Raw genomic sequence first — 60948 nt, 5'->3', positions numbered from 1 at the left:
ACGAGAAAGTTAAGAACACATAAATTTGAAATGATGAATATGAACGAAAAATCAAAGTCGCTCGAGGCGGGGTTCGATCCTCCGTCCTTTGGATTGGTAAGCAAAAAAATGCTAACCACTAGGCCATGACGACTTGGTGAGCGTGGACTGGAAATAGGAATACTGTTACAGAGAGCGAGTTGTGGCGCTATAACCACGGCAAATAGTGTCCAGGGCATTCGTGGAAATACAATGTCCCATCCCAGAGGGTCCCGGAGTACCAAACCTTCTTAGCATGGTGCTCCCAACGAATACAACAAAAAAAAAAATCTCGGAGCGTATGGTGGTGTGTCCCCACGCTTCTTCCTCCCCTGTCGATTCAGAATTGTGTTGTTGTTCGAACACTCTGTGCTCAAACTCAACCCAATTACGAGTCATCTCTGCGATACGGCTTTACGCAGTAGGCCTGGCCGGTTTAACGCTTGTGATGTTTCAATGCATTCCGATGCAATGGCGCACTACAAATGTTAATAAATGACAAGAAGAGTGCTAGGCGTCATCTAACCTAAGGCACTCTCCAGGATCCCTTCGAAAGATTGGCTGCGCTAGGGTCTGATTAGATTAGATTAGATTAGATTAGATTAGAAAACGTAGTACCAGGTTTCTATTATACTTTAAATTGTTTACATGTTTCATCACAAAATGTGCGTAGTGCCCAAGGGGTGTAAATACTTTTTTTTACATACTGTACGTGTAGGTGGGTCTAGGAATTTGAATTTAAAAGTTCGTTTTTCGAGTGATTTTATTGCATTTCAGCAGTAATTTTGATATGATGAAATGTGTAGTTTTTTCAAAAAGGTCCAATAAACCAAATTGTAATTTTTTGCTTCTTTAAGTGTATTTAAAACCACCAGTGTTCAGCAACATACAAAAAGAAAAAAAATATTAACGCGATAAAAAGGATTTAGAGAAAAATATTGTGTAAAATTGTGTAAAGATAATCAAAAGTCTAACCAGGATCACCGCGAATTTTGGCTCAAAATATGTTTAGAACGCTGGAAATTCACAGAACAGAAATAAACTCAATAAACTCCCCGGTCGGAAATGGCGGACGCATTTCTGGCGTTCGTCTGGGGGCTTGCGCCAGCCATCTGGCAGAATTTCTCCCAGATTTGCCCCAGATTTCTGCCATGATTTCTGGCGAATATGACACAAACCGGTCGTGCACGGTTCAACCGATCAATGTGCGAAAATTTCAACCGTCATTATTTGTTCTGTTCTACTAGTCAACACTAGGTGTCGCATGGTGTGAATTGACCAAATTATACGCTCATTTTGTGCTCTTCATTTCACAGTGCAGCAAACGCCAGTCATGTTATGTTGGATGTTTTGACATTAAATTATTTAAATTAATTTAATTATCGCGAAAAATATTATTGGTCTCGAGAAAGTTTTGAGAATTTTTTAACTTTCGGCGCAAGTATTTCAGCTTTTTAATGACTAAGGTAAGTGTGATGAACTTTTGTTGAAAAATGTAATTATATCAGAAGAGTGCTATCGACTAGTGGACCAAATTTCAAAATTAAGTATAAATTTTGAATCCTTAATTCCGGCTAGGAAGAGCTGTACCGTCCACCTTCGAGCAGGAGCCGCATCGATACACCAACGGTGCTGTTCCGGGACGCGCAACCATTGGCCTGTATGGGTGTGGAGCGGGGTCGAATCGACGAAGCCGACCTGAATGCGGTCGTCGAGCCGGGTGGCAAGATCCAGATTATTTTCGGCACGCGGGTGTTCCGGTGGCGCGCATGGATGGAAGAAGGAGAACCAAGAGGATAGCACTCCGCTCATTGTGATCTCGATGGCGCAGATCATAATTCTTGAATCTCTGGACTGTCGAGCAATCAAACGCGGGTGATTAAATGTTGTCAATCTGCTCCCGCAGAAACACTCGTTTTATAAAAATAAAGTGGAAATAAATAGTTATTTCAGCATGAATATGGTGTTTTTAGTGCACCCAAAAATCCAATTAGAAAATTTACATTTAATTTTACGGCTCGTTCGAGTGAAAATGGGTAAAATCTTAAAAAATATCACTCAAAACACGCCCACCGGGAACATGACCAGCACACGACCGCAACGACTTTTTGTTTACGCTGAGATCCTGCCTCAAAAAAGTGTGTAAATGAAACTGAAGTGCTTATAAATTTTGATAGGATTATCATATCTTCAATGTGTTATGCTCATTCAAATGGTCTTTCAATTATCCAACTAACGATAGGTCGCATGATGGACCCGGACAACATTTTAATCAAAATATCCGAGATCCGGCCTCCCAAAAGTGAATAAATAACACTTAAGTGCTAAGAACATTTGATAGGGTTATCAGATCTTTGATGTTTTAGGCTCATTTGAAAGGCTTTTAAATTATCTAACTAACGACGGCTCGCATGTTGGACTCGGACACCATTTTCATCGAATTATCTGCGATCCGGCCTCCCAAAAGTCTATAAAAAACACTTAAGTGACCATAACTTTTGATAGGGTTATCAGATCTTCAATCTTTTGGGCTCGTTGGAAAGGTCTTATGATTACCTATTCAACGATGGGTCGCATGATAGATCCGGACAACTTTTTCATCAAAATATTTGAGATCCGGCCTCTGAAATGTGTACAAATGACACTTAAGTGCTCATAACTTTTGATAGGGTTATCAGATCTTCAATCTTTTGGGCTTGTTGGAAAGGTATTTTGATTACCTATCCAACGATGGGTAGCATGATAGATCCGGACAACTTTTTCAACAAAATATTTGAGATCCGGCCTCTGAAATGTGTACAAATGACACTTAAGTGCTCATAACTTTTGATAGGGTTATCAGATCTTCAATGTTTTGGGCTTGTTGGAAAGGTCTTTTGATTACCTATCTAACGATGGGTAGCATGATAGATCCGGACAACTTTTTCATCAAAATATTTGAGATCCGGCCTCTGAAATGTGTACAAATGACACTTAAGTGCTCATAACTTTTGATAGGGTTATCAGATCTTCAATGTTTTGGGCTCATTAGAAAGGTCTTTCAAATACCTTTCTAAAAATGTATGATCAGACGGGTTTTCTTACAAAAACCACCCTTTTTACAATCTTTCAAACTTTAGCCAGAATCGTTTTTAACATAACTTTTGAAATACTTAACAAAACTTCATAATACTTAATATAGGTCTTGTGGGACCCTAAGACGGATCGAATGAGACCAGAACGGCCGAAATCGGTTCAGCCAGTCCGGAGATAATCGAGTGCATTTTTTTCGGTGCACGGACTTACAGACATACACACGCACAGACATTTGCTCAGAATTTGATTCTGAGTCGATAGGTATACGTGAAGGTAGGTCTACGAGGTCGAATTAAGAAGTTCATTTTTCGAGTGATTTTATAGCCTTTCCTCAGTAAGGTGAGGAAGGCAAAAACATTTTTCTTTTCCACATTTAAGAAGAAAAGGTAAATCCTGAACAATCCAAACAACCAAACCATTGTGCTCCCATCTGAAAAAACACTCCCAACAACACAAATCCTTTCGTTTTCAATTTGAACCGAATTTTCCTTTCACCACCATTTCCTCCTCCTCCGCCAGCAAGTGAAATAACGTGCAATTTTTCCTCTTCTCAATTTTCGCACCGAAAGAAAAAATACCTTTTCACGCCCTCTTGAACGCGATTGGCGCACAAGGATTTTCCTCCTTCTTCCTCGACGACACACACGACTGTTTTCCATTGTCGCCAAAAGGGGTTGGGTTGGGTTGGGTTGCGATATCATTGTACACATTATTGTGGCCCAAGAAAGAATCTATATTTATTTTGCTTGAATCCTCTCTTTTGTGAAACGCTATTACGAAAGGATTTTCGCGCGGCAGATTTGCTTCATTCAAGTGTGAGAAAGAGAATCAGAACGTGTGTGTGAGGAAACGGGATTGTGGTGATCAATAAAAGAAGGAGTCGAGAAAAATGTTTTTCGTATTTTTGTCTTTTTATGCAAATCCGGAAAAATTTAAAATAAAATCATTTCGCCTCATCCATGCCAAGCTTAACGTTAAGTAACAGAGTTGTATAAAAACACTTTATAATAATAAAAAACACCCTCAACAATCCACCTTAATAGTACAACAGTGCGTGTGTGTAAAATAACAAATTGCCACGCTAATTTCCCCACTCCTTCTTAAGCCAAGGTGGACCGTTTGGCCACGAAATCCCTCGACGTAGGTTCCTTGTTGGTGAATCGTGCGTACCTGGAAAGATAAAAAGCAAATGTTTAATTCTAACCTCAAAGAAGCTCTGGAAGCGTTTGAAACTCACGTGTCCTTGTACTTTTGCACATCCTGGGGGCTCAGCGAGGGCCTCGTGCTGGCGAAAGCCTCCAGCAGGTGGCGCTGGCTAATCGTTATCTGCTCCGGAACATGCTGAAAAGAAGAAGTTAAAAAGAAGAAGAGTTTTATCGTTTGCTGTAACTAAGAGTGTAAAAGACAAAAATGAGCGTGTTTCTTGAGGTTTTTTCCGGTGCAGAGAAAGTCAAGTGTTCGTCCTCTTTATCTCATCAGAAGCAATTTTGCAGCTATTTTTGGGTTAAGAACCGTATCATCATCATAACCATCAGCGCGAGATGCGATGTGTTTTTAAAAACGGCGCGGATAATAGCGCAGTGCAATGAGGGGGAGTGCTATTATTTTGCGCTTTATCCTTTTGCGATACCGCAAACTCAATGTGAGCGTACTGCTTTAGCTAATGCACACTAGCGATGTGTTGGAAAAGAAGATGGGTAATTTAGATTGGGAGTCACGATTTTCGCGAATGGCTGGTGGTGCCTCACACTAAAAAGGGCAGCAAATGAGAACCATTTTCGATACAATGACTTTCGGTATTAGTGAGAGATTAGAGAAAGAGCTTGTTATACAGTCGACTTTGGTTGTCAATATCCAAGGGACCGTCGAGTAAGAGAAGCATCAGTTCAAGCAAAACAATGTAAATGGGCCAATGTGGTTTTGTAAACAAGCAGGCTGTCCTGCTCATAAAAGTAGATGTTTACATTTGACATGAGCAGGACAGCCTGTTTGTTTACAAATCCACATTGGCCCATTTACATTTTTTTGCTTGAGTTTACAGAACGATGCAAAGTGAAGACTCGATTGAAGTTTGTTTTTTCTTGCTAACCAGCTATGGGTGAGAATCATGGCAACGTCCAGCAAACAAAAACAAAGAAATATCAAACACCCTCCAAAGCTTCGTTTCTCAAAGAAAAATGTCTATGCAAGCCATGAGAAAGTGAAATTATTGACAACCGGAATATATTACTGCGGGCGTTAATACATAATTAGAGTTCACGCGCGGTGATACGAGCGCAAGATAATGGTCGCATGACAGCCGCATGACAACCGCAGAACAAATTTTTGGCTGTTGTCAAAGGTTGCCTTGAGTTTTCAGCTGACTTTTCGGAAAATATTCAAAACAAACCAAGTTGACAGCCAAATCAATGCAGAGTTTCAGCACGGACGAACGGACATGACACCAGCATTTCGATTTTGAAGCTGGTCTTCTCTTTCTTCTTCATGTTCTTGTTTTCCTGCTTGCCTTCAGAACGAGATCGTAAATGTCAAAACAAAATTTGACAGTTTGCTTTACTTGACCGTTTGCTTGTCGAAACGTTTGGAATCGTCGATTTACGTGCTAAATGAAATGGAATGAAAGTTTCGACGTGTTTAAACAACTACAGAAACAGAATGGGGCATCTTCAGATTTCCTTTAGATCTTGCTGTTTCTAAGCAGTGGGTTTAGTTTTGCAGCTCAGAAGAACTATCAAATAATTGAAAGGAGCAAGAAGGTCATGCCGCAACCGCAAAGATGCTCAGTTTATTTTGCGGTAGATTTCCGTATTGGGTGTCGACCAGCCGAGAGCTTAGATTTGGAACAGTTCCGCGAACCGTTGGCTGTTCCTTCCTTCCCGCACATGGTGTTTTGTGGCAGAGGATTTGCGGATTAATGGACCGGATCTTACGAACTTGCCATTCCCTAGTGTTGGGAGGCCAGTTCTCGAATTCCGTGTGCTAAACGTCCTTCTGACGATCTGATTAGTTATATCACGGACGACCGTGGTTATATCTTTGCCATTTATAGCTGTTGAAAGCTGGAATCCCGGGACGTGGAAGAATGGCATCAAAATGTTGGTTTACTCCCGTTTACGACAGCGGAAAATGTTATGCTTAATCACGAGCTCAAAATAAATAATGAAAAATTCTAATTGTCAGGAAAATTATAAATAAATTAAATAGCTGAACTTATTTACTAAATTTGTCGTGAACTTTGCACATCCTGCTTGCTTTGTTTATTGACAAATTCATGATTCACTTTGGATTCGCTTCGAAAAGTATTGTTGACATCAATAAAATGTGTATAACTACCGTTAGACGCAAAAAGAACAGCGCGCAATGCGAAAGTATTGGTAGCGGATAAAAAACAGAAATTTTTCAATCGCCGCAGTATGCCAAAACTTTGACTGAACGTGTAATAATTTCAAAACAAATATAGTTCGCCAACGTGAACACAAGCGGCGCTAGTGTTTCATCGCGGTTTCAACGTATTTTTATTCGGTTGAAATTTGAATTTTGCCTCACAAAACTGGGCCAAATTTGTTCGTGGTGTCATGTCCGTTCGTCCGTGGTTTCAGTTCAACTTTCTGATTTTTACACTGCGGCAGTTAGGCGGCAATAATCTCCTGTCACTCACAGCGATGGAGAAACGTGATTACTGGAGCAACATTTGAAAGGGGCGGTACGACATTGCTCTTACGGCCTTTCATTACACGCGTTTAAATGGGACGAAAGGCCGTAAGAATAATGTCGTACCGCCCCTTTCAAATGTTGCTCTGGAATTTTATCTCGCAATAATCAATATATCTAAAGCAAATAGAATCCAAGGAACCGTCGAGAAAGAGATCCTTCAAGCAAGAGAAAATATCGAGGAATAAAGACAATCGAAGTATGCAGTTTGAAGGGACTGAAGAATTCATCGGTGCATGGAGCAATATTGATATCGAGAAGATCGACAGCCAGAGAGTCGACTGTAAAACAAATCTCAAATCGATCATGACGTAAACACAAGGGAGTCAGTCAAAAACACGGCCAAAGATCTCCAAAAAATTGAATTTTTGAAAATATTGGTGATGGCCATCCAAAATTAAATCCTAAAATGAGTTCTAAACTATTTAACAGGCTTTTAACAGAATCATAGAGATTCAGGCTAACAAGCAATAGGTGTGACTTCTAAACTCTCCCCAATTTATTAGTTTCTTCAAAGTTCAATTACAGTTGTAAAACTCTGAGAAGACCGGTAGGGCGCTTCTGAGGCGGAAGCCGTAGTCATTAAGCCATGAGCCGTATTTTTGGTGAATTTCTGAGACGCAAATATTTTTAAAACTTTATGCTCTGCCTAAACTCATAGAGGGAAAACTATGGAAAATGTTTTGCAAAGGCAACCAAGTCAAATTCCAAAAACAACTCAAAATTAGTAAAATGTACTAAGCAGACTTTTGCAAAAAAAAAAGACATATTTTTTCAACAGTAAAATTTTCAAAGTATTTAAGATTCCATGTAAAAAAATCTACAAAGATACCCTTGGGATCAATGCTTGAAACGGGATCTGTCAATGAATGGGACTGCTCGAAATTTGAAAAAAACTTTTTGTCAGTGATCATTTCCGAAAATGGAATTTGATCTCTCACACACAGCGCCTACCACGATCGTCATTGCTTGGCGACGGTCGGTGAACGTAAACACAAAGACGAAACGAACGAAAAATGAGCACCGCTCAAGCAGCCGCCCGAACGAGAAAACGTGCTCTTTCTCTTTCTCCCGTTTTTGTCTCTCTCTTCCTAGTGTATGCTGCGTGGTGACAGAAGTCATTTGAATGCAGAAGGAGATCAATGACTGTGTGAGTGACTTTGCGTAGCACTTATTCGTTTGTGTGTGTGAAACGAACGAAAGCAGAATTAAAGTGTCACCTATCACAAAAATGTCAAAATTTCGTAAGCACTGCTTGGGATATTTAATTTCTCATAATGTGAGAAAGTACCAAAAAAATATGAAAAAAGTGCAACAGAATATTATAAAAATAAAATTTAAGGCCGTTAATTAGCAATTTTTCAACCAAAAAGTAACACATGCTTGTAAAATTGTTATACAGCAATTCCATTTAAAAAGAAAATAAACCGAAAAAAAGTTCTCCGATCGGGCTCAAAAAATTTCTGGGGGTTCCTTAGCCAAAATAATTTGACCCGTATTTTTTTTGTTAGGCCATTAGGGTGACCTACATCGTGCTAGGGTGGTTCAAAAAATGTCAATTTTCGTCATTTTTCGCAAAACACACTTTTTTCAAAAAATCATATCTCCGCGTCATTTCATCCGACTTTAGCTTTCTTAAACGCTGTCTTAAATTTTCCTAATTGAAATACGCAACTTTTGGTACCCTAACATGTATAGGTCATCGCTAAAATTTTCAAGTTATCGCAGTTTTAGTGAAAAAAGTTGATTTTTTGCCAGTTTCGTCATTTTCCTGCTTTTGCGCGTGGTGCGTCGAAAAACTCAGTTTTTTTTTCAAAAAATCATATCTCGGAAACGTACGGTTCGACATCGCCAATTTTTGTTATGTGAAATTTTCCGAGGAATCCGATAAAAATATTTTCAGACATAGGCTCTTTGGTCCAGACACGGTCAAAACGCCATTTTAAGTTTTCATAAGACTTTTTCAATAGTTAAGCTAGATTTTTGAAATTTGTTACTATTTTTCCCAAATAGCCAAACTCATCACCTTTCTTTTGCGTGTAAGACAGCTAAAATCGGATGAAATGACGCGGTGATATGATTTTTTGAAAAAAGTGTTTTTTGCGAAAAATGACGAAAATTGCCATTTTTTGAACCACCCTAGCACGATGTAGGTCACCCTAACGGCCAATCAAAAAAATACGGGTCTAATTATTTTGGCCAAGGAACCCCCAGAAAAAAATTGAGCCCGATCGGAGAACTTTTCTTTCGGTTTAGGCTCTTTTCAAATGGAATTGCTGATAGTTATGCTACTGTCAGAAATTTGCAAAAAAAAAAAAATGTTTAAAGCCTTTTTAAATGTAAGGGTTGATTAAAAATTTTGAAAAAAAAATTTCCGGAAGAACAGTCAATTTAATAAAAACTTTAATTTTTTGACACTAAAAATAGGACGCATTTTTGCAAAGTTATCAATTTAAAAAAAAATTAAAATCGGAGCTATTTTGGTGATGAAGAAAAAAACCCCATTTTTCATGTTTGTTCATGTTTCTTCAATGTTTTATAAGAATGAAAATTATTCTTTCAAAAAAAATTGGTTATGAGTCTAGGCTTAGTGATTTTTCACGCTCGAAAATTGCAAATTTCACGGGGACCTCAATTTCAAAACACCAAATTTCACGCAAATTTCGCGGAACTTGAAAAATTTTAAAATAACTCTGAAAATCCTTTGTTTAAATCACAGAAACTACGTTTAATGCTTCACTATATATTATTCCTCAAAAAAAATCTTCAATAAACTAAAAAAATCTTCACTAAATTTGAATGCAACACAAAAAATCCTCCAGGTTTATGGATGGGCTCTATATTTATATATTTTGAAACAAAATTTAGGGCACGCGTATTCTCATTTACTGAACTGCTCTTATAATATTCGACTAATAATGCTAAAATGTTTTCTGTTATATAATTTTACATTTTATTGAATTTCATATCAAAGCAAGTTTTAACAAACTTGTTCAGTCAGAATGAATAAAATAAATTGAATTTTCTGCGACGTTTAGCCCATTAAACACTTTTAGAAAACTAAATTCAAAATCAATTTGCAAAAATAATTTAATTTTTAAGAAAATCGAAATTTTTATTCTAAATGAGAAATGAAAACAAAAAAGTAGTATTTTTTAACTTTCACGGGAATCATCCACCCAAATAAACACATATACCGTAATCTGGGGCGAATCGGAACTACAGTCTGAATAGGGACAGCAGTTTTTAGAGCACTTAAAGCTTTTAAATATGGAAATGGATGTACACATTTTGTTGGTCTGAGTCTGTTCTAACCGAAACCAACCAGAAAAATCACAATATTCTGCTCCAACATGGTTAAAACTGCTGTCCCAATTCGCCCCATGTGTCCCGATTGACCCCAGTTTACGGTAGTTAAAATTGAACAGGCCCACAAAAATGATTTGTTTTTAAAATGTGATTCTAAAGATAAACTATACTCTTCATTTTATTTTGAATTAATTTCTTTCAAAACTATACCTTTCTGATGAAATAGCAGTGAAAGTTTTAATACCGTGAATGAAAATATTACTTAATTTAGTTGGATTCTAATAAAATTCAAAACTCTGAACATTTCTTCAAATGGTTCATACCATTTTGACACACATATATATTCAAGCATTTTAATTGAAAACTAATGAAATTTAATTAAATAGTCTTTTTGGATGAAATATTTATTAAGTTGTTATTTAAAAAAAAAATGTGAAAATTGATAAATTTCACGAATTTCACGCCGTCTACGAAATCGTCAAAAATCACTAACCCTGTATTAGTAATTGAACCAGGGTACTCGCTTAATTCTACAGTAGTTCATAAGATTATTTTTGTTCCTTTTTGAGTTTGATAAATTATTTTGAGAAAAATCATTACATTTTCACGCAAACATAAAATTTCACGGGATTTCGCGGAAAAGCCAAATTTCGCGGATTTCACGCTGTCCGCGAAATCGTGAAATTTCACTAACCCTAGTTATGACTATTACAAGTAAAGAAAGTTATGGTTTTAACAAAATTGAATTTAAGAGGCTTAAACTTGAAAACGGTGTACGTAATCAAATTTTAAGTAAAGATTTTTTTTATTGAAACTTTGATTTTAAATCTTAAGACAAAAAGTTATAGAACGTTTTTTTTAATATGATTTTTTCTAAAAATTGAAAACACTGAAAAGAGCAGTTCTCTACGGAATCGGTCTTTTTTCTTTAATTTTAATTTTTGTATTTTTTAATCTGGCTGAAACTTTTTTGGTGCCTTCGGTATGCCCAAAGAAGCCATTTTGCATCATTAGTTTGTTCATATAATTTTCCATACAAATTTGGCAGCTGTCCATACAAAAATGATATGTGGAAATTCAAAAATCTGTTTCTTTTGAAGGAATTTTTTGATCGATTTGGTGTCTTCGGCAAAGTTGTAGGTATGGATATGGACTACACTGAAAAAAATGATACACGGTAAAAAAAATTTTGGTGATTTTTAATTTCACTTTTTGTCACTAAAACTTGATTTGCAAAAAAACACTATTTTTAATTTTTTTTATTTTTTGATCTGTTTTAGAGGACATAAAATGCCAACTTTTCAGAAATTTCCAGAATGGGCAAAAAATCTTTGACCGAGTTATGATTTTTTGAATCAATACAGATTTTTTCAAAAAATCGAAATATAGGTCGCAAAAAATTTTCAACTTCATTTTTCGATGTAAAATCGAATTTGCAATCAAAAAGTACTTTAGTGAATTTTTGATAAAGTGCACCGTTTTCAAGTTTTAACCATTTTAAGGTAACTTTTTTGAAAATAGTCGCAGTTTTTCATTTTTTTAAATTAGTGCCCATGTTTGCCCACCTTTGAAAAAAATATTTTTGAAGAGCTGAGAAAATTCTCTATATTTTGCTTTATTGAACTTTGTTGATACGACCCATAGTTGCTGAGATATTGCTATGCAAAGGTTAAAAAACAGGAAAATTGATGTTTTCTAAGTCTCACCCAAACAACCCACCATTTTCTAATGTCGATATCTCAGCAACTATAGGTCCGATTTACAATGTTAAAACATAAAATATTCGTGAAATTTTCCGATCTTTTCGAAAAAAATATCTTCAAAAATTTAAAATCAAGACTAACATTTCAAAATGGCCAAAAATTCAATATTACGCCCATTTGAAATGTTAGTCTTGATTTTAATTTTTTGAAAATATTTTTTTTGAAAAGATCGGAAAATTTCACGAATGTTTCATATTTTAACATTGTAAATCGAACCTGTAGTTGCTGAGATATCGACATTAGAATATGGTGGGTTGTCTGAGTGAGACTTAGAAAACATCAATTTTCTTGTTTTTTAACCTTTGCATAGCAATATCTCAGGAACTATGGGTTGTATCAACAAAGTTAAATAAAGCAAAATATAGAGAATTTTCTCAGCTTTCCAAAAATATTTTTTTCAAAGGTGGGCAAACATGGGCACTAATTTTAAAAAATGAAAAACTGCGACTTTTTTCAAAAAAGTTACTTAAAAATGGCTATAACTTGAAAACGGTGCACTTTATCGAAAAATCACTTAAGTACTTTTTGATTGCAAATTCAATTTTACATCGAAAAATGAAGTTGAAAAATTTTGCGACCAATATTTCGATTTTTTGAAAAAATCTGTATTGATTCAAAAAATCATAACTCGGTCAAAGATTTTTTGCCCATTCTGAAATTTCTGAAAAGTTGGCATTTTATGTCCTCTAAAACATATCAAAAAAAAAAAAATAGTGTTTTTTGCAAATCGATTTTAGTGACAAAAGCGAAATTAAAATCACCAAATTTTTTTTTACCGTGTATCATTTTTTTTCAGTGTAGTCCATATCCATATCTACAACTTTGCCGAAGACACCAAATCGATCAAAAAATTTCTTCAAAAGATACAGATTTTTGAATTTTCACATATCATTTTTGTATGGACAGCTGCCAAATTTGTATGGAAAATTATATGGACTAACTAATGATGCAAAATGGCTTCTTTGGGCATACCGAAGGCACCAAAAAAGTTTCAGCCGGATTAAAAAATACAAAAAAAATCGAATGACCGAAATCTCAGAGAATTGCTCAAAAGTGAACTTAGAATATGGTTATTTTGCGCAATTATTTTTGTTGTGTGAAAAGTCGAATTAAAAACAAACGAGTAATTTTTTTTTGAGTGTATCTAATGTTTTGTGAGAAGTCCTAAGGGAGCCTTCTTTTATTACATAACGCAAAAAAAAACAAATTTTTAGACCCCTCCCTCCGCCTCGTAACAAAATGACTTTCAAAAAGTAAATATCGTGAAATTTTCCAATACCTCTAAAAAAATATTAAATTAAAATCAGCCTTAACATTTGAAAAGGCCAAAGATACTAATTTGGCCAGCAAAATAAAATGTTATTTTTCGAAATTTATGTCTGAGTTTTTCTAAGTGTTAATTTCATGCCCGGAAACTATTGTTCCGATTTTTTTATGTTAAAAACTGAAACTCGAGTGAAATTTTCTTAACCTTGGGAAAAAAATAGGGGAAATCTACCCTTTCCAATCAAACACCTATCTTCGTCATATAGAGAGTTTGATGCTCGATTAAAGCTCCAAAAATACTATTTGGGCTATAAACTTACCAGCAACAGCACCGCCTCGAGTAAGCACTCAAATGTATGTCACTTACTGGCCACAAAGATCACATTTAATGCACTTTTGATCATAATTTGTATTTTGCGAGACCACTTCTCATCATTTTGTTGGCACACACAGTGACACACACGAGAATCCCTCAAACGCTTAATGAATATCGCCAAAATTAACTTTTCACTTTCGCTTACTTTTTCACGGCGCTTAAGATATGAAATTGCTTCCAACTACCGGCAACATGTTCTTTTGATCATTAGTAAGGCACTCACTTGAAGAATAATCCCGAAAAATGTAATAAATTAGCAAAAGCCATCAAAAAAACAAACGCGCCAAGTCGTTTGACGTTTCAATTTTCACTTTGCATTCCAATCGAAGGCTGAAGAAAACCGAGCGAGAGACGAAGGCAAAAAAGAACAAAGGCTGGCCGTCAACACCACCAGCAGCACAGCCAGCGATGCCAGGAAACTTTCCCTATAAATGCCACTTTTCGTGAGTGTTCGTTTGAACTGTCAGCGCAAATGGCAACACTCGACAGAGTGTTGGAAGAAAAAAGAACTAAGCCGATATTAGAAAAATGGGCGTGGCCCAATGCATTCGCCACGATTAGAATACCCTTGGGAATTTTTTTTGTTAAATGCTTGGTAAAGAAATAGAATAACTTTTAGTGAAAGTGAAAATAAACAGAAATGTTCACAAAAACTTGCTCTACTCGTTGGTGTACTTGGTTTTAGTAAAATTCAAGGGAGACTCTAGATTATCCAGCATCATTCAAACACGACCGCTTATTAGGATTAAAATGGGTAGATTTCCCCTAGTTCCTGATATTCAAATTCTCAATTTACATTTCAAAAAAGAATAAATCGGTAAATTGGTATTTTTTCCGTGATTTTTTAATATACTCTACAAATTTGCCGAAGACACCAAATCGTATGGCGACTTGTACGGAAATAATCACTATTGGTATTCTCCGAAAATTGCTATTTTGTTAAATAAATAGCAATTCTAAGCAATATATTGCGCCTTGCAGCAATTCCTAGAGTTTCGTGTCAATCGTGCTTGGCCTAGATTTTTTCATCACACTGCTTTGAAGGACTGAGAACTGTCAACTTTGCGCACTTTGCACCGCGCTAGAGTGCTGCGAGATAATTTTCATCACAGTTGGCAAACCGATTTTCCATCACACCATCAAAACAAAACAGGTGTACTCGACTTCTGAACACAATCTAGTCATCAAGTTGTGGTGGTCGAGGCAGTTAAGTCATTGAGATGGTTTGTTAAAGGTTTTTGGATCGATTCTTGTAGTTGTCACTTTTGGGTTTTTTACGAGTTTTTTTTTTCTGATGAGCTCGAGGGCATAATTATATCGGCCATCTTGTAGCCGTTGGTCACAGTTCTTGAACGAACCTTCACTTTTTAAATTAATTCCCCAACATCAACTATACACCCTACACTAGCAACGAAGGGATTTGCCTACCGCTGCAATTAGGACAGGCTCGACAGCGCTGCGTCGAGACTGCATCAAAAATGGGTGGGATTGGAAAATGGTGAAGTTTCCCTCTGGAAAAGATTAGGAGGGAGAAGTGGAATTTTATCGCCGATTCCAAAGATCGGGGTCTTTTATCATTCAGGCGTCCGTATGGTTAGTCGAGTGTCCCAGTGTCAGTCCCGTTTTCGTACTGGAAACGTCAAGGACCATCTTCACCTCTGGCGCGTAACGCGCCATCATCGTCGAAGAGGTTCCCCTCTCGGTTCAACCGAATCAGCCAGGTGCTGGGTTGGCCGATACCCACACTGAGGGAAGACGCCTGGCCGCGCGGAAGTCCAGCAATGCTCTCTCGACATCCGCCAGCAGAATCCTGCCCGAAGCAGCAACAACAGCTATCAGCCGTTATTTGACTGCAAAGATCCACCGTAAGCCAAGATGCCGGCGTAACACCGCTGCATCCCGGCTTCGAAGACCACGATTCCACAGTCGGAACAAGTTAATCGCTTAGATGGTCCGAAACACTTTCTCTGGGCTGGACGAGCTTTCTGAACTTCCAAAAATAAATAAATAAACAGTCTGCCATAGCAACGGATACCTTCGTCATCACTGTGAAGAAAAATCACTGTGATGAAAAAATACTGCGATGAAAATAATTGCGCAAGACTCTAGTAAAGTGCAAAATGCGCAATATTTCGATAATTTCTTGTCAGAAAAAAATGTATATTCATCCAGAGATCTATTTCTTAACTCTCAAAGACCATGTTGTAGAGTGAACAATTTGATTTTTGGTCCCCCTCAAAAGGACAAAAAAGGTATTATCTCCTACCATACAAGCAAGAACAACCAAACGACACCCGGAAGCGCGGATTTTATCTGATTCTACTGCGTGAGGTTTCCAAAAGTGAAACTTTCAATCCGCTTTCGATGAGGTAATTAAGTCAACTTTCAAAAGAGCGGTGTTCCTTCACCCTCGTAATTAAAATCTTCTGTAATTAAACGCGTTTCCCTTTCTTTCGTCGACTTGGCCTTGACTCCAACACAAAATTGTCTTACCTCGTCATCCCCGGCCAGACACTCCTGCACCGCCTGCATATTCGCCGTCGTCAGGATGCTCTGGATGTCCGCTCCGGTGTAGCAGTTGGATTTCTTCGCAAACAGAGCGAGCTGAACGTCGGCGGCCAGATCCAGCGATCTGCTTTGGTTCTTGAAGATTGCCAGTCGAGATTCCTGTAAAGTTAGAAGGTTAGTTAAAAAGGTTTAAATTTGAATAACTTAAAATTTACCTCGCTCGGAAGTCCACACTCGACAAGCCGATCGATTCTTCCGGATCGTAACAACGCCGGATCAAGCAGTTCTGGTCGCGAGGTCGCTCCAATCACCGTAACCCCTTGCAAACCCTCAACGCCGTCCAATTCCGTAAGCAACTGGTTCACCACACGATCCGTAACCCCCGTCGAGTCGTGACCTCTCCGCGGAGCCAAGCTGTCAAACTCGTCAAAGAACAGAACACAAGGTTTGGCACTTCGTGCCCGGTCAAACAGATTCCTCACGTTCTCCTCACTTTGACCAATGTACTTCGCGAGCAGTTCCGGACCTTTTACGGAGATCATTCGCAAATTCCAAGTCTTGGCCAGCTTCGACACCAGATAAGTCTTGCCCGTTCCGGGTGGTCCAAAAAGTAAAATTCCAGCCTGGTTCCTCAGTGGTGAACTCTCGAATATCTTGGGGAATCGGCTTGGCCACATGAGGACTTCCTGGAAGACATCGATGGCGTTTTCCAGACCTGGGATCTGATCGCCCGGAACGTCGTCGTTCTCGTCCAGGTCGTCGGATTGCTGTTGGTGTTTGTGATTCTCGATGCCCTGCAGGCAGTACGAGTTGGTCACGTCCAGCGCACCGGCGAGCATGTCCTCCGTTATGAGGGGAGAGCGGGAATCTTGAAATGAAACAAACATAACATGACAGAAAAGCTTCAAGCTCTTGGTGAGCTGATGACCAAGTACACATTAGGATGACCAGAAACATTTAATATTTTAAAACCGGTTAAAAACATTTTAAATTATTGTTAAATTTCGATGTACTGTTAGTAAGGCAAAAAGCTTTTTTCCACGAGAAATAAAAAAAAAAGTCTACTCACTTTTCTTGAACGCATAAAACACCGCCCGATCCACCATCTGCACCAAACTCCCAATCGTGTAACCCTCGGTCGCCACCGCCAGCTTCTTCCAGTTGATTCGCTTCTCCAACTTGCACTTTTTATTCACAAACAAACTCTTTAACGCCACCTCGCGGTCAGTCTTGTCCAGGTTCGGCACCCGATAGATGTGGTGAAACAGATGGAAGCCCCTCGAAGAAAACAACCTCCGATTCAGCGTACTAACACTTCCAACGGTTGCAATCACCGAGATCGGATTCACGCTGGTAAACTCGTCGATCTGCTTCCGGATCACGTCCGACACTCTGCAAAAAAGTTAGACATAACCTCAACTTCTATTTTCGAAGAAACGATCTTACTTGTTATGGTACTCCGCGTCCTGGGTGTTCTGCTCGCCAGCCTGGTGCGTCAGCACATCCAGCCCTTCGAGGTGGATCACGGCCGGGCCGTGGAACATGCACAGGTACAGAAAGTGGCGCAGATCCTTCTGGATCGAGTCCGGCTTGCGGCCCTTGTGCTTCGAGCAGTGGAACGTCGCCGAGAAGCAGTGGAACGGGGCTTCGCCGAGTTGGGTCAGGATTGACTGGACGATGCTCTTCTTGCCACCCTGGGAGGAACCTGTGGGAATGGTTTGATGAGTTAGATTTTTGAACACTTTAGTTTTTATTGGTTTATCATCTTGTATTGAAATTTCGGACTTTGAAACGTTAGCCTAGATTATATTTTTTAATAAATATTTTTTTCGATTATATCAGACAAAATCACGGATGATCAATTGTAGAGTTTTTTTAAAGGGTATGACCACAATCACAATAGCTTATAGGACCTTTGAAAAAATCGAGATTTATTGACATTAACATTAGCTTACTTGTACCACAGAGAACAGATGTATATCATTGAGCAAACAGCATTGAAAAACGTGTGTAAAAATTCAAACCAAAATACGTTGAAAAGAGCTAGGGTGTGCACCATCCGCCTAGATAGCGCCACTTACAAAATCATGATGGCCTACAGTAGCAGAACGTTGGACCATCTAATCACTGCATAAAACATTCCGTACGAACGACATCAGACCAATGTCTGACTGCCCTTCATCAGAGGGTTGTAATTTTACGCGCCAAAGAAGGTAAACAAAACGAAATCGGACATAACATGTGTAAAGGGACTATTTTAAGTTGTCGCTTGAAAAATAATTTTTGAATGAATTTTCTGTTATGTTTTCGTTAATGTTAATGCATTTTTGCATTATTTTTAGTCAACTGGAATTATACAGAAGTGAATTTTATATTTAAACCAGATTAACATTTATTTTCTTTCGAAATTATTGAGCCTTTTTAATTGTTAAGTCAAGTATTCTCAGCCGCGACGGTGGCGCCGCCAAGCGTATCCTGCACACTCTAATTTCTTTGATGCAAGATTGTATGCAACGCATTTTTTTTAGTTTACACGGTTTACACACAAGTTAGAACCAAGATGTACATCTGTTCTCTGTGCTTGTACTTGTTACCCTTTATTTGGATCCTTTTCAACTTTTCCAAATTTCCTAAAGTGTCTTCCTTGACCTGATTAACAGTGTAAACTAACAAGTTGTCCTATCCAATAAACCAACAAATTACAAATTACAAACAATCGCCCATTAGTTTTTAAGATATCGGCTTTTAAAAACTGAATACTGTTGGTACTTAGAAAACTTTATTGTTTTTTACATTTGCATTTACTACTCAGGAACGAAAAGACTAATTTTCAAATTATTTAGATGTTTTTGAAATAAGAACAAATTAGAAAAATTAAACCAATATGATTTTACTCAAAATCGAACCTAAAGTGGCTATACCTCGAAAAATAATGCTCTTTTCCAACAAAATAGTAAACTACTTTTAATTTGACACAAACACGTTTTACAGGGTGACCACTCAAATTCCATTTTCAAATTCTCGACTTTTTCCCGACTTTTCCAGAAACTCAAAAAACAGGCATTTCTTATTTAAAGAATTATTTCACACCAAAAACTCTTTATGAAAAAAGCAATATCAATCATCGAACATAATTTCTAAATAAATTTAAAAATAATCAATTTATTGACAATTTTCGTAAAAATATAAAAAATACAAACACCTAAAACAAAATACTTCGAAAATAGAACCACTCATTACCTTGATTCAGAGTCAAAAAATAAACAAATAGTCTTTTAAAAATAACTGAAAGCTTAACAATATATCTAATTTCTATGTTTATTTTTTAAATGGCAAACTTAAGATCGACCTCTCCAATCTGCCTGAAATTTTCAGGGGTTGAGCACTCAAGATCAACGGGAAGTGGGGCAATTCGGGACACAAAGTTTGAAGGTTCAAAAACGTCAAAAAAAAACTTTGTGTCCCGATTTGCCCCACTTCCCGTTGACCTAGAGTACTCATATTTTGGCCAGATATGCTAGTTTTATAAGTACAAACAACCCCTGAAATTATGCCCTGTTCGTGGACTCGCTCTGCAAGTATTTGATAGTTGATTTCAACTGAAAATGAAAAAAATGGATGGCAAAAAGTAAAAAAAACTAAATTTAAAATTTTATCCTAAATTTTTCATCAAGCGTTTTAACATGATTACTGTTATTAATTCTAACAAAATCAAAATATCTAGGAATTTGTTTAAAAAAATGTTTCCACCAAGTTCCCTATATATTTTTGTAAATTTTGATATTTAATTTTTTTAATCAATATTGGTTTGTTTAGTCGTCAGTTTTTTTAAAGTTATTTTCCAATGAAAAATTCAGTTTGATAAGTATCTATGTTTTACCACTTATTTTAAACAACATGTTTTAAGAGACTAATTCTTTAAACATACCGTAAAACGGGGTGACTTTGATAGTCGGGGTGACTTTGATAGGTTTGCGATTTTTTCGCAAAATGAAGAGTACAATTAAAATACGTAAGGAATGGTTTAGAAACATACTGACCGTGGTAGAGAAGTGTTCAAAGTACCTCAAGAAGAACTTTTCATAAAATTTTGACAGGTTTAAAAAGTTAGTTAACTATAGTTAAGAAAATGTTGATGAAAGTCATTATTTTAAACTTCTCAAAGTGTCTTGATTTTCTCAATGAACATGATTTTTAATCGGAAAACGGAATGCATTTTCGGATTCTTAGGACAATTTTCCACTTGGAGAAGGTTAAAAAGTTTGTAAATAATAAATAATATGTGTTTTTGAAACACAATTAAAAAAAAAATCTCCAAATTAAAAGGCAATTTCAGTTGAACAAATTTCATGTAAAGTGTGAAAACTTGTGATTCGTGCTTCGAATTCAGTATACAATGCAATATAAATCGATAATTTTACAAACAAAACTAGTTTTAACAAATTTCAGGCAAAATTCCGACTTTTTAACAATTTTACCTAAAATTTATATGTATTTTACTAAAAAGCTTATACACTTAGTTAACTAAATATAAAAATTGATTTTTTTTTTCTTAAAAACTATATCAGCTACTACAGTGATGGTACATTTTGCGTACTAATAAAGTTTGAACATCTTAAATATGATTTTAACCAGAAAAAACTGTGACTATCAAAGTCACCCCGGAATTAAAACTAAGAATTTTTAACGTAACTATTTTTCTAAACATTATTAAAAAAACCTTTTTTCCGAAATAGTGCATGGACTTTGTGTGGCCTACCCCAGTACATGTTTTAAAAATAATAATCTTGAGAAAAACCTTACCTGTTGGAAAATATTCTAAAAACAAATCGAAATCCTATCAAAGTCACCCCGGTTTACGGTACCTAATTGTTATAACATGAACTAAAATGCCTTGGTATTAAATATTTTTACATTCTACATTTTTTATGTTTCCAAATTAAAAATAAAACAATGTTTTTTTCCATTCTGACCACGAAAACTATTGGATTATATTCGATATTTAAGCGTTCCGGTTATTTACATATACGCACAAGAATGTTCGAGGGAAACAATTTGGAAAAAAATATGTTTGAAATAACTTAATGAATTTGGTTTATCAATTAAAAAACTTAAGTTGGCATCGTTTTTTTCTGATATTCAAGCATTGTGACAAAATTAAACAGAATCATAACTTGACGCTGGCCATAATCGTTGAAATTTGACTCTATTTTCATTAGTTTTTCATTAGCTTTGCTGTTGTTTTTTAAGTAAAGGAGCTATTACACTATCGCAAACAAACACTTTTTCGAGTTTGACAGTTTGCCAAACTCGCAAACAAGACAAAATGTATGCACGCTAATGTTTCTGGCGAACAAACAACGAAGACATACTATCAAGTTTGTTTGCCCTAGTTTAATAGCTCCTTAAGATGTTACCTCGTGTTTGATAAACAAAATAAAATAAAAATCTTTTGATTCTAAAAATATTATGAAAATCTGTGTCAAATGCATTTAACATTTATTAGGATTTCTAATGTCTTAAAAAGACTTTCATTCTCAAATAGATTGAAATAGTGAAAGGAATCTTAAATTAAAAGGTAATAAGGAATTGAGTGAACTTAAATTAAAAATTGTACTTAAAATTACAAAAGTATTCAAATGTTAAACAAATAGCTTTTAATCAGGTATGCTTGGAATTCCCGTCTTTTTGACAAAAATCACAAATTCCCGTCTTTTTCCCGATTTTTTGTGAATTACCGACTTTTTCCCGAATTCCTCGACTTGAGTGGCCACCCTGGATAGTGCAAAATCGTGTACTAGAGATATCTAGAGTTTTTTTTGAATAGGTCCTATAAACATATGAAAAACAATAGTTTAGATTTGTTTTTCTAAATGGGAAATAAAATTTGCAATCCAAAATTAAATAATTTTGTTTAGGTAATTACATAGTTTCCAGTTATACGCAATTTAATGTAAACGTTTACGGAAAGGGGATCGATCGCCAAACCAGCGACCGAATTTTGCTGGGTTGGTTTTGCTGATATCAGCGAAATTTTTCTCTAAACCAGCGAAATTTTTCGCTGAAAAAGGTGGCTGCGCGAAATCAAATCCAGCAACTTGGTTTCACTGGTTTGTTATTTCCGAAACGGTTTCTTTTCCAGCGAAAGTTTTCGCTGGTTTGATACACATCCTTCCGACAGCCGTCATAAATGTTTGTTATTGTTTACGTTCGGAAGCGATTTGTGGCAATCGAATTGCTTTAGGGGTTTTTTCAAAACAAAAAAGCATGAAAAAGTTCTGCATCAAGTGTTCAGCATTAAAATACATACTCAACAGGTGAGGGTTCTTTTCAATGAAAAGAAGCACGTTTCCATAAAGTTCTCGCAGCAGAAAAATACGGTGCAGTGAAGCTGGAGATGTATTTGTACTGCTGCATAGATGAGTGCACAAATTGTCGCAGGTGGCAGCAAGAATCGTAGGCGAGGAACTTGACCATGGCCGCGGAACAGTTTGTGCTGTGGCAAGTAAGTACAACCTGGTTTATTTTGGCATAGGCTTCTGCCGCCAAAACAAAAAAACAAACGTCGGTGATAAAAACGCTGATCCAGTGCAAAAAACACTGGTCCAGTGGAAACATTCGCTGAACCAGCGGATTTTTTGCCGGAACCAGTAGAATAATCTCCTGGTTGATTTTGGTACGAGCTGCTGCCGCGGAAAAAAAACCCGGACGTCAGCGATAGAAAACGCTGATCCAGCGTAAAAGAACACTGGTCCAGTGAAGAAATCCGCTGGACCAGCGAATTGTTTCCCAAAACCAGTACAATAATCTCCTGGTTGATTTTGGTGCCCTGCCGCTTTTTCCAAACCAGCGAGAAAAATTTCTGATTCTAGCAAAACTGATCCCCCAAACAGCGACATTTTTCACCAAACCAGTGTTTTTTTTTCACTGGTTTGGTAGAATTTCATCGGTTTCCAAACCAGCGATAAAAATTAGCGATTCTAGGTAATTTTTGTGCAGGCTGAGAAATTAGCGACATTTTTCGCTAGTTTTAGCGAACTTTATCGCGATTTGGCGATGGATCCCCTTTCCGTGTAGTATTTTTTTAAAATTTATCTTTATTAAGAGTCTCTTCTCTTTATTAAGAGTCTTTAACTTTAATTTTTTATTCAGCCTGGTTGCCTTTTAATGTTTAAATGGGGGGGGAAAGAGTTTTTCTCAGTGTTATCTAATTTGCTCTTAATAGAGTCCTAAAGCCCTGTGAGCAGTTCTCTAGGATTTCGGTCATTCGATTTTTTTTGTATTTTTTAATCCGGCTGAAACTTTTTTGGTGCCTTTGGTATGCCCAAAGAAAACATTTTGCATCATTAGTTTGTCCATATAATTTTCCATACAAATTTGGCAGCTGTCCATACAAAAATGATGCATGAAAATTCAAAAATCTGCATCTTTTGAAGGAATTTTTTGATCGATTTGGTGTCTTCGGCAAAGTTGTAGGTATGGATACGGACTACACTGGAAAAAAATGATACACGGTAAAAAAAATTTGGTGATTTTTTTATTTAACTTTTTATCACTAAAACTTGATTTGCAAAAAAACACTATTTTTATTTTTATTTTTTGATATGTTTTAGAGGATATAAAATGCCAACTTTTCAGAAATTTCCAGGTTGTGCAAAAAATCATTGAGCGAGTTATGAATTTTTGAATCAATACTGATTTTTACAAAAAATCGAAATATTGGTCGCAAAAATTTTTCAATTTCATTTTTCGATTTAAAATTGAATTTGCAATCAAAAAGTACTTTAGTGAAATTTTGATAAAGTGCACCGTTTTCAAGTTAAATCAATTTTTAGGTGACTTTTTTGAAAATAGTCGCAGTTTTTCATTTTTTTAAATTAGTGCACATGTTTGCACACTTTTGAAAAAAATATTTTTGAAAAGCTGAGAAAATTCTCTATATTTTGCTTCTTCGGACTTTGTTGATACGACCTTTAGTTGCTGAGATATTGCAATACAAAGGTTTAAAAACAGGAAAATTGATGTTTTCTAAGTCTCCCTAAAACAGCCCACCATTTTTCAATGTCGATATCTCAGCAACTAATGGTCCGATTTTCAATGTTAATATATGAAACATTTGTAAAATTTTCCGATCTTTTCGAAACCAATATTTTCAAAATTTTCAAATCAAGACTAACATTTCAAAAGGGCTAAACATTCAATATTACGCCCTTTTAAAATGTTAGTCTTGATTTGAAAATTTTGAAAATATTGTTTTCGAAAAGATCGGAAAATTTTACAAATGTTTCATATATTAACATTGAAAATCGGACCATTAGTTGCTGAGATATCGACATTGAAAATTGGTGGGCTGTTTGGGTGAGACTTAGAAAACATCAATTTTCCTGTTTTTAAACCTTTGCATTGCAATATCTCAGCAACTAAAGGTCGTATCAACAAAGTCCGAAGAAGCAAAATATAGAGAATTTTCTCAGCTTTTCAAAAATATTTTTTTCAAAAGTGTGCAAACATGTGCACTAATTTTAAAAAATGAAAAACTGCGACTATTTTCAAAAAAGTCACCTAAAAATGGATTTAACATGAAAACGGTGCACTTTATCAAAATTTCACTGAAGTACTTTTTGATTGCAAATTCAATTTTACATCGAAAAATTAAGTTGAAAAATTTTTGCGACCAATATTTCGATTTTTTGTAAACATCAGTATTGATTCAAAAATTCATAACTCGCTCAATGATTTTTTGCACAACCTGGAAATTTCTGAAAAGTTGGCATTTTATATCCTCTAAAACATATCAAAAAATAAAAAAAATAAAAATAGTGTTTTTTGCAAATCAAGTTTTAGTGATAAAAAGTTAAATAAAAAAATCACCAAATTTTTTTTACCGTGTATCATTTTTTTCCAGTGTAGTCCATATTTATACCTACAACTTTGCCGAAGACACCAAATCGATCAAAAAATTCATTCAAAAGATACAGATTTTTGAATTTTCATACATCATTTTTGTATGGACAGCTGCCAAATTTGTATGGAAAATTATATGGACAAACTAATGATGCAAGATGGCTTCTTTGGGCATACCGAAGGCACCAAAAAAGTTTCAGCCGGATTAAAAAATACAAAAATTAAAATTGAAGAAAAAGACCGATTTCGTAGAGAATTGCTCCTATGTAATTAAGTACAGTGGTTAATAAACACGATTCAAAACCATTTCCGACCACTTTTTTATAATGCAATAAAATAAATTGACAAGACAACCTTTTTTTCGATGGATCAACTATGGTCTCTTGGAAGAGCTGTCAAGTAGGATGCTTTCTGTCAAGAAGGGCCGCGAAATTATTTTTTAAATTGATTTAAAATTATATTTTAAATACTATACTATACATTGTACTCAGAAAAATAAGCTTTATCGTTGTGAACAATAATATCACAAATTTAAGCTGAATTTTAGGATACAATTATCAACTCCCGATATCTCGGGAGCAATTGGGTCCTAAAATGCTTAGATTGCTGATATTATTGTTTAAAGCGATAAAGCTTTTTTTTTGAGTACAATGACCCTTTGTACGACCACAAAGAGTTTAAAATGGATTTTCAAATCAATTTTGAAAAATTAACCTCGCGGTCCTTCTTGACAGAAAAGCTCCTACTTGACAGCTCGTTCCAAGGGGACCATAGTTAATCCATCGAAAAAATGTTGTCTTGTCAAATTTTTTTTTGCATTAAAATGAAAAAAAAAAAGTGATCAGAAATGATTTTGAATCGTGTTTTTTACCGTTGTACATAAAGTACCCAATTCAATGATTTTCAATGTTAAAATAGTAGTTTATGCAACAAGTTGCAAAAAGAGGATTTTTTCAGCACGAGTCGTACATTTATCCAACGAGGTTCACCGAGTTGGATAAATACGAAGAGTGCTGAAAAAATCAAGTTTTGCAACGAGTTCCATACAACATTTTTTGCAATTCCGAAAAACACCCATTGAGTGAAATTTTAAGTCAAATTTTCATGTATTTTGTCAATAAATCGTTTAAATCAAAATAATGTTGAAAAGTGTTACTTTTCGAAACAAGTGCTGAAAAGTTTAACTTTTCAGCACCCATTTCAGTGCTGAAAAGTAGAACTTTTCAGCATTTATTTTGAAAAGAGTTGCTATTCGATTCTGTTATTTTTGGTACAGAAAAGTAGGCTATTTCGTCGTTCAAGAATGACAGGAAAAGTAAGTAGTTTCACGATGGAATTGCAAAAATTAAATTTTGTGACATCTTCAGCTCTTTTGAATAATCTAATCTAATCTTTTCAAACCCTAGCGCAGCCAATGTTTCCTTGAGAATGCTGTAGGTTAGATTACGTCTAACTTTCTACTTGTCATTTATTAATGTTTGCAGTACGCCAACGGATTAGAATGCATTGAAACAACTCAACCTTTTAAGCGGCCAGGCCTACTGCGCAAGGTTTACCACAAACATGATTCGTTGAAGTGGGTTGGGTTTGAGCACGGAGTGTTCATACAACAACACAATTCTGAATCAGGGGAGGAAGAAGCGTGGGGCCACGCTTCGAATTTCGGTTTTTGGCAACAATTCGTTGGAAGCACCCAAGTCTACGTCACGACTGTCATCCACATATAAAGCGAGTGAAGTCAAAATCGAACCAAGATCGAACCAAGTTTTAAGCACGTGGTGTTTGAAAAGGTCGTATGCGCATTGGACATACACTACAAAAATTAAAACTTTTTTCAGTCCATTTTTCTTTAAAAAGATTTACGTTTAATCCTAGGTTTAATCTCAAATTTGAACTTTGGAACCATTTAATTAAATCGAGAACCTAATGTTGGCAGATCAGCACTTTGATTTTAAATTACAGATAGATTAAATCATTTTCGTCTGGAATTTAGCGTAATTAATTTTAAACCAACGGTCAGAAAGGATCAAAGTAATCTTATTTTGTTTCAAGGAAACTTAGGCTATTCAGTTGATTAGTTTATTTCAGTGTGTTGTGTTGTATTGCTTGAATGGTCAAGCAGAACTTTGATTTATTCATCTAATAAATGTTAAATGTGGAAAAATTTACGTAATACTTGTAACTATCTCGCATATACATGCAAAGATAGTGAAAACTAACAAAAACATAATTTGGGAGCAAAATTTATGTAAGTATGTCATACGACCTTTTCAAAAACCACACGTAAACAATATTGACAGCGCCTCTGGCGGGGACTTCAGGAAACTGCATGCGTGTCAGATCCCTGGAAGCACCATGCTAAGAAGTTTTGATGCTCCGAGACCCTCTGGGATGGGACATTGTATTTCCACGAATGCCCTGAACACTTTTTTCCGTGGTTATAGCGCCATTACTTGTCGTGACATTTTCAGCTCTTTTTATAAAAATAATTTCAAAATTTGAAAATCAAGAGTAACTACTTGAAAAAGACAAAAAAAATTGGACGTTTTAAAATTATGGGCATGATTAACTCACCAGCAATAATCACATTGTACGCCTTTCTCGTCTTGGACCGCTCATCCAGGCACAGCTTGAGCTTGATCTGATCCACGCACTCGTCCACAATCTGCTGAAACTTGGCAATCTTCACCGGCTTCGGCCCATGCTCCTCCTGCTTCCCCCCGTTCTTCTTCGGCTTTTCCTCCCCCTCACTGGCCACCAAATTTCCCAAAGCTTTCACCTCACTAGCACAGGTTATTTTACTTTGCCTCAGAATCACCCCATTCACCAAGCAGTACTTCAAGTTCGCCGGCTGCAACTTGATCGTGAGGTAGTACTCTGGAAGTTTGAACACCTGTCCTTGATTTAAAAGAACTGGATGCACCTTCGAGTTGAACAGAACAAACTCCTTGAACTTTTCGATGATGTCCGCTTCGACTTTTGGGGCGACCTTCGTCGCCGGCACCAGCTCGATCAAGTCTACGATGTTCAACGCGGTTTGCTTAGCTTTGAGGGTCACCTTCTCTCCGTGGTTAATTTCCAGCAGTTCCATCAGCTTGTCGTTGACTTCCACCGTCGGGTAGGCATTCCGCGGGAACCGCTCCACCTCCGTGGCCAACCTCACGTTCACAAAGTACTCCCGGTCGTCGTTGCTGGTCAGCAGGAACGGATGGTTGACGTCCATCCCGTCCGGAACGTTCTCCTTCGTGATGTAAATGTCACAAATTTGCGAATTGTTCCTGCGGCAGTTCCAATTCCCCTTGATAACTCGAAACTCGAACGTTCGCGGAACCTCCCGCTGCAGCGTCGCCACCAAATCGTCCAGATATTGCCCCCTGTTCTTGTACTTGGGCTCCACGATCTCCCGCTTCTCAACCACCGTCTTCGTGGGTTCGCTCAAAAAGTTCGCCATCGATTTGCTGTTTTGCAGCTTGTTTAAATGCCTCTCGAGATCGTTTTCAAACAGCGAATTCCGCACCGCGGTCTGCACGTTGGCCAACACTCCCCCACCGGAGGATGTTCCGTTGGTCAACCCGTTCGTCACAACCGACGGTGCCGCAGAATTTCGCTTCAAAATGCTTTTCTCCTTATGATTGTCAGTCCCATTCTCCAACCGATGGTGGTTCTCCTTCCCGGAGCCATTCTCAACCGCGTGGTTGTTCCGGTGCCACGTGGTCGGACGCTTCTTGACCGGATCCACTGCCGCAGAAGGTGTAATCAGCCCCGCGGAATTGATCAGCGTGTCACTGATGTCGAGTTCCTTGGATTTCGTGCGTTGAAGCTGCCGTTGGCGGACCAGTTCGGCGATGTTGAGGTTGGTGGCGCTGCGGGTTAGGCCGGGACCCGGAGGGAGAACGGAAGGGTCGGGGTCCTTTTTGAGCGGGTTTCGCTTGTACGGTTCCACCACCAGTTCGGTGTCGTTCTCGAGGCGGCCGAACGGGAGGGGCGGGATGGTGAATCCTGGAAAGGGGATAACCTTTTTAATTTGGCAATTTTTTAAAATAAAATGAAAAATAAGGCCGATACAAATGTTTGTTAAATATTTTGCATGTATGTCCATCTCTGAAAATATTTTTCTCAAATAGCACAGCATAGTTCCCTACAATTTTTTATTTTTGAACTTTGAAAATCTGTCAAAATTTTACTGAGACTAATGCTCAAAAAACGGAACGTCACAATCGTCATTACCTGGGTGCTGAATAGTCGTCCGCAAAGCGGCCTCAATTTAGAACTGTCAAAGCGGAACCAATTTACTGTTCGCTAAATGCTCCCAAGAAATAGCAAGTATTGTAATCGATCAATAATTTATTTTGTCAGGAATAAAAAAAAGTTGATGGCGTCGAACTATTGAAACATTTTAAAGTGCCTTTTGGATGCTCTTACGATTCACTAAATTCCACCCACTTCTGACGTAATTTTTCGTCACGTGGAAAACAAAAAAGGGACCATCCATAAACCACGTGGACACTTTAGGGGAGAGGGGGGGGGGGGTAAGCGATTGTCCACGCTCCATACAAAAAAGATTTTTTTTGTATGGACAATTGTCCACGAAGGGGGGGGGGGGTTGAGATTCCTAAAAAAGTGTCCACGTGGTTTATGGATGGTCCCAAAGGCCTCTTTTGGCTGCTCCTCGTTTAGTCTATGAACAAAACACGCGCGAAGTACTTTATTTTGTCAGCGAAAAGTCTAACATCAATAGATCCAAAATGTCTCAAAACAAGTCACTTCAGCAGCAAAAAAATGTCACGCTTGAGCTTGAACATAGCCTTCTACTTTGTTTATGTTTACAGCTGTAGTGCAGTTGTATTAGTGGGGAGTAGTGGGAAGCATTCGAAAATCACGTTACGCATTCTGTCTTTTCAGCACCCAGGTCATTACGAAGAGACCGTCAGCACACGAAGTTGAAACGAACGAATGCCAAGCTCGACACTCAAGTAGCGGTGCGAGCGCGACGCGAGAGCACATGCTCTTTTTCTTTCGTTATTTTTTCTCTCTTTCTTGTTTCTGCGATGCAGCGCGGTGACAGCAATCATTTGAATGAAGCAGTCATGGGGAAGGCGATCGATGACTTCTAATGAACGACCTCTGCGCGGATGAGAGAGGTGGTGTAAGTCAAAGACTGTGATTTTGCGTGATGCTCATTCGTCAGTGTATGAACGCCAGGAATTCTGAATCGAGTCGAGAATCGAGCCAAAATTCTCAGTGGGAACACATTTGTCATTGGACTCTTTTTGATGCAAGGATATGTCTTCAATATTTGTATTCAACGTACTTCTTCACTTAGACCCTTCACAAATGTTTTTTTTTTTTTTGAGAGTAATTGATTTCATATACGCAAAAAAATGTTATTTGGTGATTTTTATCCCTAGTTCCCGATATAGGGGAACAGCATCTAATTCCAGCGTGCCTTTAATGTTGGCAGGTCTGAACTTTGACATTCAATTAAAGCTAATTAAAAGCGTTTTCAACTGGAATCGAGTGATAAATAGCTCAATAAGAAGTGAGCAAGCAAGTTTCTATCAAAAGTTTTGCAAAATTTGTTGTTTAAATAGTGAAAATAAGCAAATTGGATGGAGTTAGGAGCGAGTGCTTAACTTGCCAAACATACGAGAATTTCTCCTACAAGCTGTTAAAAAAGGAATTGTTAAATGAAAAATGATAAATTGAAACAATTAAATCAGGGCTGCCCAACATCCGGCCCGCGACGTTTTTTGAAAATATTCGATAACTGGCCCTTTAAATTTTCACATTATAGAATATTTTGTTTTTGATTAAAAACATTGATTAAATCGATATTTAGTTTTTTTTTAGGTTTGGCAATCAAATGTTGGTAATTTTTTTTTTGTTCGATTTTGCTTTTATTAATACTCATATTTTTGTTCCTTTTTGTTTTAAAAACAACTTTATGTTTGAACTGGGTTCTTATCTATTCTAATTTTGTATTTTTCAGAATAATTTTTTGAATGAAAAAAATACACCAGAAAACACAATTTTCCATTCCGTAAAATTGTAAATTATTTGATAAAACTTGGAATGTTAGCTACAAATCTACAGAAGAAAACTAAACTACTGTATTTACTTCAAATTAAAGTTTGTTATGTTCTAGGCACATTAGTAAAATTGTTATTTTTTTGCGGTAAACACAACGCAAGTAGGGCTGGCCGCTTTTAATCAATAAACGAATTTGCAAACAATATTTCTGGAGTTTAAAAAAAGGTTCAATGCCAAAATTTTCCTTATTTGCTTTTTGGGTGTTTTTGAATACCCCTGGCTCAAGGCGGTTTCAAAAAGACCCAAAAAGCAAAAAAAAATATTGGACTTAAAAAAACTCTAGATTTTTACTTAAGTATTATCAAAATCACAAAAAGCAATCAGTTTCCTAAAATGCGAGTTTGGTTTTTTGTTTGCCGTAGTCTAATACCTCCTTAAGAAGAAGTAATTTTCAATTAGTTATTCGACATTTTATTTTAAAAATATAGGGAACAATTTCATATTTTTTATGTTATTTATTTTACAGTCTACCTACTTAGTTTGGCCAAGCGTTTTTTTTTCCAATTGGCAAAATGGATTTTTTTGTTTTGCTCTGTTTAATTTATTTTTATAAATTTTATTAAATACAGTCCAGACTCGATTATCCGAAGGCCTCGGAAAAAAACTTCGGATAATCGAATCACGAAAAAAACTTTTTTTTTCGTAGTTTAATTTTTGATTGTTGACCCAAAAACTACGCTAAAGTGATTTAAAAATGGCGGTGATGAAATATTTAAAAAATGCATTTTATTATTAAATAGGCAATCAACTATTTAAATTAGACTAAAATGGGGTCGCAGAACTCGAATTTGATGTTTAAAACAATAAAATGAAAAAAAAACTTCGGACAATCGAGTCTGGACTGTATTTATTTAAAAAAAAAACAATATATGGTATTTGTCCCTATCTTGGGCCTACTAAGCAGAGCGCACTTTTAATTTGATGTATTCTCAAAGACTGCTATTGGCAGCCTAGTTTGTCATACATGAATAAGTTGGATTTTTAATGCTTTAACTCGTACATTATCAACATTGTCAACAAGGTGAATATTTTGGACCTAATGGGCACCTAGCGATTTGCCAAGAAAAATGGAAGAGTGATATCTGGAGTTTTTTTTGAAAAGGTCCTATCAACAAAATTTTCATTTTTTGCTTTTTGGGTGTTTTTGAATACCCCTGACTCAAGGCGGTTCTAAAAACACCCAAAAAGCAAAAAATTGAAATTTTGTTTATAGGACCTTTTCAAAAAAAAAACTCCAGATATATTTTTTGCTTTATTTCTAATTTAGGAGAAAAAAGTTAATGATCCTTGCCCACTAAAATGAAGATAATGACTGCATGTATCATTCTCAAGTGGCAGATCCCTGGCAGATTTGGTGAAATGCTCAATTTCGTTGAATTAAGTTTGGAAGACCCAAAATACGTACTAGGCCCAAAATAGGGACAAATACCCTATCGGAAAATGAAACGCATATAAAAACAGTTAATCTGATAAAGTTGACCAACTTCTTATCCATTCATTGAAATCGAAAAGTTGTTTAAAAATAATAAAAACCTAATGATTTTTCAGGAATTTTATTTTTTCTAAATTCATTAAAATGATGTTCCAAACATTGACCTTCTAAGACCTAATCCGGTCTCTAGACTAACCATTCACGAAAAATATAAATTTTTAAATCAATTTTGAATCTTTAACAAGCATTAAAAAGAAGAGTTTTTATTGCTAAGGAAAATCATGGATTTGATTTTCTTAATCTTAACATTAAAACAATCATTTTAACAAAACAAGAAAACTTACTTATTTTGATCTTGATGCTTATCGAGTCATTGATCCAAACGACCAAATTCTGTCCCTTCGTAACGACCCTCGTCTGATCGAGTAAGATGGCCTGAATTCGTGCGCTGCTCACTTGCTAAAAACAAGAAAAAATAACAAACAATGTTGGCGCCACAACAACAACGCATCTCCCATCACTAACCAGCATTTCCCAGTCCTTTTCGCTGGCCGCCGTAACTTCCACAGTTTTCAACGAGCGCGCCTCAATAATCATCGCCACCATGACGCAATCGCCCTCGCGAAGTCCCATCGTGGCCGCCACCTGGGCGTTGATGCCGATCCGGTTGTCCTGGTAGCCACCGCCGCCGCCGTACGGGGACCACGACATGTAGTGCTGGTCGATGCCGTGCGTTATGCTCAAACAGCCGTTTTTCTAAAAATAAAAATAAACAGACCACTTAATTAGTAAGAGATGAGATGGCGATGGCGGAGAGCGGAAACAGATTATTTTTATCTCGCACGCTCATTTGGCGAAAAACATCAGAAATATGGTGCACTTTGCGCGCGCTGAGGACTCATCATAAGTATGAGGTGGGGGCATTTGGGGAAAGATGGACAGCAGGTGGTCAAGTGGCGCTAAGCTATATTTCAAACTATATATTTTGAACTGGTAGAAATAGCAACAAAAATCGTGCAATAATGAAGTCTAGAAAAAGTTAAATATTGAATATTTAACTAACTAATGGTTTGAAAATACATACTCTTACTTAAACATTGTAAAATTGGTCGATAAACATTTTTTTTACCTGTTTTTTTTTTTTTTTTTCCACTGTGAGATTGTTTGTTGCAATTTAGATGCATACAAAATTATTCAGCTAAACAAAAGTTTAGGCCGTTGCAAATATTTTTTAAAGTTTATGTCCCTCGACTCTGGCCAAAGTCGAGTTCATAAATTCTTGAACTATGAAATACTTATATTCGAAAACTCTTTAAATGTTAAATTGGGTCCTAAAATTAATTTAAAGTTTTTTTTATAACTTCGCGACCTTTCTTGACAGAAAGCATCCTACTTGACAGCTCGTTCCAATGGGACCATAGTTGAACCATTTTAAAATGTTTTTTTTTTCACTAAAATGAAAAAAAAAATCAGAAAAGGGTTTTTTATCGTGTTTTTTACCGTTTGCCGGTTTGTTTTTCCACATTGAAAGAGTTTTACCGTAAAATACCGTATTTTTTCAAAAGTACTCATATTTTCATAATTTGCGATTCGGGTATCAAACAAAGCGAAATATTGTATGCCTTTTCACTTTAGGTATGTTTTTTTCGTAAAATATTAAAAAAACATATCACCAAATACTGTATTTTTTGAAAATACTTTAATTATCAAAATTTGCAATACACAAATTATTTCACAAGTTTGTAATTTTTTTTTTAATTTTCACAAAAAAAATCTAATAAATTATAAAAGCATACAAAATATCAATTCGTTTGATACCCATATTGCAAATTTTGAAAATTTGAGTATTTTCAATAAAATACGGTATTTTGTGAAAATTAGAGTAATTTCGATAAAATATTTTGTAAATTGTAAAAAATTTAGTATTTTTCGATAAAATACGGTATTTTTGTGAAAATTTTAGTATTTTTCGATAAAATAAAAACAAAACAGACCACTTAATTAGTAAGAGATGAGATGGCGGTGGCGAAGAGCGGAAACAGATTATTTTTATCTCGCACGCTCATTTGGCGAAAAACATCAGAAATATGGTGCACTTTGCGCGCGCTGAGGACTCATCATAAGTATGAGGAGGGGGCATTTGGGGAAAGATGGCCAACTGGTGGTCAAGTGGCGCTAAGCTATATTTTAAACTATATTTCAACTGGTAGAAATAGCAACAAAAAATCGTGCAATAATGAAGTCTAGAAAAAGTTAAATATTGAATAATGGTTTAAAAATACATACTCTTACTTAAAAATTGTAAAATTGGACAATTGGGTCCTAAAATGAAGCTTAGATTGCTGATATTATTGTTTACAGCGATAAAGCTTATTTTTCTGAGTACAATGACCCTTTGTACGACCACAAAGAGTTTAAAATGGATTTTTTAAGCTTTTTGCCGTTGCAAATATTTTTTGAAGTTTATGTCTCTCGACTTTGGCCAAAGTTCATAAATTCTTGAATTATTAAATACTTATATTCGAAAATTCTTTAAATGTTAAATTGAGTCCTAAGATCAATTTAAAGTTTTTTTTAATAACCTCGCGACCTCTCTTGACTGAAAGCATCCTACTTGACAGCTCGTTCAAATGAGACCATAGTTGAACCATCTTAAAATGTTTTTGTATTTTTTTTTCATTAAAATGAAAAAAAATCAGAAAAGGGTTTTTTTATCATGTTTTTTTACCGTTTACCGATTTGTTTTTCCACTTTGGAAGAGATTTTTTTTTTGAAAATACCAAAAATTTCACAAAATACTGTATATTTTTCAAAAGTACTCAATTTTTCATAATTTGCGATTCGGGTATCAAACAAATCGAAATATTGTATGCTTTTTCACTTTAGGTATGTTTTTTTTTCGTAAAATATTTAAAAAATATCTCAACATACCGTTTTTTTCGAAAACACTAAAATTTTCTAAATTTGCAATATGAGTATCACAAACTATTTACAAATTTGTGAAAATTTCAGAATTTTCCAAAAAAAAATCTTATAAATTTTAAAAGCATACATAATATCAATTTGTTTGATATCCATACTGCAAATTTTGAAAATTTGAGTATTTTCGATAAAATACGTTTTTTGTGAAAATTTTAGTATTTTTGATGAAATACGGTATTTTGTGAAAATTAGAGTATTTTCGATAAAATACGGTAATTTGTGAAAATTTTACAATTTTCGATAAAATACGGTATTTTGTGAAAATTTTAGTATTTTCGATAAAATATGGTATTTTGTGAAAATTTGAGTATTTTAGATGAAATACGACATTTTGTGAAACTGTGAAAATTTTAGTATTTTCGATAAAATACAGTATTTTGTGAAAATTTTGGTATTTTCGATAAAATACGGTATTTTGTGAAAATTTTGGTATTTTCGATATAATACGGTATTTTTGTGAAAATTTTTATATTTTCGATAAAATACGGTATTATGTGAAAATTTTAGTATTTTCGATAAAATACGGTATTTTTGTGAAAATAGAGTATTTTGTGAAAATTTTAGTATTTTCGATAAAATACGGTATTTTGTGAAAATTTTAGTATTTTCGATAAAATACGGTGTTTTGTGAAAAATTTTGTATTTTCGATAAAATACGGTAATTTGTGAAAATTTCACAATTTTCGATAAAATACGGTATTTTGTGAAAATTTGAGTATTTTCGATAAAATATGGTATTTTGTGAAAATTTGAGTATTTTCGATGAAATACGACATTTTGTGAAAATTTTAGAATTTTCGATAAAATACGGAATTTTGCGAAAATTTTAGTATTTTCCAAAAAAAACTCTATTAAAGTGAAAAAAACATACTAAATTTCGCTTCGTTCGATACCCATATTGCATATTTTAAAAAATTTGAGTATTTTCGAAAAAATATGGAAATTTGTAAAATTTTTAGTATTTTCCAAAAAAAAACTCTAATAAAGTAAAAAAGCAAACAAAATTTCGCTTCGTTTGAAACCAAAAAATATAAATATAAAAGTACTGTGCATTGGTATTTTATGAACATTTTAAATGTTTTCAAACGAGTTCAAACATGTTAAATATGATTATAAACGCAGGAAAATGCATTTTAACTGGTTTTCAGTTGATTACTTTAATTTTCATTAAAATTTTGAAGTCTTTCGAAAAAAAAAAAAAAATTGCCCCCTGATTATACATTTTTTTTACCTTTCTATGTTAATTTGAATTTGTAATCGAAAGGATTTAACAGATTTTTTGATAAGATGCCTCGTTTTCAAGATATAGCCACCGAACGTTTGAAAGAAATAAGAAAATTCTGGAGTGTTTTTTAAAGGTCCAATAAACCAAATTTCCAGTTTATGCTTTTTGGGTATTTTTGAAACCGCCAGGGGATTAAAAAAAACCCAAAAAGCAAAAACTGAAAATTTGGTTTATTGGACCTTATTTAAAAAAAAAAAATCAGAATCAGAAGTTTTCTAAGTCTAACCCAAACAATGTCGATATCTCAACAACTAATGGTCCGATTTTCATGTTAAAAAATGAAACATCCGTGAAATTTTCCGATCTTTTCGAAAAAAACACTTTAAATTTTTTGAAGCAAGACTAACATTCAAAAAGGGCTAAACATTCAATTTTAGAGTTTTTGATTCCTGAAATTTAAATTTCTGTTTTTTTTTTCAAATTTAGATTTTTTTATTCTCTGAATTTTTGTTATATTTTTGAATTTCTTAACTTGTTAATTAATATTTTTCTGATTACATTATGCACAAATTTTCCTCCGTGATCCATCCAACCCCAAACCCCCCGTGCGATGATCCCAAAAATATCCCGCACACACATGAATGAAAATTCCACTGTCGTCGTCGCTCAGCGGAAAGCAAATCCGCCGGGATGAATCGACAAGCATTTTTCGCTGATCACAAAAATATTTCTATTCTGTTCCAAGGTTAACTGCTCATCAACAAAAGCCATAAATTATGAAGAAAGAGTTGCCACTCTCACAAACTCACATAACTCGACAGCATCCGGAAGTAGTTGTCCGGCAGCGTTACGTAGTTGTTCCGGAACGGCGAGTACGACACGGTCAGCGTGCGACGGAACATTTTCGGTTCTTCTTCCCAAGATCGCGGGGGTGGCCAAATAAAATCACTCAAAAGAATCACTTTCTTCACGGATTTCAAAACGGGTAAAATCGTCTCTGCCACCAGATACCGAACTTCTGGGAGAAAATCTGACCCCGATCGGCGCGGCGATTTCGGAACAATCCGTCTGCGGTCCGCTCACTTTTCACACTGGCCACGGAGTGGTGGTCCTGGTTTTTTTTCTTCTTCTGTTTTGATCAACCTTTGCTCCCGCACCAGGTTTGACAATCAGCTGGGTGGGTGCGAATGACAAGCGCGAAAGGGATTGCAGAGAAAAACAATGCGACGAGGGGTGATTCAAAGAGATGTGTGAACGTGCTCCAGAGAAAATTAAGGCTGTACACAACAAAACATAATTACCTTAAAATGGGTGAAATGAATAAATAATTAAAACAAAAAATACAAAATGCTTTAAAATTATTCAAACATGTTCTTTTGTTAAGTTATTTCTTTATACTTTTTTTGTAAATTTATTTTTCTTCATTTTGACATTTATCCAATTGGGTCCTAAAATGAAGCTTAGATTGCTGATATTGTTGTTCACATCGATAAAGCTTATTTTTCTGAGTACAATGACCCTTTGTACGACCACAAAGAGTTTAAAATTGATTTTTAAATCAATTTTGAAAAATTAACCTCGCGGTCCTTCTTGACAGAAAAGCACCTACTTGACAGCTCGTTCCAAGGGGACCATAGTTGATCCATCGAAAAAAAGTTGTCTTGTAAATTTTTTTTTTTTGCATTAAAATGAAAAAAAGTGATCAGAAATGGTTTTGAATCGTGTTTTTTACCGTTGTACATAAAAATTGCCATAGGGCTTTAGTACCCAATTCTACTTGAGCGTGCACTTCAAGAACGATTTGGCATGGAGTGCGTTCACAGCTACTTGTCATCAATCTGCGTCCTTTTCAAGGTGCAAAAAGTTGTTTTGCTTTTAATCCATCACAAAGAACGGATGTGAAATTTCAAGATTCTCAAAAATTTAGTGAAAAACTTGTTGTATTGAGGCAAACTTTTTTTTTAAATCATGATTTGTAAGAATTAATCCTAGTGGAAGAGACTCAACTAAAATCTTTTCCGTCAGAGTGTTTTTAAAAGGGATTCAAGAACAGCAACGCAGAAATCCGCCCACACAGAAAAATCTTCTCAAAATTCGGATTACGGCAAAACAGTTCATCTTGCTAACTCAGTTCTCGTCAAGTAGGAGAGGATAGACTGCTTGTTTACAATCGCAGATTCGCCCCACTGAACTGTTACTACGGAACTTATAAAACAAACTTCACGCTCTTTTCATCGTTATGATCCTCGCCGGAAGCAGCAGCATGGGCGGTTCCACGACGTCGGGACCGCCCGTTCCGGCCGGCTTGCCGATTCCGAGTGCGGCCAACAAGTGGAAGCGGATGCTGGAGTGTGACGAGTTTGTGGGCGCCCGCCGGTCCAAGCACACGGTCGTGGCGTACAAGGACGCGATCTACGTGTTCGGCGGGGACAACGGCAAGAACATGCTGAACGATTTGATCCGGTTCGGGGTGAAGGACAAGTCCTGGGGGAGGGCATTTTCCACAGGGACGCCACCGGCTCCGAGGTACCATCACTCGGCGGTGGTCCATGGGACGTCGATGTTCGTGTTTGGCGGATACACCGGGGACATTCACTCGAACTCGAACTTGACCAACAAGAACGACCTGTTTGAGTACAACTTCCAGAACGGGCAGTGGACCGAGTGGAAGTTTGTGGGGAGGACGCCGGTGCCACGGAGTGCGCATGGGGCGGCCGTTTACGATAATAAGCTGTGGATATATGCTGGATACGATGGGAATGCCCGGTTGAACGACATGTGGACAATCCGGCTGACCGGAGAAACCCACCAGTGGGAAGAGGTCCAGCAGAAGGGTGAATGTCCTCCGACGTGTTGCAATTTCCCGGTGGCCGTTGCCCGTGGCTGCATGTACGTGTTCTCCGGCCAAAGTGGCTTGCAAATAACCAACACACTGTTCCAGTTCAACTTCAAGGACAAAACATGGCGTAGAATCTCAAATGAGCACATCCTTCGGGGAGCTCCTCCACCGCCAGCCCGTCGCTATGGCCACACCATGGTCCACCATGACCGGTTCCTGTACGTGTTTGGCGGTGCCGCAGACTCGACCCTCCCGAACGACCTCCACTGTTACGATCTGGACTCCCAGGTCTGGTCCACGGTAATTCCCGCTCCGGAATCGCAAGTCCCAAGTGGCCGCCTCTTTCACGCGGCTGCCGTTATCGGTGACGCCATGTACATCTTCGGCGGGACGATCGACAACAATGTGCGTAGCGGAGACATGTACCGGTTCCAGTTCTCAAGCTATCCAAAATGCACGCTTCAGGATGACTTTGGCAAGTTCCTCCAAAACCGACAGTTTTGCGACGTTCAGTTTGTCGTCGGAGCGGACGAGGCGAAGGTTTCTGCCCACATTGCCATGATTGTGGCGCGGTCGCAGTTTCTGAGGGCGAAGATATTGGCTGCGCGTGACGCCAGAAATCTGCACTTTGAGAAGCTGTTTGGGACGACGGAGGTGCCGTTTGCGGAGCGGCCGATTCTGGAGGTCAAGTTGCCGAATGCGCAGCCGGAAGCGTTCGAGATGGTGCTGAACTACATCTACACCGATCGGATTGATTGTGAGTGAACCCATCATGCTGTGTCTTTTGACAAAGAACTTTGTCTTAAAAATTCTACATTTCAAGCAAAATAATGGAAATGAGCCTAAGACGAAGCGTAAACAAACAGTGAATTTTAGGTACTTGAATCTTACGTCCCAAGTTGAGAAAAGGTCTGCAACGGAACAATTACTGTTGCGAGGTAACTATCCAGATTTTTAAGCGAATTTGGCGTTACAAGGGTGCACGCCCAAATTGTCAAAATCGGGCAGTTTTACCAACATAACAAAAACAAAATGTACCGTGGCATGACAGTTACACTTTTTTCTAATGTTGGTACCACTGCGCGATTTTGACATTTCCGGTTTGCACCATTCGTAACGCCATCTTCGTTTATAAATCTGGATTGAAGATTTAGTACGGATACAATGGCTGGTACGGAGTTCGGAATGCAAAATGTCCATGAAACGGTCAAAGAAAGGTTTATGAAAAGATTTTACTTAAGCGGTACGCAGCTGATTTTTTTTTAAATTATATTTGTTTACAAATGCACTTTGTCCCATTTCCAATGTTTTGCTTGAATTCATAAGGCCAAACCTCAAAACGCTCCAAACAGGAATTTCATGACAACAATTATTTAATTTTCTGTCCAAAAAAAATTTAAACGTCAGAAATTTAGGAATATAAAAAAATAAAACAATATTTAACATAAAAAAAATCAAAAGTCTTCAAAAATATTTAAAATAATATTAAAAATAAATAAAAACTACTGAAAATTAAAAAAAACAAACATTCGATAATAAAGAGCGTTAGAAATAAAAATCAAAACCAAGAATTTAAGATTTTCAAAATTTCAGAATTTCAAAGCTTAAGAATTTTAAAATTTTAGAGTTTAAGAATTTCAGATTTAAAAAATTTCAGAGTTGAAGAACTTAAGAATTTCAGAACTTAAGAATGTTAGAATTTGAGAGTTAAAGAATTTAAGAATTTAAAAGAATATAAGAATTTAAGTATTTAAAAGAATTTAAGAATTTAAAAATTTTAGAATTTTAGAATTTTAGAATTATAGAATTTTAGAATTTTAGAATTTTAGAATTTTAGAATTTTAGAATTTTAGAATTTTAGAATTTTAGAATTTTAGAATTTTAGAATTTTAGAATTTAAGAATTTTAGAATTTTAGAATTTTAGAATTTTAGAATTTTAGAATTTTAGAATTTTAGAATTTAAGAATTTAAGAATTTAAGAATTTCAGAATTTCAGAATTTTAGAATTTTAGAATTTTAGAATTTTAGAATTTTAGAATTTTAGAATTTTAGAATTTAAGAATTTAAAAATTTAAGAATTTAAGAATTTAAGAATTTGAGAATTTTGTATTTTATGAATTTAAAAACTTAAGAATTCTAAAGATATTTGATAATTATTTTTTTGTTTTCTAAATTGCTTTGAGTTTGATACTTTTTAGTTTTAAAATTTTCAATTTGTGAATTTTGATTTTTTTTAAATTTCAGTTTTTTTAAATTAAAATTTTAGAAATTTCGAAAAAATTTGAATATGAATTTTGATTTTTTTTTGGATAAAAAAAACTATTAAAACAAAAAAACATCGAATTTTTGAATTTCTGAACTTTGAATGTTCTGATCTTTTAATTTTCGCCAAGAATGTTTAAATCTAGAAAAAAATCGTATTTATTTTAGAATTTTAAATTTTAGAATTTTAGAATTTTAGAATTTAAAAATTTAAGACTTTAAGAATTTAAGAATTTAAGAATTTAAGAATTTAAGAATTTAAGAATTTAGGAATTTAAGAATTTAAGAATTTAAAAATTTAAGAATTTAAGAATTTAAGGATTTAAAAATTTAATAATTTTTGAATTTATGAAAACAAGAAATCGGAAATTTAAGAATGCAAGAATTTTAAAATTTTCGAATCAAGGAAATTTAAAATTTAACATTTTTAGAGTTTTAAAATTTGAGAATTTTATAATTTCAGAGCTTTAGAATATAAGAATTTGAGGATTTTAAATTTTTGAAGTTTGAGAATTTATAAATTTAAGAATTCTAGGTATTTTATGAAGAATTTTGTTTTGGTTTGATCTCAATTTCCAGTCAAGGACCCATTCTGCAACAAGATCGTCCTCCTCATGATGGACGTGTACCAACTGGCCGTCCAATTCTACATCCCCCGCCTCGAGCAACTGTGCGTACAATATCTCGAGTTCAAAATCTCCAAAACCAACGTTCTGGACGCACTCTACAATGCGGACCGCATGGGTCTCACCCTGATCAAGGATCACTGCATGGGATTTATCACAAAGGACGACCACTTTAACGATATCGTCATGTCGCCCGAGTTTGCCGCCCTCGAGAAGATGCTGATCGTGGAGATCATCCGGAAGAAGCAAAACCCGAGCAAGCACTCGACCGACATGAAGTACGACAAAACGATCGGAACTTCGTTGGAGAACGATATGGCGGTGTTTTTGAAGTCTGGCGGGAAGGAGTTTTGCGACATTAATTTGGTGTTGGAAGGGAAGGTTATTCCGGCGCACAAGTCTATCCTGGCGGCACGGTGCACCTACTTCCAGGCCATGTTCCGATCGTTTATGCCGGCGGACAATACCGTTAATGTGAGTTTTTGGATTTAAATTGTGTGGAATTCTTTGATATAACAGGCTTTTCTTGGTTGTAGATCCAAATCGGTGACATTTCCCCCTCCCAGGAGGCGTTCAGCTCCCTCCTCCGTTACATCTACTACGGCGACACCAAGATGCCCCCGGAGGACTCGCTCTATCTTTTTCAGGCCCCCTGCTTCTACGGGTTCACCAACAACCGACTGCAGGCCTTCTGCAAGCACAACCTAGAGAACAACATCACGTACGACAACGTGCTACAAATTCTCGAAGCTTCCGACAAGATGAACGTCCCGGACATCAAGAACTACGCCCTCCGCATGGTCGTGCACAACTTTTCCCAGGTCGCGCGGCTGCCCAAGATGCAGGAACTGACGCGGGAACTGCTGCTGGACGTGATACTGGCCGTCGCGGACAAAGGGGACAAGCGGATAAGCCACGACTCGACGTTTATCTCGCTGTACAGCGACATTTGAAGGATCGCGTTTTTGCAACCGGTTCTCAGCATTTTGCTCGCGTGGCTGAGAAACAACAACGAGTTGCCGCTGGGAGAGATGGAGTGAGGCCGAGTCAGTATTTTGGAGGGGAGAGAGAGAGCGTGTGTGGATGTCTATCTGTGTAACTTATTCAGAACTGTACAATGTGTGCGTATATAATCGTGTTTTAGATGCTTTAAACGGAAAAATAGAAGGTAAATGTTTAAAAATATTGGAAAAATCTTAAAAGACAAATTCATCTATGGAAGTGTTTGCAATCAGATATTTTAAAAATCTTGCCGTACAAAAAAAGTAGACAAACGTCTTTTAGCACAAACCAGATTCAAAGTTCTTTATTAAATGTTAGAATTGACGCATGTAGCGATTTTTATCTCAATAAGTTATAAAATCTCACTTAGATTAGTCTTTAACAATGTTGTACACATTCTAGCTTTTAAAGCCATTCTTCTTTGTATTAGAACTCAATAAAGGTTATCAAATAATCAAGGAAGTCAGCATTAAAGATTCATTTTGTTACTGAGCAAAAAATCCCTTAAAATATCTTTTATGCTTTAGTGACAGCACTGTTGAAAATACGTAATTAGAATCTTAAATCCTCAAAATAAACAAAACAAAATTTATAAGCTAAAATATCTTCCTTTTTTAAATTTATGATTTTTTTTCGCCATTTTCGCTGCCATCCTAAATTATAGAAAATCAGATAACTTTGGATCATTTTTGAGAGTCTTGTTTCAGGTTTTAGTTTTTTTTTAAATTCGTAAATGTTATTTTTGATGTTTTATTTTTTATTTTTCTTTATTTTGAGTGTTTTATTTTTGAATTTCTGAATTTAAGAATCCAAATTTTCAATATTTGCAGATTTTTGAATTATTAAATTCACAAATTTTATTTTTTTTTGTTTTTTTTCAAATTTTCAGATTATTTAAAATTTGTATTTTAGAATTTCTTAATTTCTTGTTCTTCTTTCTTGGGGGCAAAAAATTAAAAAGTTAGAAAATTGAAATTACAACCCCCATTTTATCATTTAAATGAAAAAAAGTGTTTTAAAATGCAAAAAACACCTGTCCAGTTGTTTTGCAATCATAAGTCATAAGGAGACATAAACTTTGAAAAATATTTGCAATGGCCTAAGATATTTTCACGAAAAAAATCATACCTTGCCGATTCTCTATTCATATGTTCAAAACATCCAACATTCTTTGAAAAAAATCCAATACAAATAAATTAACAAAGTATTCAAAAAATCAAAAGAATTTCATAATTCCAATATTTTTGTATTCAAATATAAAAAAAATGCTATATTTTGAAAATTTTAGAATTTTTTACATTTAAATATTTGAACGAACATGAACTTGCATGATCATTTTAAATTTAAACTTTCAGGAAATTTAGAGCTTTTAGAATAGTTTCTGAAGTTTTTGACGTTAAATTCTAAAATTATGGAATTTTATCACAAACACACACACACACACACACACACACACACACACACACACACACACACACACACACACTTTCGTTCCCTGACGGAATTATTCCGAGATTTCTCGTTGTCAACGGAAATTCTTCTCCATACTTCCAATACACGACGCACCAAGTGCCTGATTCCTTTACCAACTCCCGGCGGATCGAAACACCTCTTCACAGAGAACAGATGTACATCTTGGTTCTAACTTGTGTGTAAACCGTGTAAACTAAAGTGTGCAGGATACGCTTGGCGGCGCCACCGTCGCGGCTGAGAATACTTGACTTAACAATTAAAAAGGCTCAATAATTTCGAAAGAAAATAAATGTTAATCTCGTTTAAATATAAAATTCACTTCTGTATGATTCCAGTTGACTAAAAATAATGCAAAAATGCATTAACATTAACGAAAACATAACAGAAAATTCATTCAAAAATTATTTTTCAAGCGACAACTTAAAATAGTCCCTTTACACATGTTATGTCCGATTTCGTTTGTTTACCTTCTTTGGCGCGTAAAATTACAACCCTCTGATGAAGGGCAGTCAGACATTGGTCTGATGTCGTTCGTACGGAATGCAGGGTTGTTACGGACGGCGCGGATCGCGCGGATGGCGCGGATTTGCTGGCTAATTTTGCTGAGGCGCGGATTTCGCGCGGATGGCAATTTTGATAAATAAATTAATTGAGAGAGATAGAATTACTTCAAGTTATTAAGAAAAATATTAACAGGAATTACGTTTTTTTCCTTTGAGTGCAAGAATTTTCTTCTGAAAATGTTTGTATTGTTTGTATTTTCTTAGTACGAACCGTCGAAAAATGAAGATGAAGATTATGTAGAAATTATTTTTTATGTTATTTCTTCACATCTCCGGCTCTGAATATTGAATTTCTTTTGATTTGAGTAATGATTTTAAACCTTTTTTTTATTTTAAACAGGATTTATTCAATTTTTAATGTTGTACATCAAATATTACAAACTTTTCCCGAAGATATTAGAATGTGTAACAAAAACGATTATTGGAGCTTGTTCTGGTGAGCGCCAAATATGATTTTTTTCTAGATTTAAACATTCTTGGCGAAAATTAAAAGATCAGAACATTCAAAGTTCAGAAATTCAAAAATTCGATGTTTTTTTTGTTTTAATAGTTTTTTTTATCCAAAAAAAAATCAAAATTCATATTCAAATTTTTCGAAATTTCTAAAATTTTAATTTAAAAAAACTGAAATTTAAAAAAAATCAAAATTCACAAATTGAAAATTTTAAAACTAAAAAGTATCAAACTCAAAGCAATTGAGAAAACAAAAAAATAATTATCAAATATCAAATATCTTTAGAATTCTTAAGTTTTTAAATTCATAAAATACAAAATTCTCAAATTCTTAAATTTTTAAATTCTTAAATTCTTAAATTTTTAAATTCTTAAATTCTTAAATTCTTAAATTCTTAAATTCTTAAATTCTTAAATTCTTAAATTCTTAAATTCTTAAATTCTTAAATTCTTAAATTCTTAAATTCTTAAATTCTTAAATTCTTAAATTCTTAAATTCTTAAATTTTAAATTCTTAAATTCTTAAATTCTTAAATTCTTAAATTCTTAAATTCTTAAATTTTAAATTCTTAAATTCTTAAATTTTAAATTCTTAAATTCTTAAATTCTTAAATTCTTAAATTTTAAATTCTTAAATTTTAAATTCTTAAATTCTTAAATTCTTAAATTTAAATTCTTAAATTCTTAAATTCTTAAATTCTTAAATTTAAATCTTAAATTTTAAATTTAAATTCTTAAATTCTTAAATTTTAAATTCTTAAATTTAAATTCTTAAATTCTTAAATTCTTAAATTCTTAAATTCTTAAATTCTTAAATTCTTAAATTCTTAAATTCTTAAATTCTTAAATTCTTAAATTCTTAAATTCTTAAATTCTTAAATTCTTAAATTCTTAAATTCTTAAATTCTTAAATTTAAATTTTAAATTCTTAAATTCTTAAATTCTTAAATTTAAATTCTTAAATTCTTAAATTCTTAAATTTTAAATTCTTAAATTTAAATTCTTAAATTCTTAAATTCTTAAATTCTTAAATTTTAAATTTAAATTTTAAATTCTTAAATTCTTAAATTCTTAAATTCTTAAATTTAAATTTTAAATTCTTAAATTCTTAAATTTAAATTCTTAAATTTTTAAATTCTTAAATTCTTAAATTCTTAAATTCTTAAATTTTAAATTTAAATTTTAAATTTAAATTCTTAAATTCTTAAATCTTAAATTCTTAAATTCTTAAATTCTTAAATTTTAAATTTTAAATTCTTAAATTCTTAAATTCTTAAATCTTAAATTCTTAAATTCTTAAATCTTAAATTCTTAAATTCTTAAATTTAAATTTTAAATTCTTAAATTCTTAAATTTAAATTCTTAAATTTTAAATTCTTAAATCTTAAATTCTTAAATTCTTAAATTCTTAAATTTAAATCTTAAATTCTTAAATTCTTAAATTTAAATTCTTAAATTTAAATTTTAAATTCTTAAATTCTTAAATTCTTAAATTCTTAAATTTTAAATTCTTAAATTCTTAAATTCTAAATTCTTAAATTTTAAATTTAAATTCTTAAATTCTTAAATTCTTAAATTCTTAAATTCTTAAATTCTTAAATTCTTAAATTCTTAAATTCTTAAATTCTTAAATTCTTAAATTCTTAAATTCTTAAATTTAAATTTTAAATTCTTAAATTCTTAAATTCCTAAATTCTTAAATTTAAATTCTTAAATTTAAATTCTTAAATTCTTAAATTCTTAAATTCTTAAATTTTAAATTCTTAAATTCTTAAATTCTTAAATTCTTAAATTTTAAATTCTTAAATTCTTAAATTCTTAAATTCTTAAATTCTTAAATTCTTAAATTCTTAAATTCTTAAATTCTTAAATTCTTAAATTCTTAAATTCTTAAATTCTTAAATTCTTAAATTCTTAAATTCTTAAATTCTTAAATTCTTAAATTCTTAAATTCTTAATTCTCATGCTCATGCTCATGCTCAAATTCTTAAATTCTTAAATTCTTAAATTCTTAAATTCTTAAATTCTTAAATTCTTAAATTCTTAAATTCTTAAATTCTTAAATTCTTAAATTCTTAAATTCTTAAATTCTTAAATTCTTAAATTCTTAAATTCTTAAATTCTTAAATTCTTAAATTCTTAAATTCTTAAATTCTTAAATTTAAATTCTTAAATTCTTAAATTTAAATTCTTAAATTTTAAATTCTTAAATTTAAATTCTTAAATTCTTAAATTCTTAAATTCTTAAATTCTTAAATTTAAATTCTTAAATCTTAAATTCTTAAATCTTAAATTCTTAAATTCTTAAATCTTAAATTCTTAAATTCTTAAATTTAAATTCTTAAATTCTTAAATTCTTAAATTTTAAATTCTTAAATTCTTAAATCTTAAATTCTTAAATTCTTAAATCTTAAATTCTTAAATTTAAATTCTTAAATTCTTAAATTCTTAAATTCTTAAATTTAAATTCTTAAATTTAAATTCTTAAATTCTTAAATTCTTAAATTCTTAAATTCTTAAATTCTTAAATTCTTAAATTCTTAAATTCTTAAATTCTTAAATTCTTAAATTCTTAAATTCTTAAATTCTTAAATTCTTAAATTCTTAAATTCTTAAATTCTTAAATTCTTAAATCTTAAATTCTTAAATTCTTAAATTTAAATTCTTAAATTCTTAAATTCTTAAATTCTTAAATTCTTAAATTTAAATTCTTAAATTCTTAAATTCTTAAATTCTTAAATTCTTAAATTTAAATTTTAAATTCTTAAATTCTTAAATTCTTAAATTCTTAAATTCTTAAATCTTAAATTCTTAAATTCTTAAATTTTAAATTCTTAAATTCTTAAATTAAATTCTTAAATTCTTAAATTCTTAAATTCTTAAATTCTTAAATTTTAAATTCTTAAATTCTTAAATTCTTAAATTCTTAAATTTTAAATTCTTAAATTCTTAAATTCTTAAATTCTTAAATTCTTAAATTCTTAAATTCTTAAATTCTTAAATTCTTAAATTCTTAAATTTTTAAATTCTTAAATTCTTAAATTTTAAATTCTTAAATTCTTAAATTTAAATTCTTAAATCTTAAATTCTTAAATTTTAAATTTTAAATTCTTAAATTCTTAAATTTTAAATTCTTAAATTCTTAAATCTTAAATTCTTAAATTCTTAAATTCTTAAATTCTTAAATTCTTAAATTCTTAAATTCTTAAATTCTTAAATTCTTAAATTCTTAAATTTAAATTTAAATTCTTAAATTCTTAAATTCTTAAATTCTTAAATTTAAATTTTAAATTCTTAAATTCTTAAATTCTTAAATTCTTAAATTTAAATTCTTAAATTCTTAAATTTAAATTCTTAAATTCTTAAATTCTTAAATTCTTAAATTCTTAAATTTTAAATTCTTAAATTCTTAAATCTTAATTCTTAAATTCTTAAATTCTTAAATCTTAAATTCTTAAATTCTTAAATCTTAAATTCTTAAATTCTTAAATTCTTAAATTCTTAAATTCTTAAATTCTTAAATTTAAATTCTTAAATTCTTAAATTCTTAAATTCTTAAATCTTAAATTCTTAAATTCTTAAATTCTTAAATTCTTAAATTCTTAAATTCTTAAATCTTAAATTCTTAAATTCTTAAATTCTTAAATTCTTAAATTCTTAAATTCTTAAATTTTAAATTCTTAAATTCTTAAATTCTTAAATTTAAATTCTTAAATTCTTAAATTCTTAAATTCTTAAATTCTTAAATTTTAAATTCTTAAATTCTTAAATTCTTAAATTCTTAAATTCTTAAATTCTTAAATTCTTAAATTCTTAAATTCTTAAATTCTTAAATTCTTAAATTCTTAAATTCTTAAATTCTTAAATTCTTAAATTTAAATTCTTAAATTCTTAAATTCTTAAATTCTTAAATTCTTAAATTCTTAAATTCTTAAATTCTTAAATTCTTAAATTCTTAAATTCTTAAATTCTTAAATTCTTAAATTCTTAAATTCTTAAATTCTTAAATTCTTAAATTCTTAAATTCTTAAATTCTTAAATTCTTAAATGCCACAATTTTTGAAGTCATATTTTATGTTAGAGATTTTGAAATTATGAGAAGAAAATATTTGAAATATCGGAAATGAAATTTCTTTCAGAGTGAAATTTTAACGAGAAATTTGGAATACAAACTGTATAAACATTTTTAGATTTTGAATTTTTCGACTTTCAAAATCTAAAATTTTATCATATGAATATTTTAGATTTTGATTTTTTTTGAGCTTATAGTTTGAAGTTAATTTTTTTAGGGTTTTAAATATTGTATTTTTGTAGATTTTTTCATGACCCTTCCTTGACCGTCTCTTGAGGTTTTTTTTAAATGGATTTGTTGCTTTAATTTTTTTGGAGCCTTTAAACATAAAACGAGTTTGTTTTTTTTTATTCAAATTCTTTGTCAATTATTAAATGTTGGTCGCGATATTTTTTTATATTGCGCGGATTTCGCGCGGTTTCGGGTTTTAGGTCGGCGCGGATTCGGCGCGGATTTTTTTTCGACTCTCCCGTAACAACCCTGGGAATGTTTTATGCAGTGATTAGATGGTCCAACGTTCTGCTACTGTAGGCCATCATGATTTTGGAAGTGGCGCTATCTAGGCGGATGATGCACACCCTAGATCTTTTCAACGTATTATGGTTTGAATTTTTACACACGTTTTTCAATGCTGTTTGTTCAATGATATACATCTGTTCTCTGTGACCTCTTCTTCCTCGACATTTCCTTGAGGCGCTATTACACTACCGCAAACAAACAAACTCGCACTTTCTCGTGTAAACTCGTGTAAACTTGCAAACTTGTATGCGTAAAACTCGCTAACAAGGCAAAATGTATGCAGGCTGACGTTTGTACAAACAAATCCAGGCAAACAAACAAAGTAGGCAAACTGGCAAATTGCCAAAAAGTGCGAGTTTGTTTGTTTGTTTGCCGTAGTGTAATAGATCTTTACCAGGCGTTATCTTCCGTCCACAACAACAGCCGCTTTAAAACACATATTCCGTTCTCTCCAAACTTTTCCGGACAGAACAAAAAAAAAAAAAGGTTTTTGATATGGTCCCAGAAAATCCGATTCATCTCCGTAAGCCATGAATCATAAATAAGTCTTGTTCTAGATCATACTAAAAAACTTGAATAATGTTCTTGAAAATGCTTCATGGACCATCAAAATGAACCATTACATATTTGAATCAAATTTTGGATTTATAAATAAAATTAAATTATCCTTTCAGTTTTTGTCAAACAACTTTAGAGTTTTTTTTTAAAGAAAATGTTCTATAAATTTTTTTTTTGCTTTTTGATTGTTTTTAGAATCGCCTTGAGTTCAAAAACACCCAAAAAGCAAAAAAAATGGTACTTTCTACCCTTTCCCGACAAGTGTCGATGGGTGAACTTGAAATAAGAATACAGTCATCCCACATATTCGGAACACCCACAAATTCGGAACACTTTCGTGGTAATTTGTCAATAGCATGCCAAATATAGCTTTTCTCTCGACCCTATTATTTTTAGGACCTTTATTTGGACATTTTCTTGCTATTCCACTAGTAAAAGTAGTACTTTTTGAACAAAAAACTTCATTTCAAGACTATTTTATCCAGAGCCGCAAAACACTGCCTCCAAATTGCCTGTTCCATGATTGTGGGATGTTATTGTGCCTCCCACAATTGTGGAACACCTGAATTTAACTGATATTTTCGCAAAAAAAGTTTTCAGACCATTGATAAAACATCACTAAGCTTTAGTTTCACTGGTTGCAGTGTGTGAAGTCATTATTTTGTTACAAATATGTACTCCTGGAGAGATACAAAGTTTGTTTACATCCGTAAGAAAAAAGTGTTCCGAATTTGTGGATTTCAAGGGTCAAAGTTTTTCTTCAAAAACTTGATATAAAAGTTAAAATTTGCAGTTGTTCGGTACAGCATTCGAAAGATCGCATGAAAAGCTTTCAGATGAAGGTAATAGCGAATCATTAAGTTCAATTACCGATTTGCTATGATTTTTTGAACATTGGCCGATCTGTAAACTGTTCCGAATATGAGGGATGAGTGTACTTTTGACTGTGAGTCTAGATTCGTTTTAACGTGCATTCATTCACGCTTACTGGGGGAACTCAATTTTTAAGTTCGTTCAATCAAAATGACGTTCGGTTCAGCGATGTCAATTTTGAGATGGGTTTGTTTTGATTTTATTTGTCAAATTCGAGATCACTGAACCGAACTTCATTTTGCTTGGCAACTTTGCCGAAATCTGAGAAGTGCCAGTTTTGGACTTAGCGTTTTCACAGGTGTTTTGGTGAGTTTGCTAAAAGGAATATTTTATTTATTATCTTCTAATTTTTTAGTTTTACAGCATTATTTGTGGCGTGCCGTGTCGGAGAGGAACCAGACACCAAGGAGCAGTAAAAGGAATTTCCACGGGGCGTTGCCAGGTTGCCCTCCAAGAGGGTTAACAAATGTTTCCCGATTTTCTCTAAAATTTACAATCTTTGCATTTTCAGATCTTGATCCTCGACGATGGTCCACTCGGAAATGACCGTCCCGCCGGAACCATCTCCATTCCCTCGGAGTAGCCTGCTGGTAAAAGTTGGACGGGCTTGCAAAGACTACCTTGGTGCGGAGGACCTGGTAGGACGGTGACCGTTTAAGGCCATCCGGGTGGGAATGAAGACGGAGGGGGGACCGGAATCGGAGGCGCTGACTTCCGGACCACGTCGTTGGTCAGCATGACGACCTTGGTGGGGAGGAACCGGCAAGCCGGTGGTGTTTGAACGACCGACGGACTGGGTGACAGTGAAAACGCAGGGGGAATCGGAACCGGAGCTGACTTTCGGCATCTGTGCTTCCGGGCCGCGTGCTATTGGGGAACAAGTATTTGGTCGGGCGGCAGGCTGTGGAATGAGCTGATGCAGAAGGGTGCCAACTTAACGTTGCGGAAAGAGCTGGTCAATGGAACCTGCGAGACAGTGAAGCCGATTCCACTGACGGATATTATCATGCTTGCGAATTCGTCCGTTTAGGCAGTTTTTTTAGGGGGAGTTTTTATTTCATAGAAACCCAGAGGGAATTTCGTGGTAACGTTCCGTAGTGCATTTTTTACATGAATTCGCCGGTAACTTTTCTCCGGTATGCAGATTCCGATGCTGATAGTCCGAAAAAATATTAATAAGCTGCAAATTGTTCGGATTTTCGAAAATACTAGAAAAGGAGGAAGCATTTTTGCGAGGGAACTATTTTGAATGTTCCATGAGGTCCAGAGTAGTGGTTCCAAAAGAACGGCGCACAATGCGGCCAAAAATATTGCTGGCCCGCTGTTCCGAGGTTTATCTTGGAATCAGGGGTTGGAACTAAATCTAAATTGGTTTAAAGGTATTTTTTTCATTTTAGCCTCCCGGCTCTTGAGGCGGATGCCTCAATCCATCGGAAGCGGGACCAGCTTGTGCACCGGCCGCTGATAATCCTTCTCTCCTCTGCGCACGGTGACGTTGCGAACGACGCCGTACGGGTCCGGATGTGTTGCGACGATCCTTGCGAGCTCCCAGGACGCAGGTGGTGTGTTCTCGTTCTTGATCAGGACCAGCTGTCCCGGATCCAGATTCTGCTGCACCGTTTGCCACTTGTTCCGGGGTTGAAGTGTGGCCACGTATTCGTCACGCCAGTGTGCCCAGATCTCGTCGACGTGGCGCTGAATCCGTTGCCACATGTCCAGACGGCCTTCCTTGATGTGGCTGATGTCCGGTTCCGGCAGCAGGTTGAGCGGCTGGTTGATGATAAAGTGGCCCGGCGTGAGGGCCTCGTACGAGTCAGGCGACGCAAAGAGCTGGCACAAGGGACGCGGATTCAAGCGCGCCTCGATCTGCGTCAAGACGGTCGAAAGGTCCTCGTACGTCTGCGCCGTGTTCCCGAGCACCACTCGGAGGTGCTTCTTCATACTCTTCACCGCCGCTTCCCAGATTCCTCTCATGTGGGGGGAGGATGGAGTGATGAACGTCCACTTCACCTTGAGGTCCGACAGGTACTGGTTGACAGCTCGGTTGAACTCAGGTGACTGCAGGTGCTCTCGGATGTGTCGGTCCGCGCTCACGAAGTTGGTTCCGCGGTCGGACCAGATCTCGCTGCTTATCCCACGAAGGGCGAACATCCGCTTGAGGGCGGTCAAGAACGCTCTCGTGGACAGGTCGGAAACGGCTTCTAGGTGCTCTTCCTTTCGTGCACTGCGGTGTGGACTTCGCGGGTCCAATCCTCGTCCGCACCTCCAACCTTCGGTCGGCCAAGACAGTGAAGGGTTACGTCGTTGTCTTCGTTTGCCTCGCGACCAAGGCGTTCGTCCGTACGGAAGGCAGGCTTCCCATCATCTGCGTCGCGGTTTTCGCTTTCATTCTGCAGCAGCGCGTGCAGTTCGCAACGTAGCCACGCACCACAGTTTGGCAGTCAACGATCCAATATCTTTGGTTGGGTGTGGCGATCATCAGAGTTGGTCCTGCGTGCAGGTGGACTTCTGACAGCAGCAAGTTCGTGTACCGGTGTTCTTTCGGGATGATCACAGGATGGCGCACGTCGTACGGCTGGTTGGAGTTCTGGAGTCGGCCAATCGATTTACGTCTGGAAGCTGTCGTGTTGAGCCGCTCGCGCTAGTTGCAAACAATCGTCGTTGATCTCCTTCGGCGTCAGCGGTCCTTCCAGTTTGGGCGCGTTGGTGCGACGAGCCAGAGAGTTGAGCCGCAGACGGTTGTGTTGTGGAGACAACAACGTTACCACCTCTGCTGATGTACGCTTCTTGGCCCGTTAATCGTACGTTGGCAGCAGTGTGTAGAGAGCGTGTGGAGAGTTGGAGCAGCGACGCGCGAGGCGCGCCATTTTTTGATCATTCCTAAAAGTGACTCCAACCGGAAAACAAGTCGTTTCAAATAAAACTTTTACTTTCGCGTTTAAACTTTAATTCGCCCTTTTAATTCCCGAAATACATCTGCCGAAGAGGTTTTGGGCCCGGTAATCGCGGAAAGTGCGCGGATTCGAAGTTTTTTCTCGCGGAAGTGGTTCGGAGTTCGGAAAGTCGGATCGGTTCGGACTGGACTTGTTCGTGCGTGCAAAAAAGCAAGATGGCGGACAATGTGCAAAGTTCGATGCAAAAATTGAACGACCAGAATTACACAATCTGGAAGTTCAAGATGCAGCTGGTCCTGTCGCGTGACGGACTGTGGGGCGCAGTGAGTGCGGCAAGACCGACGACAGATGCGGATGGTGCCTGGGCGCAGAAAAACGAAAAGGCCAAGGTTGCCATCGGCCTTGCGCTCGACGACAGCCAGCTTCTACATGTGATGCGACTGGAAACGGCGAAAGAGATGTGGGACACACTCCAGGATTACCACGAACGGTCTTCCTTGACGGGGAAAATCCACATCTGGCGCACCCTCTACACGACGCGGCTGTCGGAAGGGGGGTCCATGGCGGAACACCTGAACGAGCTGACTGCGTTGCGGCTGCGGTTGACGGCGCTGGGAGAGGAGGTTTCGGATTCGTCGTTCGTGGCGGCGATGTTGGCGAGCCTGCCCAAGTCGTACGAGGGCCTGCTAGTGGCGTTGGAAAGTCGACCGGATAAGGATCTGACGGTCGATTTCGTCAAGGGCAGGCTGCTGGACGAAGGTCGGCGGCGGCGGCAGGAGGAGGCCAGAGAGGAAAAGGCGCTGGTCTCGAGTGCAGTGAGTGACAAGAAAAGTGAAAAGAAGAAGAAGGAAAAAGTGTGCTACTACTGCAAGAAGGAAGGACACTTCAAGCGCGACTGCAAGAAGTGGGCAGCTGAGCAGAAGAAGGAAAGCGCTGAGAAAGCGAAGGTCGCAGTGTTGGCAGAAGATAGTGATGTGTGTTTGCTGGCTGGAAAAGCCGAAGAGGGGGGAGTGTGGTACTTTGACTCGGGGCCACATCCCACATGACGAACGACGCATCTATCTTGGAGAAGCTGGACGGGTCGAGCGAATCGACCATCTTGCTCGCGGACGGGAAGAGTACGAAGGCGGTCGGTATGGGAACCGGTCGGCTGATCTCCGTGGACGGGGATGGCATCCGGAAGAACGTCACGCTGGCCAACGTGTACCACGTCCCGTCGCTCGCCGGAAATCTGCTGTCGGTCAGCAAGATTGCTGATCTGGGCTTTGAAGTGGTGTTCGACAAGGCTGGCTGCAAGGTGCTGCAAAGAGGAAAAGTGGTGTTGATTGGCGTTCGAAAAGGCGGCCTTTATCACCTGAAGCAGATTCCGGAGCAAGCGCTGCTGGTCGGAGCGAAGCACGGGGACTCGTGCTTGCATTTGTGGCACCGTCGGCTCGGGCATCGTGACCCGGAAGCTGTGCTGAAGATCGTGCGCGACGGTCTTGGCCACGGGCTGAAGTTGGATCGTTGCGACGTGGAGTCTGTGTGCGGTTCGTGCTGCGAAGGGAAGATGAGCCGGGGCTCGTTTCCGAAGAAATCGACGAGTCGAGCGACTGCCGTTGGAGAACTAGTACACACCGACCTGGGAGGTCCGATGGAGGTTGAAACCCCGCACGGCAACCGATTCTTCATGACCATGGTGGACGACTACAGCCGCTACACGGTCGTCTACCTGTTGCCGAAGAAGTCCGATGCCGCGGAACGGATTCGCGAGTACTGCAGTTTGGTGAAGAACCAATTTGGCCACTACCCCAAGGCAATCAGATCGGATGGAGGCGGTGAGTACGCAAGCACTTCTCTGAAAAAGTTTTTTGCGGACAACGGCATCGTCCACGAACAAACGGCCCCCTACTCACCGCAGCAGAACGGGGTGGCGGAACGGCGGAATCGGTACGCCGTGGAATCCGTGCGGTGCATGCTCGCGGAGTCTGGGCTGGACAAAACGTACTGGGGCGAAGCGATCTGCACGGCGATCTATTTGCAGAATCGTTTGCCATCGTCGTCGGTGGACAGCACTCCCTTCGAGCTGTGGCACAATAAGAAGCCGTCGTACGGACACCTCCGGATCTTCGGATCGCAAGCGTACGTTCATGTCCCGAAGGAAAAACGGCGAAAGCTCGACATGAAATCGGAGAAGCTCGTGTTCGTGGGCTACGCGGAGGGGCGCAAGGCGTACCGTTTCGTAAACCTGATGACGGAGTGTATCACGGTCAGCCGAGATGCCAAATTTCTTGAGCTGTGTACCGTGAAGGAAGCGGTCAAGCAGGTCGCACCGAAAGCAGCTGACACCGTCAGCGTCCCGCTCGTGTTGCCGCCGGCACCCGAGGAACAGGACGAGGATGCGGGGACCACGCCCGCTGGATCAGATGGAGAGTCTGAACCGGATCTCGAGGCAACGCAGTACGAAAGTGCATCTGACGGGGAACAATCCTTTCACGGTTTCCCGTTGGACGAAATCGCACGGCGCTCGAAACGGTCGACCAAAGGAATTGCTCCGGTTCGACTGATTGAAGAAGCGTACGCAACCGCTGCTGCCCTTGAGGAGGAGATCGAACCCAGGACTCTGCACGAAGCCATCACCTGCCGGGAGAAAGAGCAGTGGAATGCTGCCATGCTGGACGAGCTCAAGTCACACTCGGACAACGGAACGTGGGATTTGGTCGAGTTACCTACAGATCGGAAGGCGGTCGGTAGCCGCTGGGTGTACAAGCTGAAGCGGAACTCGGCGGGGCAAGTAACGAAGTACAAAGCACGTCTGGTTGCGCAGGGGTACTCGCAGAAGTTCGGACAAGACTACGACGAGGTCTTCGCACCGGTGACGAGCCACACAACGCTTCGCGTGCTGCTGGCTCTGGCGTCTCGGAACAAAATGGTTTTGAAGCACTTCGACGTAAAAACCGCCTACTTGTACGGAGAGCTCGACCAGATTTTGTTTATGAAGCAGCCCCCTGGTTACGAGGTGAAAGGAAAGGAGCACTACGTTTGTCGTTTGAAGAAAAGCATCTACGGACTCAAGCAGTCGGCGCGCTGTTGGAACCAGAAGTTGGACGGTGCTCTCCAAGAGATGGGTTTCAAGCCGAGCAGCGCGGATCATTGCCTTTACCTGAAGGTCGAGGCCGGAAAGAGGGTGTTCCTGCTGATTTACGTAGACGACATTATGGTTGGTGCTGAAGACGAGAAGCTCGTCGACGCAGTGTACGATTCGTTGAAGCAGAAATTCGAGATCACCAACCTGGGCGACCTGAACTTCTTCCTGGGGATGGAGATTGGGTGCGAAAACGGAAACTACAGCGTGTGTCTGAGCGGATACATCGATCGTGTTGTGGAGAAGTTCGGCCTCTGCGATGCGAAGGGAGCGAAGACACCGATGGAAGCCGGATTCGTCAAGGTGGAGGACACGACCGAAGCGCTACCCGATGGATCGAAGTACAGAAGCCTTGTCGGCGTCCTTCTGTACATTGCTGTGTGTGCGCGACCAGACATTGCCGTGAGCGCAGCAATACTTGGCCGGAAGGTGGAAGCGCCTACGCAGGCGGACTACGTGGCGGCCAAACGTGTCGTACGATACCTCAAAGCGACACGAGACTGGCGGCTGGTGTACAGCAAAGCTGGCGGTGGTCTGATCGGCTACACTGACGCGGATTGGGCTGGCGACGTAAGTACGAGGAAGTCTACCTCCGGGTACGCTTTCTGTTACGGCGGTGGAGCGGTGTCGTGGGCTAGCCGGAAGCAAGCTTGCGTTACCCTTTCGTCGATGGAGTCCGAATACGTGGCGCTGAGCGAGGCAAGTCAGGAGTTGATTTGGCTCCGAGGCTTGCTGGAGGAGATGGGCGATCGCCAGGAGGAGCCCACCCGGATGCTGGAGGACAACCAGAGCTGTATTAAATTTGTCGGCTCTGAGCGGTCAAGTCGTCGTTCGAAGCACATCGAAACGCGCGAGCACTTCGTCAAGGAACTGTGTGATCGTGGCGTGCTTAAGCTGGAATACTGTGCTACGGATGAGATGGCAGCTGACGTACTAACTAAGCCGTTGGGTACCATCAAGCAGCGGAAGTTCTCGGCCATGCTGGGATTGTCGTCGAACGGTGGCAACCGTTGTTGAGGAGGAGTGTTGTGGAGACAACAACGTTACCACCTCTGCTGATGTACGCTTCTTGGCCCGTTAATCGTACGTTGGCAGCAGTGTGTAGAGAGCGTGTGGAGAGTTGGAGCAGCGACGCGCGAGGCGCGCCATTTTTTGATCATTCCTAAAAGTGACTCCAACCGGAAAACAAGTCGTTTCAAATAAAACTTTTACTTTCGCGTTTAAACTTTAATTCGCCCTTTTAATTCCCGAAATACATCTGCCGAAGAGGTTGATCCAGCACAAGATGCGCCCAGATGTGAGCCAGATCCGAGTAGCGGGTGAGCAGGAAAGTCAGCGTTTCGGCGCTCGCGAACAGACAGGGGATCGTAGTCCGCATCTCCAGCAGCTTATCCTCTTCGACCTCGCCCAGTGGTTCAGTGCGCCAGTAATTCTTGATATCTTTTAGCCAGCTGGGGCCGTAAAACAGGGGGTGCATCAGCAGCTCAAGCGGCGTGATTCCCCGGGACGCGCAGTCGGCCGGGTTGTTCTTGGACGACACGTGGAGCCAGTGTTTGCGCGACAGAAACTGCAGATTCTTGGACGTGCGGTTGCCCACGAACGTTTTCCATAGGACGAGTGGTTTGAGTGAATGCGGCGGCTCAGCATTGTTGCTGCTCACAAAATCCAAGAGTATGACGCTACCAACATCTGTTGAAGGACCTGTTCAACGCGGCGTTCGTGCCCGCTAGACCGACTTGAAGGAAGGAGGAGCTGCCGTCTAGTTTAATGGGGATTGCGCGATTCCCAAGGACTGCTCGATATGGAACTCACAGCGACGGCCGGAGGTGTGCGTCCAGGTCAACTGTTTGTCGAAGATTGGCGGCAAATCCAACCCGGCCATCGACGTCCATCCGTGGCTCAAGTTCGCTAAGCTCTGTCGCATGCTACTGCCATACGATCCATCCAAATTACCAGAATATACTTGTAGCACAGCGAGCTGGACATTAGCTTCGCGTACCCCAAGCACATGTGGATGGCCGGCCAGCGAAAGCTAGCGTGCGACCGGCTAAACAGAGTAGATCTTCAAAGCGGAGAGGAACCGAAATCCGCCGACCGTTGCTACATGCAACTCGGCCAACGGCATAACCACTTTGCGTGCTACGAAAAGCGGAAATGGCCATCAAGCACGACTCAAACTTGTACAAGGCGTGACATCTCAGGGCGTACATGAACTTCGAGGTCAAAAGCGGCATACGATCGGAGAGTACGTTACTTTCCAGCTGATGCGCCGTGAAAAGACCTCGCCGTGAAAAGACTCGCCACTGATTTCTACGTTGTACGATCCCAAGGTCGGCGACAACATCCTCACCAAGCAGCTCGTTGCCTATTCGGCCTGAATTAATTGATCGCGAACAGCAGGAACTCGACAATCAGATTTTCGTCGACGGAATGGACTGCCCGGAGAACGTCTTTATGCAGCAAGTCCTCGTGCAGGTCAAGGAGCGTAGGGAAATGTGGCGAGCAAGAACCGTTGTCAGAACCAGCTGCTCCGATTATTCAACCGAACGGATATCGGCCAGAACAGCTGGCAACTGCACTCGCCGACGTCGGTAAACCGCTGCAGGACATCCTGATCGATGAGGGCAGCAAATTTTTATTGGGCGACATCGGCAGTGTGCCACTTCCGACTGCTTCTATTTCTATCAGGCCACCGACGGCCAACCGTTGTACTCGATGAACATCCGCATGCTGCAAGCCATTTACGGAGGTTGGACAAGGGTTCGCTGAAGTTTACCGTGAACATTTTTCTAAAGGACAGCTGTTCGATGTCGGAGGATTTGCGGAAGTATGTATCTTCAGCATCACCCCGTTTGCACCCAGTTTAAGATTGAACGATCGCTGGAAATAAGCCAAAAGCGCGCGCGTGCCGAGTGAATCCGCGAGAAGCAATTCTTTTAAATCATTGAGCCCCAGCTGGAAAAATCGATGGCTCGACCCGCCAAGATTCAGATCGATCCCAACAAGCGTTTCCCACATTGCAAAGATCCA

The 60948-nt window shown here is 36.9% G+C and overlaps 3 protein-coding genes across 3 annotated transcripts; 1 reads left to right on the top strand and 2 right to left on the bottom strand.

Moving 5' to 3' along the window:
- Window positions 1-3985: 3985 nt before the first annotated feature.
- On the bottom strand, window positions 3986-37798 carry LOC6051717 (peroxisome biogenesis factor 1). The gene is made up of 10 exons (XM_038255259.1): window positions 37469-37798; window positions 32978-33208; window positions 32797-32911; window positions 27505-28929; window positions 17473-17731; window positions 17096-17418; window positions 16242-16894; window positions 16012-16185; window positions 4331-4434; window positions 3986-4263 (listed from the first exon to the last, which is right to left on the bottom strand). Exons 1-10 carry the CDS (start codon window positions 37559-37561, stop codon window positions 4194-4196), a joined length of 3447 nt encoding a protein of 1148 aa, XP_038111187.1. The 5' UTR covers window positions 37562-37798; the 3' UTR covers window positions 3986-4193.
- Window positions 37799-38545: 747 nt separating this feature from the next.
- On the top strand, window positions 38546-43412 carry LOC6051718 (leucine-zipper-like transcriptional regulator 1 homolog). The gene is made up of 3 exons (XM_038256587.1): window positions 38546-40255; window positions 42341-42861; window positions 42924-43412. The coding sequence occupies exons 1-3, from the start codon at window positions 38899-38901 to the stop codon at window positions 43338-43340; spliced, it is 2295 nt and encodes a 764-aa protein (XP_038112515.1). The 5' UTR covers window positions 38546-38898; the 3' UTR covers window positions 43341-43412.
- Window positions 43413-53322: 9910 nt separating this feature from the next.
- Window positions 53323-54778, bottom strand: LOC119765966. The gene is made up of 3 exons (XM_038250265.1): window positions 54683-54778; window positions 54201-54541; window positions 53323-54124 (listed from the first exon to the last, which is right to left on the bottom strand). Exons 1-3 carry the CDS (start codon window positions 54776-54778, stop codon window positions 53323-53325), a joined length of 1239 nt encoding a protein of 412 aa, XP_038106193.1.
- Window positions 54779-60948: the final 6170 nt, after the last annotated feature.

The sequence above is a fragment of the Culex quinquefasciatus genome, chromosome 2 (genome assembly GCF_015732765.1).
Source record: "Culex quinquefasciatus strain JHB chromosome 2, VPISU_Cqui_1.0_pri_paternal, whole genome shotgun sequence".
Taxonomy (NCBI): Eukaryota; Metazoa; Arthropoda; class Insecta; order Diptera; family Culicidae; genus Culex; species Culex quinquefasciatus.
This window is presented reverse-complemented; position numbering and strand designations above follow the sequence as displayed.

What these genes read in the sequence shown, in the direction of transcription:
- LOC6051717 (XM_038255259.1), bottom strand. Translation starts at nt 37,561, where the DNA reads ATGTTCCGTCGCACGCTGACCGTGTCGTACTCGCCGTTCCGGAACAAC. An exon ending in GTCTGGCCGGGGATGACGAG is followed by an intron (nt 4,435 to 16,011) that starts GTAAGACAATTT and finishes TCTTCTTTTCAG; the next exon opens with CATGTTCCGGAGCAGATAAC. An exon ending in GTGCAAAAGTACAAGGACAC is followed by an intron (nt 4,264 to 4,330) that starts GTGAGTTTCAAA and finishes TTATCTTTCCAG; the next exon opens with GTACGCACGATTCACCAACA.
- LOC6051718 (XM_038256587.1), top strand. Translation starts at nt 38,899, where the DNA reads ATGATCCTCGCCGGAAGCAGCAGCATGGGCGGTTCCACGACGTCGGGA. An exon ending in CTACACCGATCGGATTGATT is followed by an intron (nt 40,256 to 42,340) that starts GTGAGTGAACCC and finishes CTCAATTTCCAG; the next exon opens with TCAAGGACCCATTCTGCAAC. An exon ending in CGGCGGACAATACCGTTAAT is followed by an intron (nt 42,862 to 42,923) that starts GTGAGTTTTTGG and finishes TCTTGGTTGTAG; the next exon opens with ATCCAAATCGGTGACATTTC.
- LOC119765966 (XM_038250265.1), bottom strand. Translation starts at nt 54,778, where the DNA reads ATGATCAAAAAATGGCGCGCCTCGCGCGTCGCTGCTCCAACTCTCCAC. An exon ending in CGATTAACGGGCCAAGAAGC is followed by an intron (nt 54,542 to 54,682) that starts GTACATCAGCAG and finishes GTTTGCAACTAG; the next exon opens with CGCGAGCGGCTCAACACGAC. An exon ending in AGGCAAACGAAGACAACGAC is followed by an intron (nt 54,125 to 54,200) that starts GTAACCCTTCAC and finishes TCCACACCGCAG; the next exon opens with TGCACGAAAGGAAGAGCACC.